The sequence below is a fragment of the Garra rufa genome, chromosome 23 (assembly GCF_049309525.1).
Source record: "Garra rufa chromosome 23, GarRuf1.0, whole genome shotgun sequence".
Classification (NCBI taxonomy): Eukaryota; Metazoa; Chordata; class Actinopteri; order Cypriniformes; family Cyprinidae; genus Garra; species Garra rufa.
Genome location: NC_133383.1, coordinates 40,959,830 through 41,031,918, shown reverse-complemented (window position 1 = coordinate 41,031,918; position 72,089 = coordinate 40,959,830). Strand labels below are relative to the sequence as shown.

The 72,089-nt window shown below is 41.3% G+C and overlaps 2 pseudogenes; one reads left to right on the top strand and one right to left on the bottom strand.

Moving 5' to 3' along the window:
* LOC141299049 (uncharacterized) overlaps window positions 1–1,647 on the top strand; it is a 2,118-nt pseudogene extending 471 nt beyond the window's left edge.
* A 56,250-nt stretch (window positions 1,648–57,897) lies between these two features.
* LOC141299048 (uncharacterized) lies at window positions 57,898–58,703 on the bottom strand (annotated as a pseudogene).
* Between the last annotated feature and the right edge of the window lie 13,386 nt (window positions 58,704–72,089).

The window sequence follows — 72,089 nt, the reverse complement described above, 5'->3', positions numbered from 1 at the left end:
CCGGCCTTCCTCCTCGATCTCCCAGGCGGGAGATCGCTTCCCACGCCAGCGAAGAACCAGCCTCTGCCTGAATGTTTCTTGCTTGTCTGCAGAATTATTACATCACCCTGATTCACATTTTGCTGATTATGTCTTTTCAGGTCTCAAGCACAGCTTCCACCCCGGCATCCTAAGTCTCCCCTCCCAAAGCCTCGTCTGCCCAAATCTCAACTCCGCCCTCACCGAACCTGAAGTTGGCGACGACCTGATCAAAAAGGAAATCGAGTCCAGCTTCATGATCGGCCCCTTTCCCACCCCCCCCTTCCCCATTTTTCGAGTCAGCCCCATCGGCATTGCCACCAGGCAAAAACGCCTGATCATTGACCTGTCATCTCCCCATAATTCCCCATTCCCAAGCATTAACAGCCTCATCCCGCTCGAAGAGTTCTCTCTTCATTACCACGACGTCGACCAAGCCATCACGCTGATTAAAAAGGCTGGTCGCGGCGCTTGGCTGGCCAAAGTCGACATTACTTCCGCCTTCAAAGTAATGCCCATCCACCCCGATTTCTGGCACTTATTTGGCATCCGCTGGGAAAACAAATTCTATTTCGCCGTCCGCCTCACGTTCGGCTGCAGAAGCAGCCCCAAAATTTTCGACACTTTGTCGGAGGCAATTTGCTGGATCCTCTCCAATAACTACAACATTCCTTATCTGATCCACCTCCTAGATGATTTTTTAATCATCTCGCCTGCAGACTCTGCCCCAGCCGCCCACCTCCTGACAACCCAAAAGCTGTTTTCTGAGCTCGGGGTTCCTCTCGCTAAGGAAAAAACAGAGGGCCCCGCCACTTCTATCGAATTTTCGGGTATCAAATTAGATTCCCAAAAATCCCAGGCCTCCCTCCCTAAAGAAAAAAATTGACAGAACAATTCTGATAGCCTCCACCCTGATAACCAGCTCTAGCTGTTCAAAACGCGAGCTGTTATCTGTCCTAGGCCACCTAAATTTTGCCATGCGCATCATCCCCCAAGGCCGCCCCTTCATCTCTCATCTCCTCTCCCTCGCTTTCTCCGCCCACGCCCTCGAGGACCAGATTTCCTTAACTGACTCGTGTCGCAACGAGCTCAGTTTATGGATTTCCTTCCTCAAGCAATGGAACGGCCTATCCTTCTTTTACACCAACCTGATATCTTCCCCTATCGATATCCAATTGTACACAGACGCCGCCCCCTCCGTCGGTTTTGGAGGTTTTCTCCAAGGCCGATGGTTCGCCTCCACATGGCCCCCCCGAGCTGACCCATTTGCCCCAGCAGCTATCATCCTCTGCGCTTTTCGAGCTCTATCCGCTAGTGGTCGCTGCTTCCCTATGGGGGAAAGAGTGGTCCGCCACCAGCATTCTCGTTCACTGCGACAACGAAGCTACGGTGTACTGCACCAATAAGGGTCGTTCTCATTCCCCCACCCTCATGCCCCGGCTAAGACGCTTGATTTGGATTTCGGCTAGTGACCAATTCATTATAACTGCTAAACACATCCCCGGTTCCAAGAACCAAATCGCTGACTCTCTTTCTCGCTTTGCTTTCCAGAAATTCAGATCGCTGGCTCCAGAGGCGGACCCGCTCCCAACTCCAGTTCCTCCCTATTCAGAGCTGATATTCCCGTAAACCACCCCCTGAGACATGCTTCTCTCTGGTATCCCAGCCGATAACTTCAGTGCCCGCTCACGCTCGAGCGCCCCGCTTAATTTCCCTTGCCACTGCAATGCCCGCCCATGCTCGAGCGCCCCGTTTCCCCCTTTTAAGCACTGCAATGCTCGCCCTCGCTGCAAACCCCGCTTATTTTTCCCATGCCTCAGTAGTGCCCACTCACGCTCGAGCGCCCCGCTTATTTTCCCATGACCCAGCAATGCCCGCTCACACTCGAGCGCCTCGCCTATTCCTTTACGCACTGCAACCCCCGCACATTTTCCCACGCCTCAGCAATGCCCGATCAGGCTCGAGCACCCCGCCCATTCCTTTACGCACTGCAATGCCCGCTCTCGCTGCAACCCCCGCTTAATTTCCCAAGCTGCAACAATGCCCGCTCTTGCTAGAGCGTCCCGCTTATTACCCCACGCCGCAGCAGTGCCCGCCCACGCTCGAGCGCCCCGCTTATTTCCCTATGCACGCTCGAGCACCCCGCTTATTCCATCTAAGCACTGCAATGCCCGCTCTTGCTGCAGCCCCCGCTTAATTTCCCAAGCTACAACAATGCCCGCTCTTGCTAGAGCGTCCCGCTCATTTCTCCCACGCCACAGCAATGCCCGCTTACCCTCGAGCGCCCCGCTTATTTTCCCACGCCACAGCAATGCCCACTCATGCTCGAGTGCCCCGCCTATTCCCTTACGCTCATCAACGCCCGCTCCCACCGCAGCCCCCGCTCAATTTTTCCATGCCGCCGCTTGCCTGCTTATGCTCGAGCGCCCCACTTACGCTGCAACCCCTGCTTATTTTCCCACGCCACAGCAACGCCCACTCACGCTCGAGCGCCCCGCTTATTTCCCCATGCCCGCTCACGCTCGAGCTCCTCGCTTATTTCCTTTACGCACAGCCATGCCTGCTCTTGCTGCAGTCCCCGCTCATTTTCCCACATTGCAGCAATGCCCGCTCACGCTCGAGCGCCCCGCTTATTTCCCCATGCCCGCTCACGCTCGAGCTCCCCGCTTATTTACGCACAGCTATGCCCGCTCCCGCTGCAGTCCCCGCCCATTTTTTCCACACTGCAGCAATGCCCGCTCACGCTCGAGCGCCCCGCTTATTTTCCCACGCCCGCTCACGCTCGAGCTCCCCGCTTATTCCTCTACGCACCGCCATGCCTGCTCTTGCTGCAGTCCCCGCTCATTTTCCCACACTGCAGCAATGCCCGCTCACGCTCGAGCGCCCCGCTATTTCCCTACGCCCGCTTACGCTCGAGCTCCCCGCTTACTCCTTTTACGCACCGCTATGCCTGCTCTCGCTGCAGTCCCCTTTCATTTTCCCACACTGCAGCAATGCCCGCTCACGCTCGAGCGCCCCGCTTATTTCCCCATGCCCGCTCACGCTCGAGCTCCCCGCTTATTTACGCACAGCTATGCCTGCTCTTGCTGCAGTCCCCGCCCTTTTTTCCACACTGCAGCAATGCCCGCTTACGCTCGAGCTCCCCGCTTACTCCTTTTACGCACCGCTATGCCTGCTCTTGCTGCAGTCCCCTTTCATTTTCCCACACTGCAGCAATGCCCGCTCAAGCTCGAGCGCCCCGCTATTCCCCCATGCCCGCTTACGCTCGAGCTCCCCGCTTACTCCTTTTACGCAACGCTATGCCTGCTCTTGCTGCAGTCCCCGTTCATTTTCCCACACTGCAGCAATGCCCGCTCACGCTCGAGCGCCCCGCTTATTTCCCCATGCCCGCTTACGCTCGAGCTCCCCGCTTACTCCTTTTACGCACCGCTATGCCTGCTCTTGCTGCAGTCCCCACTCATTTTCCCACACTGCAGCAATGCCCGCTCACGCTCGAGCGCCCCGCTATTCCCCCATGCCCGCTTACGCTCAAGCTCCCCGCTTACTCCTTTTACGCAACGCTATGCCTGCTCTTGCTGCAGTCCCCGTTCATTTTCCCACACTGCAGCAATGCCCGCTCACGCTCGAGCGCCCCGATTATTTCCCCATGCCCGCTCACGCTCGAGCTCCCCGCTTACTCCTTTTACGCACCGCTATGCCTGCTCTTGCTGCAGTCCCCGCTCATATTTTCCACACTGCAGCAATGCCCGCTCACGCTCGAGCGCCCCGCTTATTTTCCCATGCCCGCTCACGCTCGAGCTCCCCGCTTATTCCTTTACGCACCGCTATGCCTGCTCTTGCTGCAGTCCCCACTCATTTTCCCACACTGCAGCAATGCCCGCTCACGCTCGAGCGCCCCGCTATTCCCCCATGCCCGCTTACGCTCAAGCTCCCCGCTTACTCCTTTTACGCAACGCTATGCCTGCTCTTGCTGCAGTCCCCGTTCATTTTCCCACACTGCAGCAATGCCCGCTCACGCTCGAGCGCCCCGCTTATTTCCCCATGCCCGCTTACGCTCGAGCTCCCCGCTTACTCCTTTTACGCACCACTATGCCTGCTCTTGCTGCAGTCCCCGTTCATTTTCCCATACTGCAGCAATGCCCGCTCACGCTCGAGCGCCCCGCTTATTTCCCCATGCCCGCTTACGCTCGAGCTCCCCGCTTACTCCTTTTACGCAACGCTATGCCTGCTCTTGCTGCAGTCCCCGTTCATTTTCCCACACTGCAGCAATGCCCGCTCACGCTCGAGCGCCCCGCTTATTTCCCCATGCCCGCTTACGCTCGAGCTCCCCGCTTACTCCTTTTACGCACCACTATGCCTGCTCTTGCTGCAGTCCCCGTTCATTTTCCCTCACTGCAGCAATGCCCGCTCACGCTCGAGCACCCCGCTTATTCCCCATGCCACAGCAATGCTCGCTCACGCTCGAGCTCCCCGCTTATTTACGCACAGCTATGCCTGCTCTTGCTGCAGTCCCCGCCCATTTTTTCCACACTGCAGCAATGCCCGCTCACGCTCGAGCGCCCCGCTTATTTTCCCACGCCCGCTCACGCTCGAGCTCCCCGCTTATTCCTTTACGCACCGCCATGCCTGCTCTTGCTGCAGTCCCCGCTCATTTTTTCACACTGCAGCAATGCCCGCTCACGCTCGAGCGCCCCGCTTATTTTCCCATGCCCGCTCACGCTCGAGCTCCCCGCTTATTCCTTTTACGCACCGCTATGCCTGCTCTTGCTGCAGTCCCCGTTCATTTTCCCTCACTGCAGCAATGCCCGCTCACGCTCGAGCGCCCCGCTTATTTCCCCATGCCCGCTTACGCTCGAGCTCCCCGCTTACTCCTTTTACGCACCGCTATGCCTGCTCTTGCTGCAGTCCCCACTCATATTTTCCACACTGCAGCAATGCCCGCTCACGCTCGAGCGCCCCGCTTATTTTCCCATGCCCGCTCACGCTCGAGCTCCCCGCTTATTCCTTTTACGCACCGCTATGCCTGCTCTTGCTGCAGTCCCCGTTCATTTTCCCTCACTGCAGCAATGCCCGCTCACGCTCGAGCGCCCCGCTTATTTCCCCATGCCCGCTTACGCTCGAGCTCCCCGCTTACTCCTTTTACGCACCGCAATGCCTGCTCTTGCTGCAGTCCCCGCTCATATTTTCCACACTGCAGCAATGCCCGCTCACGCTCGAGCGCCCCGCTTATTCCCCATGCCACAGCAATGCTCGCTCACGCTCGAGCGCCCCGCTTACCCCTTTACGCAGCAATGCCCGCTCTGACTAGAGCGCCCCGCTTATCTTCCCACGCAGCAGCAATGCCCGCTCAATCTCCTCTAACCCAGCAAAACCCACCCATCCCAGAGCACCTAGCATTTTTCTCCTACGCCGCAGCAGTACCTACCCCCAAGAGAACGCCATTCTTCATTTTCTCTGAATGCCATCCCACTTAAGGTTTTCTCTGCTTCCTTCCCTTGCAGGGCCCGCAGCAGCTCCTCCCGCGCTTCCCAGCCGCTAATCGTCCAGCATCCCTCCAGCGCAAGTTAAGCCTTTTTTGGGGGCCACCTGGCTGCTGTCCTGCAGTTATCTTGCATTTTTGGGGAGCGCTATTGGGTTCGGGCCAAAGGCCGAGCTCGGACCCCTCTCCCTGGGCAGGGGGAGTGCCCCGGACTCGGGAATGACTACCGAGCTCGGAGCCCTCTCCCGGACAGCATGCCAAACACGCTTAACTTTACGCTGTTTATTATATGCAAAAGCGAACTAGTGAAGTGATGTTTCATTAACAAATTTCAGGAGGAGCTCGCGCAGATAATTAACACGGCCAATTCATCATCAGCAATCACTACCTAACCAGCCACTCTCCCTATCCAATTACTACAGTTCCTTTAAATAACCAAGCAGTCCTACCTTCAGCTATCTCTGATTCCAGCATCCCTCCCACCCCCCCTTTTTCTTTTTCTCCTGCAGAAAAGGGGGGAGCGCTATTGGGTTCGGGCCAAAGGCCGAGCTCGGACCCCTCTCCCTGGGCAGGGGGAGTGCCCCGGACTCGGGAATGACTACCGAGCTCGGAGCCCTCTCCCGGACAGCATGCCAAACACGCTTAACTTTACGCTGTTTATTATATGCAAAAGCGAACTAGTGAATGGTTCTACGATGTACTTAGCCTTATGATGCGTTTTGGAAAACGCAGCCCAGTCTGTTAGCTTTTTTAATACTTTAACTCTTAATACTTTAGGTTTAATTAATTACTCACCTTCTTTCATTTTGCGGAACACAATTTAGGATATTTTGGATGAAATCCGAGAGGTCCCCGACTCCCATAGACAGCAAGGTTCCTACCACGTTTAAGGCCCAAGATGATTGACAAAGTAGCCCGCGTTTAGTGGTTCAACTGTAATTTTACGAAGCTACGAGGATACTTTTTTTTGCGCAAAGAAAACAAAAACTACTTAAAAACAAAAACTACTTAATTTCACATTTATGTCTCTACTTGTGGATGCACGTTTACGAGAATACCCTGACGCTGATTTATAGATTTCAATAGCTTTTATACAACGTGCATCTTCTCCGCACGTAAACAAGGCATGGCGCATAACGCCGGGTCAGCGCCGGCGCCGCCTCACGCGTGCATCGGGGTACTCGCCACCAATGACGCAGTAAAGATGAAAATGCGGAATAAAGTCATTCTTTTTGTTTTCTTCACACAAAAAAGTATTCTCGTAGCTTCGTAAAATTACAGTTGAACCCCTGATGTCACACAGACTACTTTGTCGATCTACTTTTCTGGGCCTTGAACGCGGTAGTATCCTTGCGAAGTCTTACGTGTTTGTAACAACATGAGGGTGAATGATTAATGATTGAATTAAAGTTTTTGGGTGAAATAACCCTTTAAAGCAGGGGTAGGGAACGTTGATCCTGGAGAGCCAGTGTCCCTGCAGAGTTTAGCACCAACCTGTAACCTAAAGATCTTGATTAGCTTGTTCATGTGTGTTTGATTAGGGTTGGAGCTAAACTCTGCAGGGACAGTTGCTCTCCAGGATCAACGTTCCCCAACTCTGGTGTTCATACATGTATATGTGGTGGAAAGGTATAAAATGATCAGACTTAGTAATTGTGCAGTGCAAAAAAGTATTTAAAATTTGAACCAAGAATTAAACAAAATATCTACAGTCATGCATAAAGTGTTGCTTACAAGAACAAATCCGAAACATTACTTTAATTAATATTAATTAATTTGTTTAGTGAATTTGTTCAAGTTATTAAGATTAAATTACAGAAAAGGAACAAAAATTAGAAAACAGTAAAAAATAAATGAATGAACAACAAGAACAAGTAACTAACTAACTCAGTGTCCTTTTTTCAAAGTGTAATTGACTTTATTAAATTCAGTGCATCGAGGGATTCCATTCATGGTCCAGGGATTCAGTTTCTCCATCTAAAGATGCCACACTTTCTTCTGGCTCCGGGGGGTGCTACACCCAGAAGTGGATCCAGCAATTCCCCACTCTGACCTGGATCCAAGGATGCCCCTCCTTGAACTGGATCAGGTGATTCCCCATCCTGTTCTGGATCTAGGGATGCTTGATCCTGTGCTTCCTCATTGGTAGGTGAACTCAGGCATTTTATGCTTAGGACATGCTTTTGAACATGCCGTACTCTCAGTTGCAATGGTAGTTGCTTCACTAAATCAATTGGGTTGCCTGCATAGAAGTGGGATGGCACAACATAATCATCCAACCTACTGTCACGTAGTATAAGGGTGTCGTTTTTTTGGGACACCCCAATTATTTCCAGGTTTTGGTCCAGTATCTGCTGGTCAATAATCTGAAAATAAATAAAAAAACAATTCACATATAGGGTAAATGTTAGTGTTATGGTTAGATTGGTAACTATGTAGTCTTAGGCCTCTTGTATTTTTTACCAGCTATCTAATTTAAAGTCAATTATTATTTCTAACTTTTGCTGTAGTGTGTCAGTAGGAAATGTCAGTTTACATTTCTAAATCTGTCTGGCTTTTGTCAGACAAAAATCTCGCTGGATTATTACAATTGATAGCAAAATGAATGTTTGGAAATGTAAAGTGATATTTCTCACTGCCACACTACAGAGGTTGTTCTCAATTCTTGTTCTGGGGTACCCCTGCTCTGTACATTTTACATGTCTTCCTTATTTAACACTCCTGATTGAGATCATCAGCCCATTAGTTCAGTTTATTAATCTCTAATTAATTAATATCTAATTAATCCAAACTGAAGATCTTCAATCTGGTACAGATATGCATATAAACAGAGTAGAATGATCATATATGCAAACGTAAAAGAAAACCAAACTGGACACAAGATCAGCTGTTACTTCTTGTACGCTACCCAATGTGTTAATGAAAGCAAGGATATAATGAAAAGTTGGTATAACCACCAAAACTAAAAAAGATGCATGGAAAAAACTTGTGCAACGTATTTCTAAAGTTTTTACATTCTGAGGCAGAATCCTGGTGTTCTGACACCATTTATGATTTTAATAATCCAACCAATTCCCCAGGACTAGAATTGAGAACCACTGCACTACAGCAAAATATAGAAATTACTGACTTAAAACCATTTTTAGCTGGTGAAAATACTAGTGGCCTAAAGCTTTTGCATAGTACTGTGTATGTATATTTCAGGGGTGCCCAAACTTGGTCTTGGAGGGCCAGTGTCCTGCCAGTTTAGCTTAGTGGTTTTGGGGACCCACTGCTTGGCACATTTTGCATGTCTCCATTATCAGAAACATCCATTTCAGGTCTTGCAGTCTCCCCTAACGAGCTGATGATCTGAACCAGGAGTGTTAAATAAGGGAGACATACAAAATGTGCAGATCAGTGGGTCCCCAGGACCACGATTGCAAACCATATTCAATTATGCTTTTAAAGTCACTCACTTTTTCTATCTGCTCCTGGAGACTCAGGTAGCTCCTGTTTGTGAAGATGTCCTCTTCTTCACCAGTCTTGTGTGGGGAAGGTGGATAGAGGGCCTCTTTCACTGCTCTTCTGGCCTCCTCAGAAATGGGCAGTGGAGCTGTTCTGAATTTAATCGTTGCTTGATTGACGAACAAGCATGGCCGCCCATATTTGTGCGAGAGGGTGAAGTTTTTTACCATGTAAGACTGCCTCTCTTCAAATTCAGGGTCGCTACCTTTTCTTATGGAAAGGTATACTGTCTCCCCATCAGTAAGCGCACATGAAGTGTTGACATTATATGTTCCTGCAAATATTTTATTCCGGTGAATTACAAATGTCAAAGCCTTTTGGTTCTTGCAGGTTGCAACACACCTGACTCGAAGTGGTGCTGGACGACTGTATGGGGTTGCCATCCTAAGAATGAGGGGGAAAAAAAAGAAAAAGAAGCTATAGTTTTTATATATACAGTACAGACCAAAATTTGGATACACCTTCTCATTCAAAGAGTTTTCTTTATTTTCATGACTATGAAAATTGTAGATTCACACTGAAGGCATCAAAACTATGAATTAACACATGTGGAATTATATACAGTTCATAACAAAAAAGTGTGAAACAACTGAAAATATGTCCTATTCTAGGTTCTTCAAAGTAGCCACCTTTCACTTTGATTACTGCTTTGCACACTCTTGGCATTCTCTTGATGAGCTTCAAGAGGTAGTCTCATACATAAAAAGTATTATTCAATGTTTTTTACCTAATGGTAATAATAATTCGCATTGGGAGATCGACACTTTTTGACTGGCTTCTATCAGCAGCTCTCTTAAGACATTTTGAAACCTTGGAGCTTCCTTTCTGTTGTGGAGACTTTATTTCTGTCCCCCTGCAAGAACATATTTTGTCAGTATGTGTTTACCTTACAAGATCAAAAAGCATTTTCACATTTTTTCAGCCATTTAGGTTCAATAAATGAGCCTACTTCCAATAACCCACAGACAAACTGTCAGCAAAAAAAGCCAAAAGTTTCATAAACAGGAGTTCAATCTCTAGAGTTAGCATACCTCATCTGTCAGATTCTATGACCATATTATGGTGATCTGGGGTTGTGGTGAATCCTTGAATATTGTTGTCAAGGGTACAACAAAGTGTTAATCTTGCCCTGCCAAGGTTTAATAGCAAGAATCTACTTAATTTCATAAACGCGTGTAGTTTCTCATTATTTTGAAATAATCATCACGTGCTCCGCGACGCAGAAGCGGTATTCGATTCGTGAACCAAATGATTATTTTCAATCGAGCTGTTAAATCGGTTCATTAATCACAACTGAAAGATTCGTTCGTACGTTCGTTCGTTCATGTTGATGATTCAATGACTCACTGAATATGATTCAAATGATGCGGTTTGAACGAATCACCGCGAACGGAAGACGCTGGCAGCGGGATCGCGCGCGACAGACGGCATGTAAGTTATTAAAAACAGAATTTTTAAATACTGTTAATGAAGTCAGGACTGTTAGGTGTTTGTGAGATAAATATTTAAGCCCACTGCATGGACTGCTTCAATGTGGATATGTTAATGCACATGCATCTTCATACAAAACTAGAATGATTGCGTTGATGTTTGCTATTGTCAGTATGCATTTACACGTTCTTTTTTGTTCTTATTTTATATATTTAATATATTTTATTATTTGCACTCATTTTGTTTTCACACTAGCCCATGGTTTCACAGACCAACACTTATGGACAGATGTATTTGTTCGTCGGCCCTGGGACGCTCAAGTTTAAAACTGTGCCCAAGGACCTCAGTGAAGAGGTGAAGGAGGCCTAACTATTCAGCTACAGTTCTGCACAGTTCAAAAGTGAGGCAGTTTTATTCCTTTATATATATATAGTTGTCAACCATCTTAATATTGTAAATATACAGTCTGAACATTAACAATGCAGTTACCTACAAACAGGGTAAAAAAAATAACTACTACTATAATAGTAATAACTGAACTGCTACTATAATTATACTATATACTATAGTTCTATTGATGTGTATGAATGTCATTCAGGTATTCTTCTATTTGAAATGTTAATCACTACCACTCACTTAAATTTTCCTTTTCCAGATGCGTGGGGTGAGGATGACCCGATCTCACGTTCCCATGCTGGACCTTCACCTGGTGTGTGGGCAAAAGGGGTTTGACGTTTGACTGTGGAGGGATGTGGTGCTAATAACCCTATATGTTGGAGACGAGGTGCTCATCACTCACCTTCGCCCTGCATCCTCAAAGATGGCCAGGGAAAATTTCACTCCTCCACACACACCACTGTGAAGGTACATAATGCACAAATACACCTGCCATAAAACAATGCACAACAAATACATCTGCCACATCAACAGCACAGCTTTTCTGAATATATGCAATATACTATAAACTATAATCTGACATTCCAATCTTTGTAATACTGCAGGACAATAAACATGAATGTAATACAAAATTTAAAAAAGCACATTTATGCAATGTTTACACTAGTGCAGTTTTTTTTTTAATGCATAACTTTTTATACACCTTTTGTTTATATTACTCCAACATTTTCAACCCTCAAAAACTGAGAATTTTTAAAATACTGCAGACCCTGCTTTAGATAGAAAACTCCATGGTTGCGTTTCAGTGTAAATGGACCAAATATGAGGTTTCTGAAAACGATGGCTGCCCAAATTCACTCTGCATATTCATGACAACCTTGTAAACAATAACATGCCCACTTGTTTCATCTCATTTCAGAGGTTCTTTTAAGAAAAGTAACTGTTCAATTGCAAAGTATAAAAAAATAAATTTACGCCCCATGGAAAAAGTCAATTTCATTATGGTCCTTTCACTTAAATATGACATCCTTGAGAATGTATGCAGCCTGAATGGTAATGGGACATGCATTTTCAGTTGCGTAGTGTAGACAAAGATTTGTTCCTGAAATTCAGAGAAAACGCCAATGTAGAAGCAGATCATTTTGATAAGAAAAAAAAATGCACTAGTATAAACATTGTAAGAAGTAATAGGGATTAATTACATAATAATTTATAATTTAGCTCAAAGGGAATCGAATATGATTCAATAGGGAATTTGAACAGAATCGCTGTTTTACGGCTGTTCCAGAGTCGACCCGCGATTCTTTCACAAGCCGTTTAACAGGAACTCTGCAATGGATATGACTATCCAGAATATAGTGAAAACACTATATATTAGCACAGTAGCAAAATCAGCAGTTTAAGGCAATAACTTGTAAGCACAAAACACAAGATATTTATATTTTCTAATAAAAATATGATTTTATTGGATAAACCTAACACATACAAACTAATCTAACACATAAACACACGCATTCACACAGGTTGCAGAAAGAGAAAGTGAGGGAAGAATGAGTTTAAAGGAATGAAAATATGAAGTCCCAAGTTAGCAATATGTGTAATTGCTTAGACCTGAACAACCATCAATCACTTAATTAACCCTCGTATTGAGTCTCTCAAAGAGGTTATTAAACTTTATCAAATGCACCAGTTCAGTTAGAACCTGGAAGTTGTACTTGCGTCAGCCTTTTCTGTGAAGAGGGAATTCCTTTGGTTGCGTTGCTTCAGAAAGGGTTTTCCCGAGGTTGCTGATTGGTTGGTGGTCGGTCAATGTGATGTCTTCTTGGGCGTTGGCTGGATATGAGAGTTGTGCGTGCGGTGTTAAAGTTCAGGTCAACGAAGACGTTTAGGTCGGTCGCGGCTTGCACAAACTTAACTAGACACGAAACTCTCAACGGAAAGAAAAAAAAGAATTAAGGTAATAGACAGAAGTGATGATCTCCTCATGTTTCCTTTAGATGAGGAGGCTGGCATGCAGGCCAGGCGGCGTCGAGACGCGGCAGAGGGTTGAAAAAAGTAAGAAAAGTTGCAAGAGAGCGATTTGAGGAGGGTACTGAGTTTTAAACTCAGCTTTTGGACACATCCCACATGGTGTCTTGACCAATTAACATTGTCCTAACTTCAGGGGACTGTCGGTTGCTCCTCCCAACCATAAATCACAATGTCATGTGATCAGTCCCTTGGGTCCCAACTTTCCCGCTCTTTGGCAAAGTTAAATTTGGACATGATTTCGGTAACAAGACTAAAAAAACATTTTACAAAGAACTGAAGTATAGAAACATTTCAAGAATCTCATTTCAAGACCGTGCATATCAAACACCAATATAAACCATTAAACTATTCAATAGTTATCAAAAGGGACAAACACAATGAGTGATTAAAACATAATAGACAAACGTGTGGGTTACATATATGAATAGGAAATTATGCATAGAAATGATGAGTTGCTCATGAGTTCTTTTATCATAATTTTGGGTGCATATATATATATATATATCAAGAGGCAGTTTTCTGGGCCGTATTGGGAATGTGAGGGTCTGTTCTCTAAGCAGGAAGGTCGAAAGGTTAGGGAAGGAATCTCAGTGTGTGGATAGGGGGAACAAACCAAGCACAGTCTCTACTAGTGATTTTCCTCATGTGACGTTCATGATGTGCATTTCTTTGACAATTCATCTTGGTTATTTGCCCCAAAGTTGACAATCTCCCTTTTTTTGCGATTATAAACCAATGTCCTCTTGTCTTAATGTTGCACGTTCCTGGTTTTAAGCTTCTGGTTACTTGGTTGCTTCAAACTAGTTGGCTGGCGCCAGGCTATCAAACGTCAGATTTATGACGGGGCCTCTTGTGGAATTTACGTCTGTAGAAGTGTTCTAACTTCTAATCGACTCTCTTAAATTGTCTGATTCGCGCTGAAATCCTACAACATGGTGTTATACAAAAAGAAATATCCTAACAGTGTAGCGTTCCAGTACTGATATACTGATGCTGCATCCCAATTCCCATTCTATCCATTCACTTGAACACTCCAACACTGAATGTGAAGGATTTAACTGTGACAACATGATTGACTGAGCAGATCAAACATTAACCCCCTGGGGTCCAAACACGCGTATACGCGTTTTGTGGCAGTTTCCCAAAAGGAACTTCAATTACTCGGTCATTTCTGATTGTACAGATAAAAGCAGTACATCAATCGAATCTGTAAAGGGTCTACTTTTATTTGTATATACTCACAAAACCAAAAAAATATTGTGATTTTACAAAATAAAGAAAACAAAAAGGGTGTGCTGTCTGCCGCGTTGATCTCCGTGATCTTCATTCAGAAACGCGTCATTAAAATAGACTATAACTCAGCCAATACACAACACAGAGACATGAGCAATATGTCTAGAGAAAGCTTGATATCTATACTTTCAAATAAAGTAATGTTTATTGAAATCAAATATTCTGTGATAAAGTAATCCGTATGAAACCAACACGATGTCCAGTCTCTCTTGTCTGCTTCATTAGTTTTAATTAGATCACGCCCAGGAGCAATTCCAGTCTTTCATATTCAAATCGTCCACGTGAGGGCGCCGCGCCAAAAGTAGACGCCCACATCACGGTAAACAAAGGAGAAAGCAGTTTCTTTTCTTTCAAGTTAGTCCTTTCTGGAAGAAGATGGGCTGTCAGGAATAAAACTTACTTCAGAAGATGAACATTATATGAGACACAACGTGAACCAGCAGATGAGATATTTACACAAGTAAGTTTTTTTCTTTTATATTTGTAAGTTGTTACTGTCACAGAATGTGCACACATTTTACCAGTTAAGACTTTTTGCCAACTGTATTTCCTGACTACAGCAAGTGAAACATTATAAAGTATGTTTCATTTCACTGCATCTAAATGTCTCATGATGACAGGATGTTTCAACTTTGGTCGAAAAACGCGCTGGCGCATTTGAGGCACGCTTTTGTAATAACGCCGAAAAGAATGTAAAATTCTCCGTCAGTTTTGATCGTACAAATACAACCAATACATCATTCGAAACTGTAGAGGGTATATTTTTATTTGTATACACTGTGCTTTTATGAAAATAAGAAAACAGTCAGGGCACGCGCTCTGCCTTCACTGTCTGTTATATCTTTACACAGACACATAAATGAAACTAACGTGCATGAAACCTAAATCTAAGTGATTACGTGCCTCACAGACATAATGCATTTACTTGTAGAAAGCTTGAAATGTTTACTTTTACATAAACCAATTCAAATAAAAAACTACTATTCTCTTTTTAAGTAATCTGTATGAAAGGTAGAAGATGTATGGTTTCTCCTGTATCACTTCATTACAAACCTTACACCTGTATTTATCTCACACTGTTTTATTTGCACCTAACTGTTATACGCCTATGCTATACACTACCAGTCAAAGGTACTTTTTTAAAGAAAAATAATTATCTAATTTTGTGAAATAGGTTTACTATGTAAAAAAAACTGCTCACTTAAAAAAAAAAAAAAAACTTTTAATAATAAAAAGTTTGGCTGGTAGTGTATGTGTTTTCTCCATGTTAGCTCTGTCTTTGTCAGATCATTGTGTTGCTCACATCTACTTGTTTTCTTTGCAGTTTCTGCTGTTCCCCGTTTTCCTGTGTTCAAGTTTCCTGCAAGTGATTTGGATATTGCACCCTCGACATCTTGACTTCTGTGTTTATTACTTTTGTTCCTAATAAAAAGTTTAACTGCACTCACAAGTGAAAGACAAGTTATTTTGTGTGATAGTTAAATATATTCAAAATACGCTTCAAACTAAATATATATGTATTTTGTCCTTTCATTTTTCCTTTATTCTTTCTGTTGTTTCCTCTCAGTCAACATCCGACTGAATGGCTCATTATGCGGCTCATTATGCAGGTCTTTGTCTTCTCAGGTGTAAATCACAGCATTATTCATGATCATTCACGCCTTCTCGCATACAGCCACTCTAAACAAAAAGTGTCTTCAAAAATTTAAATCTATATACTGTTTTGTGAAAACAAGTGAACTAGATGATTTTCACATCATTTGGTAGAAAAAAACCAAGCCTACCACATCCAATTCTCGAAAGTCCCGAGAATAAATATTCTGTATGTGTTAGATGACCTTATTTCAGTGACTTCAAAAATTTAGTTTTTCAAAATGCACGCATAAACATTGTTTTCTCAAAAACTTAAAAGTGTACATTCATGTTGCTTACATATTTTTGTAGTCCAATTTGTGCTAAATACAATGTATTTAGATTTAGGATATTAATATGTTTTTAACATACTGAAAAAAGCACAAATGTCAAGGCATGTCAAAACTTCTTCAGGGCCCCAAAACACCCCCGGGCCCCAGAGGGTTAACCGTGTGCATGAGACACATTTGCAGAGCGGTTCACTCGAGCGGAAATTATGAAAAGTAGCATGTCCCAAAACCTTGCCTATTCTTCTGCTATACACTGTAAAGCATGTTTACTAAATGAGTATATACTTTTACGGCATAGTATAAGCAGGAGAATTGGGATGCAGCATGACACTTCACACTTCCAATACTAATTTATTTGCTTTTTTTGTAAAACCTGCAGATGCCTGAGGGTCAGGTCCAGGAAACAGAGGCAGAAGTCATCGGTGTCTCTGAGGTCAATGACACGTGCCACTTCCTGAACAGCGACTCGGTGGTATATGTTCTTCCCCAGTACTTTTACTCTGGTTCTGTGGATGACCTGATATCCAGGCTCCCCATGAGGCTCAGCCTGAAACACATAAACCGCCGTGTGTTACAAGTTCAGAGTAAAATGTAAGCAGTTGACAAGTTCTTCTTCACTTTTTAATATTTGATGTTTTCTTTACTTAAAGTGTTCCATTTCTTTGTTCTTGTTTGGATTGTATATAGTTTTTTTAAACAATGGTAACTGTTTTTCAATTACAATAAAAATATAATTCTGTGTTTCACAGTAGTTACCTTCTTTGCCATTCATCTCTCATCCATCCTCATTGAACATCCATATCTTCAGTTGTGTCACTTTGAATATTAACTAATGCCTTATGGGTTTGGAAAGACATAGCGGGAAAGTAAGTTGTGACAATTTTCATTTTGCCTATGTTGTAGAGTGCCCCAAACTGTGCATTTTGTTTCTTTTTGACCCATGAAACATGCCAAATCTGATAGGTGTCAAAACCCGGATAGCTAATTCACTATTGGTTTCTTTGAGATTTTCCCATGTATACCTGCAATGTTTTTTTTGTTTGTTTGTTTTATTTATTTATATTGAGGTTTTTTATATTAATGCACCACTCTAGTGCCTAACAAGCAGAAGAGTAACATTGTTGTCACGGGAGAGTAAGGGAGGTCTGGGTCCAAATGCAGGGGAAGGATCTTTAATGAACAAAACACAAATAAACATAAACCAAATCAAAACCAAAAGGCCAACACGGCACAATCTAACATAAACTCAAACACAAAATAAACAGAACAGGGAACACAGTCTAAGGTCAGGATCTCAGGAACACAGAGCAGACAGACAGTGACAAGAAACAAACCACACAGAAGACAATGCAGCCAGAAGGAGTAGTGGGAAATGAGAGTTCTTATAGACAAGATAATTGTGAGCAGGAGTGAGTGTAATCAGTGCTAATGACAAGACATGAGTGTACAATTAGGGGAAGTGCAATGGAGGGAAGGGAAAACAGCGACCTCAGGTGGCTGAGGGAAGCCCCACAGCCCCGATCATGACAATTGTTTTACATTCTCCTGATAGCGAAGTACAGATTATGACAGAGATTCAGCAACGCTGCCAGATTTTCATCTTGGATCTGAGGTGGCAACACGGATAAAGAAAAAAGAAAAAGAAGTTTAAATTCTCCATTTATACAACTGTGAAGATACACAAATAGGGGTAGGTGGGCAATATAGCAAACATATGGCAATTATGAATCATGAATCAATCATCATTCCTTGTCATGTTGGTTTTACTTTTTTGCAAGTTGTAGGAGCAAACTAATTTCCCTATTTTAAAAACAAAGCCTTACAAGGTAACACATTTTAAAAATCTGTTTAGCAGTAGCAGTCAAGAAACTGAATGAATATAAAAATAAAACAATATATAAACTTCACTGTATAAATTGTACATCGGTTCTTATTAAAGCAACTATATTGATGTTCTTTAGTTAAGAGCAGTGATAATTGTTTTCTTGTGTTTATTTAATATTGAAGAAAAGCGGCAGCATATTTGTAGAAGTATGCTTTCCCTTTAAGAACTGCCATTTAATATACAGGCATGCATCCTCACACTTGAAAGTCTGCTTTTGTATCCCCTCCATCAAAGAACCTCCCAAGAACAGGGACATTGAGGTTGAGTCTGCAGTACTTGATGTCTGTCTGTATTAAACAAGATACAATTAAATGTACATATACATACTATTGTGTTTAATAGAGTGAGAGTGTGTGTGTGTGTAAAGAAAGCTTTAAATAATTTCTTAACGAAATAAAACAAATCGAAAACAAAAAAAAACTGTTTCATAAAGATTTTTCGTAAAGATGCATTTCACACATAAGGTTCATCCAAAGAGGAGATTGCGAGTCAGGATACACATTTGTCATATGTAAATTTGTTTTTGCAGATGTCCATATGAGAAACAATTACTGTCCGAATAGGGCTTAAGATTAATAAATGTGCTTTTTTGGCTGGCTGTTTATAACATACAGAATTTATTTTCATAATGCACTCACCTGATCTTGAATTAAACACATTATTAGTCAAACTTACGTATGATGACGTTGATGAGGAGCTGCTGAAATTTACGTTTTGCCTTTCTCCCTTTGTAACTATAGTATCCCCATAGGGAATTATCTCCAATTTTTTTCAGCATCCTCCTAATTCCATCTCCCAAGCTGCCTCCACTCTGAAGACACAAATCAGCTTCTCTAACGTGACAGTGTTTACATGTCATCTGGATGATGTTCTCAGCTGTCAACAAGTTGGCAAGATTTTGTGGCCTTGCCTGTTGCCAACATTGTTGAGCCTCTTTTTGTCTTTGACACCAACTGGACAGTGTTGTCTTTTGAGCAAAATCATCCCCATCAATGCACTCTGAATACCACAGAATGTCCTCAAGCCTTTTCATATTAAAATCTTCAAATAGAGAAAGAAAAACTAAAATAAGACAAAAAAACAAAACAAAAATAATATATATATATATATACACAACCATAACAGTGATACAACATTGTATTTAACCTGGTGGACCTTTCGTGTTGTTATCTGGCTCAGTTGTCTCAGTGTTTCCATCTGCCAGAATGTGAGAGTTGGTATGAAGTGCTAAGTTGATATCAACTCGGACACAGGAAGGGGTGGCTTATCTTTTCCTTTTCCAGGGAGAACGAGGGCATAATAAAGGATTCTTTTGTTTTGGTTGGGGATATGTGACATGACACTGCCTGCACATTGAGATGCAATGTGACTTGGGATGAGTTTTTCCAAATGTGCTGCCAGAATTTGTAGACCACAATGTGTGTACAAGTGGACATCAAATGGGTAAGTGTTGAATATAGCCTGCATGTGGCTTTTCTGAATTTAAATTCTTCATCCTTGTTGGTCACATCACCTAATCACACAACATGGATATTAATATGCTTCTGGAATGGTTTGGGCTTTGTGCAAATTGTAAATGTGTATTTTTCTGAGCAGTCATTGAAGGTACATACAGCAAGTGCCCTGAAATAAGGTGCCTTTTGTTTAAGACTTTTCCTACGTTTCACAAGCTGATACTTGAATGAAAGCACACAGCAAATGCTTTATAAAAGATATCAGTCCAGGGCTTTTGTAACTGAGTTGAGCCAGCACGTGGCTTTATTTTTTTCCAGGTTCTTACTTTTATTGTCACAAAAAATTTCTTTGGACCAGGTCTTGTTTTCCACCAGTTTCCAGTGGCCATCTCATCATCATTCACATATTCATCTGCATGGTTACTGTTTCTGTCACAAGAATAATCCTCATCCCTCCTCTCATCTGTACCATTCTGCTCATTGTGTTCTGAACTTGCATCATCATCATCCTCATCTTAATCATTATCCCTGCCTTGGTCTCAAACTACAGACACAAACCAATTCAGAAACATATGTAATACATACATACTGATCATACCAGCACCCAAAAGACAACAAAGGCTGGTCCACCAGAACACCTGCTTACTGGTCCCAGCATGCAAAACATAAAAAATATGTATGTGTATATATATCAGTGGTGGGCATAGATTATTTTTTTTAATCTAGATTAATCTAGAATAAATCTTGGAATTAATCTAGATTAAAATGGCTAATTTGAATTCTGCTGAAGGCATTCAGAATATGTGTGCTACCCTAATAATGACTAAAAGTAAGTCTTCGAGAACGGGCCAGGTGGCGCATTAGACCAGGCGCTCATCTCCTGTTTCCAAAATGCATCACAAACTGCTTGACAATTGCATTTACAACATAATTACCTATACAAACTTGTGTAACCAAGTACTTCTGCGCAAAAGGCTGCACGACGTGCGCATTGCCGTTAAATACACAGACGCGCACGGGCATGGATATCTGCGTGCATAGTCTTCCATTAAACTGCGTTGCTTTCAGAAACGTCAATTCAGTTGTTGCATATAGTTTAATGTCTTTATTTCGGGATTATCAAAGTAAATTATAACTCAAACTTGGGTCTAGCAATGCACCTGCCCTGAAGCATAGCTGCATCCATGTTTGCACGTCTCGTTTGATGTGGTAATTTCACAGAAGTTGAAGACTTGTCTCGCCTCCTACAGTGCAATTCGACTAGGTATACGTCATCCGCGCTCAAATATCAAAGTGAAAGTCATCATAGCTTGCGTAGTTTAGACCCAGCTCCCAACCCAACTTTGAGAATAGATTATCGGCGATATTTTTTTTATTTTTTAAGAGTCTCACGTTAACGCAGCACGCTAACGCCGATAACGGCCCACCACTAATATATATATATATATATATATATATATATATATACTTATATATGATCCCCTGCTGATTTTGTACATTTTCCCACTGACAAAGAATTGATCAGTTTATAATTTTAATGGTAGGTTTATATGAACAATGAGAAACAAAATAATAAAAATGCATTTAAAAAAAGTTATACATTAATTTGCATTTTAATGAGTGAAATTATTTGACCCCTTCACAAAACATGACTTAGTACTTGATAGCAAAATCCTTGCTGTCAATCACAGAGGTCAGACATTTCTTGTAGTTGGCCACCAAGTTTGCACACTTGTGCGGGAATGTGTGTAAATATCAGCACAACATACTCAACACTGAACATGCTTATACAGAGAATCTAGTGAGAGAATGGTGATACAACAAAAATAAAGTGTTTGTTTCCCGTGTCCTTTAATTGCAAATACCCAATAATTTCATATTTCAAGCTAGATATTTACACAATTAGTCTGAAAATCTATAAAAGACAGCTGGGAAGTCATTTGAAATGTAGCTAGAGTGTTATGGCTGATCTCGTTTTGCTGAAAGATTCACAAACAATGTCCTGCACAGAGAACAGATTTTCAAAGAGGGCAATGATCTGTTTAGTGTGAGCGCAGAATGGTTTCTCAGTCGGTACCACTTCCTTCATTATGATTTTGGTGAGGACGTATACATTCATGTGTTTTATAACGGAAGGTGTTGTCACCATGTATTGTTCATTGGAGAAATTTCTGAATGCAAATGACCTTGAACGTGAACGAGCATGATGCTTAAGAACATGTGGGATTTATCAACAATGATTACTTACTGGTTTGCATTAGAACCGCAACCACACATTTGATAAATACAGATTTTTCTGTACTTAAACACATTCTTAATTTCATTTGTTGGACAAAATATATTACATAATATGCATTTTCTACGTAATGTAAAAGGTCATCTTTGCAAAGAGGTTTCTTACCCTCTTGAGTTCCTCCAATATAACGGACGATTGGATAGAAACCAGCAAACTTTTGAAAGAGAGTTTTTTTCTGGAAGTGTTAAACAACCCATGCTCGAATCCTCTTTGAATGTAAGTTTATCATAATCATTCACATGCTTTACATTTTCAGTCATTCCTTCAATTTGTCTCATCTTTTCTTTTGGCAGCATGTTAAGCCTAGTTTTCAGTCAACAGACTCAGATGGCCAAGAGACACATTTTGTTCTAAAATAGAGTAAATATTCTCAACTCAAACTCAAAATCATTACAGAATCATTCATATGTATATTTGTATCAGTGAGGCATAAAAGTAAGGAAGATCAAATAAGATGAAAGTTGAAAAGTTGCATGAAAGTTTGTGAGAGACTGAAAAGTTGCAACTACACAGCCAACATCTTTGTGCTTTTGATACTCAAAAAGTTTTTTTGGTTGGTCAAAACAAAAGGTGCTACTGTGGACTAAATAAATAAATGTCATATTAAATAAATCTGGAAATAAATAAATGTCGACATGATGCATAAATAAATACGAAATAAGTAAATGTTGTCATAAATACATGAAGGAATAAATGAAAGATGGAAAAATGAAAAAATATAATAATACATAAGTAATTTAAATTATAAATATTACTATTTGTAAAATAATATTTTTCTCATTTCTTTATATACTTTAATGTTTTTCACTAAGAATAAAACTCTGAATACCATTGACATTTTGTTTTATTATTCACATGTGTTTCCCCGTAAATATCTATGCACTCTTTGGATTATAGACCCAGAAGCGCGTGAACAGGACTTTTATTTTTGATCTGGTGGTGTGACGTCATAAGGCTGCGGCGCGCTCCTGCATCAGTGTTTGCTTTCAGTTGAAGGAAGGTTTGTAGTCTTAATCATTTGAAGTGTTTAAATTCATACAACACGTTCAGTCTGTTTTATATGTTTTACAAGCGATTTAAACTGTATAATTAGTGCGTGTAAGATTTTATCTAATAATGACCGTTATTTTGTGTGAGTAAAGCGCATCCACACAGCGTCTGATTTCTCTCTCTGTAGTGATTCAGATCAGAAACACGAATTACAAACTCCGAATCAATTGAATCGGTTGCTTCACAAAATGATTCACTGTTTCGAATCGCCGCTCGCTGAGAGACCTGCTGCTAGGGTTACCACTTTTAATACAAAAAAATAAGCGACGCATACTGTTTGGAGGGGGGAGGGGGTTGGGGGCTCACATCCAGGCCATCCCAAAAACCAACAACAAATTCTGAAACTATGGACAATATATATATATATGAAGAGTTTGGTTGCAAAACGCGATAAACGCCATTTTTTGACATTTGGATTTTATTATTGGAAATCACTGTTCAGATGTACCTTAATCTATGTGTGAATTCCTGCCATTAATAAAATTTAAGAATGTACATTTTAGGCCTACTACACAATGTATTTTTTTTCACAAAACGCGATATCCGCCAGACCAGTTTCTTTACAAAGTGCGATATGACCGTGCGTGCGCGAGCTCAGCATCCCCTGGGAAGAAAGTCACCGCCGGTGAAGTGCTCCGAGTTTGCTTATAGATTTAAGGATAATATCAACACAAAAAAACATGTATTTTTAAAAAGAGGATTCAATAGGCTAACTAAAAAACGTTTACCATTTAATTGTTAATACTGTAGGCGAGCTGTCAGTCACGTAGGTTAAACAGCTGTCTGTCAGAGAATCAAAGCTTCAGAGTCAAGCTAATGTCATGGATTTCGATGACGGATTGGAGCCGGTCATTCCAGCTGCTGTTGGGAGAAAGAGGAAGGCATCTAAAGAAAATCATCAAAGGGAGAAGACCAAACGGGCAAGGCATTCAGGGGAGGGAAAACATCCGAAAATGTATTGTGGTCATCGCGCGAGTAATGCTGGTCTGTGTCATGCCGACAAACTGTCATATGAAGATGTAGCCTTCAACTTCACAAAAATATATAAAAACGCTACAAAAGTGGACCGGGATAAAATACTCCTCCGTCTCTCAACAATAAACAAATGCAGCAGGGAGTCCCCGCTGATTTCAAGAAGGCCAGGGAGGTCCTGCGCTCCTCCCCATCACATGATGTCTGCAAGGCTACATTTCTAAGTTTATTTTTTAAATAATTAATTTTAATTATTATTATTATTATTATTATTACAGTGAAATAATACATTAAATATGACGGGGCGAGGCGAGCTTGTGTCGCGGACTCGGTGCAACAGAGACAAGAACTGTGACACCGCGTCTCCGCCCGCTCTGATCATACAGGTTTGGTTTTCGAAAATACACACACAAACACACACACACACACACAAATGGTTCATTAGCTTTTCTTAATGGTATTACAGTAGTAGAATATAGCCTAAGGTGGATATATAGCGTTTTGCAAAAAAAAAAAAGTTATGTTGTGTATGTTCTGGCCAAAACTAACTCAGAATCTTATTATTATTTATCAATTTTTGTATATACTATTCCATATATTATATATTTATGATTTTTTTTTTTTTTTTTTTACCAATTTAAGATGTTTGACAATGATAAGATAAGTATGTTGCATTTTGGCATGGTTTTTGACTTATTTATGAACTATTTATCTACATACAATTAAATAAAAAATATCCTGGATTTGAAGAATATTGTGTCTCTGGCCTTCACTGAGCTCAAGTAATAGTTTTATGTACAAAAATTGTAAATTAACTTGACTGTTGATGTCTTAAATAATAATGTCAAATAACCAACATTTCTCAAAATGGATATATCTCGTTTTGCAACGAAACTCTTCATATATATATATATATAGCCATTATCATTATCACATAAAAAAGTTTAAATCCATTGGCTGGTGCCATGCAAAATAATTAAAGGTTTTTTAGGCCTATGGTAAAAGTATAGTAGTATGCGTGTTTTTTTTTGTTTGTTTTTTTTTGTTTTTTTTTTGGGCATTTTGATTACAATTTGTTTAATCAATATTTTACTACAAATACCATAAAACATGGTTAATTTTTGTAAGGGCCATATTGTTGCTAGCCATAGCTCCCTCTAAACTTGTTATAAAACAATGTGAATATTTGTCTGCTAAGTTCCAACTCTTTACAACAGTTATGTAATTTTGTTAATTTTGCAGCAAACTGACTGGTATTGATAATATTTGCAAGCAGTTTAATGCTTAACAAAGTAACCAAAGACAAAACTACAATAGTCTATTTATAAATGTATCTGACCTGTAAATGATGTCCTGAACAGGACAGTTTTGCCTCTCTGCTCCACCTGGGCGCTCTATTCTCGAGTCTTGCATTCGCGAGGCAAATTGCATTGTCAGTCAAGACGAACCGGATTACGATTTATTAAGAGTTTTATTATTGAATGGCGAATTTGGAAATAATCATTTTAGTACATTCGGCAGGCAACAGAAACAACAATATATATGAATATAAAATATAAAAAAAATGGCAGCGGGCCAAATTGGCAGCTAGGCCACCGGGAATTCTCCCGGTTCTCCAGATGGCCATTCCGCCCCTGAAAGGAACCTTTCTTGCGTTTAAGCTCTGAAACTTTAAGACGCGGGGGGTTACCTAGAGAAGCATCTTCTGCCATTTTTAGACTTGGCAGACTCTGCTTAAAAGACCCACCCTCCTCACTGGACAGTTAAAAAGACTAATCAAACTAACAACGACATCAAGTATTACCCAATCAAAAGTAGGAAAGGAGGCATCTTCATAAAATGCGTGTGGGATGATTTGCATTAGACGCTGCTTTAAAAAAATGATAAAAAAATACGGGACAAAACCCGTCCCGTATTGATTCAAAACGGGACGCGCAATTTCATTCTCAAATACGGGACGATTCCATATTTTAAGGGACGGGTGGCAACCCTACCTGCTGCTCAAAACAGTGAAAATACAATGAGAACAAACTCAAACATGAGAAATGACAACTTTTAGAAACAACTGCAAATGTGTTTGTTGTTGTTGACAATCTTAAAATCGAATAGCAATTTTTAAAGAGTGCAATGGATTAAATGTAATATACTAATCATTAAATGTTAATCAAAACTGAATAGTAAGTTCAAGTTTTGAGTGTTTGTCTTATCAGATCATTTCACCCTTACTAGTGCACTATTACTGAACTAGAGTAATTATTTTCATCTTAAACAGGGCAGTTTCCAAACAGAAAAAAAAAAAAAAAAAATCCTGGTGGAGCAACTAAGATCCACGCAATACACTAATATAAAGATGGCATTTATTAAAGAGGAGAGTGAAGACCTTTTGGTTGGTTTTCATTCTCAAAGCTTAACTATCCTATGAACTGTCCTGTACATTTTCTCAATTCATTTGTCTTTAACAGTTTCTCACAATATATACCCCTCACATTTCAGAAAACATTTTAGTGTATCTTCTCAAGGGACAGTACTATAAAAAATTAAACTTGGATATATTTTAGAGTAGTCAGTGTGCAGCTTGTATAGCAGTATAGATTTACTGTCCTCTGAAAATAACTCAACATACAGCCATTATTGTCAAAATGGAAAATTGTCAGCTGGAAATTGATAACAGCAGTATTTTGTTTAACCATGCAAAGCCACATGTCCTATTAATCATGCTTATGTTTTTATCTGATTGGCAGATCCATACAAACTTGTGTATCTTGTATCAGAGCAATTCAAATAGGTGCTTGGCAGAGATGCAGCTTCAGATGCAGTTTGGCATCATTCCAGCAAATTTGTTGATGTGTAGATGATAACAGTTTCAGATTTATTCAGATGAAAAGCAACAACTTAATGAAAGCTCAATAAAGGCAAAGAAATCAGGAGATCAATAGATACCTATTTATGATATTTTACATTTCGAGAAGAGTATACATAAGGATGTGACAATTACATTTTAAATAAAGTAAATAGCCAAATAGTCAGACAGCCCTAAATTGAAAAAGGAAAACTGTTGATAAGAATGCACCATTAGAAAAGATTAGACATAAAGTGTGTCCTTAGATATGCGTAGAGCCGTTCACAAGCTGCTTCTGATCAAAACACTCCAGTAAAGACAGAAAGTCCTTTGCCACTGTAGAGAATTTATTAGCCACATTTCCACTGTCAGGCAAAAATCAAGCATACTTGTGTGTGCAAGTGCCACACGGCAAAAAATGCTTTTCTTACTTCGATTTTTTTTGTCTTATTTCCAGCCAAAATATAAAAAAATTCAAGATTATTTTTTACCCCATGTTCAGATTATTTAGCTTGTTTCAAGCAAAAATGCACTTAATTTTGACTTCTTTTTTTTCCTGAAAACAAATTGTACTTGTCTAGAAAATCCTTCTTGATTTAAGATTTTTTTGGTTTAACCCATTGGCAGATCATTTTGCTTGTTCTAAGCAAAAATTCACTTAATTTTGTGCAAATTTGAATTGTTAATGGCACTACAGGGTTTGAGTTAGAGACTCCAAACTTGCTGTGGTTCATGTTGACATTGTCCTTTAGTTTCACGACTTTCATGTAAGCAGTTCTATGGGTTGCCATAGATTTGAGCGAAAGAAGAAGAACACTAGTGATTACAATAGGTGCCTGCCTTTGATGCTAGGCACCTAATTAATTAGATCATCTGGGTCAAACTGTTTTTATTATTATTTCTATTATTTTTTATAGAGGGTTTTAATGCCAGCTTGATGGTTTTTGAGACATCCTTCACTTACCTGAGGCAGACGGTCGCATTATCTGACATGATTGACGGAGTGACAGTTGAAAAAGAACGTCACTGCGCACGCTCGCCGTGCGTGCGGCCGTGCGCGCCGAAGCTCTCGCAGCACGTATTCCCGAAATGCAGTATTTTCACCCGCGCACCCAAATGCTTATTTTATATTGGCAACATGATAAACTACATAAATACAGTATATATCGCCTTTTGACTTTGAAGTGTGATTTTATTTTATTTTATTTTAATGTGTTATGAATTTTCCTTGTAAATATTTTAAAAATGAATGTATAGCCTAAAGTTAAATTTATAATCTCCGCTGTTGTTTTGAGTGCTGTAGACAATGGTGTGAAAAACAACTATAACGGATAAACATTTATTTGACTTGACTGAGGTGTTATTAGTCATGTGAACTTGTCTTTTCTTTCAGTTTAATGTAATTTTTATTGTTGAAAATGTTTAGCTATATTAGAATGATATAAATGGCATTAGGCCTATACGTCTATGGGAAATTGTATAAAAAACAGACAAAAAGAAGAGAGAAGTTTCTAAACTAACTCTGAGTGATGGATATCATAAAAACTAGTTATAACTTCTTCATATCTCTGTACCATCAATAACTTTACATTTTGACCTTCTAAAATAAATTGAAAGGATCATGCGTTGTCCTGTAGACACAATCCAATGCAAATAACAATTTTTTTTCTTTTTATTCCTTCTAAGCAGAGTTATTATGGAAGGTTTTATTGAATTTCACATTCAATTTTAAAATCAGCCAAAACTTAATGAAAGTGGGCTACCTAAACAAAACCTGCATGGGCCCAAAGGTACAAAAGCTGAATGGGCCCGAACGGGCTGGCCCACAATGGGTCATCATGGGCTTAATGTGGGCAGCCCGCTAGTGTGGGCTGCTCACAGATAGCCCGCGGTGAGCCCAAAGCTGTGGGCCTCGCCTGGGCAAGCCCGCACTGGGCCTGTTTAGGTTTGGTGTGGGCTGGCACTAGCCCACTGTGCCCACAAAAAGCCAGCATGGGCCCCGCAGGGGCATGTTTGCAGGGAAGATAACCTTAACTTCTACTTTGATCTGGCGCTATGAACTGAACGTTAAAGGGGGGCTGGGCGGGTCGACGAAGAATACAAAATATCGAACGTTTTATCGAACACATTTTTTATTGATATCGATCTCTTGTCTATCGCGATATATATCGTTATCGTTTTATCGCCCAGCCCTAATTTAGAGTTTGTAAAATACACACATATGTCTATGGAAGCAGCAAATAACAATCTATTCAAATATAATTTGCCGATGTGTTTTATTCATATTACATACACATAGTCTAAGTAACTAAAAAGTTCACTCTATTCCTCTTCTAGTTCACCAGCCACTTATCGCATGTATTTCGGGAGAAACGGATGAATGTACTTGCTGTAAATCTGGCTGACAGGACTCTCTGCACCGCAGCGCGAACAAACATGGCGGCGCCCATTTCACATTATTGATCACGATCCAGATCATTTATACAGGGTTTTAAACAACGAAACATACTAATTCATACATATTTGTGAATCAGAATATTAGATGATTAATTAGTCACAAAATATTCTCTCTTCTTCATGGAAGTCAAAAGCATAGGCAAATCACAATGTGCTTAAGCTACTGCCACAAAATAAATTATAATCTTTCATGTCTCGAAAAACAATTACATTGAATGTCCCATTAGACATTCTCAGAGCTGTGGCAAAACAATGTATAAGTGAAATTCCTCCTTTAGCAGCAATGATATAAATCAAATGTTGTAAATTTGCTGTGGATTAGATCTGCACAACATTCAAGGAGGACTTTGGACCACACATCTTTATAGAACTTCTCAGCTATACTTTAGAATATATGGTGTAAATAGCTCTCTAGAGGTCACTCCACAGCACATCTATTTGTTTAAAGTCTGTCCAAATCCAAATGTAATTAGCTTTTGCAGAAGTCATCAATCTGTTTTTTAAACTATGCTCTTAATATTTGAAAACTATCATAAACATGTAGAATAGTTCAGTAATTTAATCAATTTTATTTTTCGTGTTGGTGTGTAATTGTGATTTGAATAAAGATGAGATTACATTCTGTGAGAAATGCCTAAAAAAAAAAAACTAATTCAAACACTCTCCTGACACTTTTAGAGAGACTGATGCTTCCCATGTAACAAATAATACAGATGAATATAAATAAAGATTGCCTTTTGGTCTCTTGTGCAAAGTGTTTGGCACATATTTTGAACCTTCATTTTGTTCCACCCCATACACTGCAATGTAAGCAAATCAGTGCGTCCTGTCAATCAAAACAAACAAACTGAATACATACACTAAACAACAAAGTCTCACATTACTTTTGGGAAATGTTACTTGAGAATTTAAATATTTGACCAACATTAAATACACATACTAACCTGCTTTGGACATGAACTTAGTGCTGATACCAATCCTTGATAAAAAGCTATTCGCTTGTTCCACTTCTTCCCCCATGGTATATGCAGCACCCGTTTGAAAGCTTCCACTCCATTTGATCTATTGGAGTGAGAAAAAGTTTGATACATGCAGGTTTTATCGGAATATATAACAGACAATATGAACACATTGGTCTAAAATACCTCACATCTTATGCCATGTACAGTCGTGGCCAAAAGTTTTGAGAATTACATAAATATTTGAAATTGGAAAAGTTGCTGCTTAAGTTTTTATAATAGCAATTTGCATATACTCCAGAATGTTATTAAGAGTGATCAGATGAATTGCATAGTCCTTCTTTGCCATGAAAATTAACTTAATCCCGAAAAAAAAATTTCCACTGTATTGTTAAGAAGGCTTCAGGGCGTCCAAGAAAGTCCAGTAAGCGCCAGGATCGTCTCCTAAAGAGGATTCAGCTTCGGGATCGGAGTGCCACCAGTGCAGAGCTTGCTCAGGAATGGCAGCAGGCAGGTGTGAGCGCATCTGCACGCACAGAGAGGCCAAGACTTTTGGAAGATGGCCTGGTGTCAAGAAGGGCAGCAAAGAAGCCACTTCTCTCCAAAAAACCATCAGGGACAGATTGATCTTCTGCAAAAAGTATGGCGAATGGACTGCTGAGGACTGGGGCAAAGTCATATTCTCAGATGAAGCCTCTTTCCGATTGTTTGGGGCATCTGGAAAAAGGCTTGTCCGGAGAAGAAAAGGTGAGCGCTATCATCAGTCCTGTGTGTAGCGGCATATACCCAAATAACAATATTAAAGCCGCAGCAGGCTAAGACACGAGGAGATTATACTAAAGACGCGCACTCTGAAGCATTACATCTGATGTTATTTTTATTACTCCGTTTCACCAGCAGAAGAACAAACATGGATCACTTACTTTGGTAGATGCATTCAGTCAAGGGAAGATACATCAAACGTCGCATAGACACAGATAATGATGGTAGTAACGTCATTGACAGTAGTGACGGTCAAAAGAAAGTTTTTCCCCATGCTCACCCTGCAGCCATGCTCCAAACAACCCGCCATGTCCCACAGGTGAACACACACACTAATATAAACACCACACCCCCTCACGGTGCCATAGTTACAAATGACGTCACACCACATGTGCAAATACACAACAGTATAGAAGGAAAGAAGAAATATCACAAGAGACTAATAAACCGGATGTATGGCTCCTACATTCCGGCCCCAAATTATTTCATAGTAATAATTAACCACAACTATTACCTTGTGGGAGACAGACACCAATCAGAATGAACTATTAGTCCTTTAAAGTCCAATAATAACAAAGTTCATTCAAACTGTACAAGATCTTCACTGCCCTTCTGCTTCCTGCAGAAGGCAGACTTTGGTTATTGGTCTGTTCAAGTAACTTGTTTTGGTCTTAATCCGTACACTTCGTACCAGTCCATTTTTGTCTAGAACAGTATCCACAATTCTTCCTGTAATCCAAGTGTTTCGAGGTGCCATATCATCCACTAGCACCACCAGATCTCCTGAAACAAAGTTTCTTTTTACGGAATTCCACTTCTGGCGCTCCTGAAGTCCCGGAAGGTACTCCTTTACCCAGCGCTTCCAGAACAAGTCCGACATGTACTGAACCTGTCTCCAGCGACGACGAGAATAAACATCCTCCTCCTTGAACAATCCTGGGGGCAATAATGGCCGCGATTTAAGCAAAAGCAGATGATTAGGAGTCAATGCCTCCAAATCTTGAGGATCTGTAGATGCTTTCGTTATTGGACGACTATTAACAATCGCTTCAACCTCACAAAATACTGTTGCCAAGCTTTCTTCGTCAAGGATCTGAGTCTTACAAACAGAGTTCAGCACTCTACGAACTGATCGAATTAATCTTTCCCAAGAGCCTCCATGGTGTGATGCTGCTGGGGGATTGAAAACCCATTTAACACCCTTTTGCAACAGTACATCATTTATGAGGTTATGATTCAGATTCTCAGTAGCCTGCCTCAGTTCACGTTCAGCGCCCACAAAATTAGTACCGTTGTCCGAACGAATTTCCAGAACTTGACCACGTCTCGCTATAAATCTTCTGAAACCATTAATGAAGGAGTCCGTGTCTAAAGACGAAAGAACTTCAAGGTGTATGGCTCGTATTGCCAAGCATGTAAAAATAAGCCCATACCTCTTGATCACAGTTCTTCCACGTTTAACTTCAAATGGTCCAAAACAGTCCAAACCAACTCGACTGAAAGGAGGTTCATCAGGAGTAATTCTGTTGTGAGGAAGATCAGCCATTTTCTGCTGTCCAGATGAAGCAGACAGTTTACGACAGATAACACATTTGGTCAGAACCTTTCTGATGGCAACACAGGCACCAGGAATCCAGTACTTCTGACGTAAATGAGAAAGCATGTGGTTTCGTCCACCATGGCCTGTTTCTTGATGTACATCAGCAAGGATGAGATTAGAAATGTGTTGATCTTTAGCCAGTATAACTGGATGTTTCGCTTCAAGTGGCATTGCTGCTCTACTAAGCCGTCCTCCAACCCTAATGAGATCACCATCCAGGATCGGGTTGAGCTTATAGAGGTGACTTGTCCTTCTTACGCACTCTCCTTTCTTCAAACAGGACAGTTCCTCCGGAAACCTTATTTTTTGACAGAAACGAATAATGTTTGACTCTGCCGTGACCATATCCTCCAAGGATAAAACATCCTTTGGCACTTGGGCCTTAACACCTTCCATCTGAACCTGTAGCTTTTTCTCCAGCTGATCAGTACTTAGATCCAATTTAGAAAGGTTTTCTCTCAGCAGCTTTCGGATAGGATAGGAGCAAGGACTTAAACTTGAGAAGCCAACCAACTGCCCTCTTAAGATAGAACCAAGAGGAAAAGTAACCAATGAGCTTCTCCACCGGACTAACCTGCTCAACTTGAGCAGTGTTCACCACCACAGCCTTGACCTCTGGGTCTCCAAAGAGAGAGCTTTCCAAGGTCTCAGGATTATCAGGCCACCTGTACTCAGGCTCTTGAAGAAAGTCAGGACCACAGAGCCATACATCAGACTTTAAAAATGACTGAACTTTAACACCTCTGGAAGCTAGATCCGCAGGGTTGTGTGATGTATTCACGTACCTCCACTGCGATACGTTAGACGTTTTCAATATTTCAGACACTCTGTTTGCTATGAAGATCTTAAATCTAGATGTCTCATTTTTTATGTATTTCAAAACAGAAGTGCTGTCCGTCCAAAAGACCGACTCTTCAAGGTCCATTTGCAGCTCCTTTCTCCACAACTTATCCATCCTACTAGCCATCACCGCGGCAGTCAGCTCCATCCGAGGAATAGTGACAAGTTTAAGAGGAGCTACACGTGCTTTTCCCATTATAAATGCACTGTGAGTTCGTCCATTATTGTCATGGAGCAACAGGTAAGTCACAGTCCCGAACCCTTCCTCACTTGCATCTGCAAAGTGGTGTAGCTGAGCAAAGACAAGATGACCACAATCCACAGGTTTTAAGCACCTGTTGACCTCCCAATTTTCAAGGTTATGAAGGTCTTCCAGCCAAGCCATCCATTCTCCGACAACGGAAGAGGGCAAGGGATCATCCCATCCCAAACGTCTCCTGCAAAGGTCTTGGAGGATTTTCTTGGCAGACAAAACGACAGGTGCCAAGAAACCAAGAGGATCATAAATCGAACTAATCACGGACAAAATTCCTCAGAGCTTGAGGGACGTTAGTGCCGATCAGAAGGTCTACATCAGCATTGATCTCTGGCATTTTTATATCTTTCAGATGAGACCATCTTTGGAGGTCTTTCGAGCATGGAATATTACCTTTATGAACAGGCATACTCTTCTGAGTAAAAACCTCAGGCAGGCCACAAAAGTTGTCTGAATCTAATCCGGCTACTTCCAAGTCTGACAGCTTATAACTGTCCATCACTTTCTCTTGTCCCATAGTTCTAAGGAGAATTCCCAGTTTCTTTCCTGTAAGATTAAGCCGATTCGCTCTGTACAAAACGAAGAAGTACTCCCTGGATCCAAAAATGCATACGTGACAAAAGTCTCTTGCCCTCTCTTGGATCTCACCTGAACAGGTAAAATAGAAAGCGTACAGTCCTGTTTACCGGCCCCAGTCTGAACTGACACCACAGGACCTTCCTTGGTCATTTCCAAACCACCGATGGCCTGAGTCAAACTCTTTTGTTTAGCTTTGGAATGGATATGCAACAACGTAGGGTGTCTATAATTGCATATTCTACATATCAGTCGTTTTCTGCAATCCTTACTCATGTGCCCAACGCGCAGACATCCAAAGCACATACGATTTTCTTTCAAAAAAGACATTTTTTCATCTTGGGTCCTTTTATCCAAAAGAAGACAAACATCCAACGAATGTCCAGCTCCACAAAACAAACAAGCTTTCACTAGTGAATTCTTCTCCCTTTTATTCACAGACTCGATTTTCTTCTCAGCAGGTGCTACAGCAGTAGCAAAGCTACTGCCTCTAGCCTTTGAACCAATTTGAGACTTGACCATTTTTAATTCTTTTCTTCCTGTTGCAGGTATATCTTGGATATTTCCAAAGAGAGGATCACTTGCTATCTTGACCTGTCTCTCAACAAACTCCACTATATCCAAAAATGTAGCTCTACGATGAAACTTCTCCTGAATATCACTAGCCACACCTCTCCAATGATCCCGCAGCTTATAAGGCAGCTTTCTCACAATAGTTTGCATATTTGTAGGTACATTCAGGTCACTTACGGCGGTCCCCATAGAGTTGCAACATTCACGTAACATTAGACTGTAGGCCCGTAAAGCCTTGATATCTTCAGCTTTAACCAATGGCCATGAAAGCACCTTATTCATATACGCGGAGGCTACTTTAAATGGATCGCCAAAATGTTCCTGAAGTAATGACTTTGCCTTAATGTATCCATGAGACAGTGGCAGATGTTGACAGCTTCGAACCAAATCCCTGGGCTGTCCTCTTGTATACTGCTCAAGGAAATATAGACAGTCCTTTTGACTTTGTGTTCTTCCCTCTATGTTGTGTTCAAATCCTCTTATGAAGGTTTGATACTCCAATGGATCTCCATCGAAAACTTGTAAATCCTGCTTAGGTAATAGAAAAAGTGACTGTTGCCCAACCAATAAAGACGTAATTTGATTTTGCCTTTCCAAAACTGTGAGAAAACGCTGATCAGAGTTATTCACTGTTACAGGTGCAACTTCAGATTGAAGGCTAGTAACTGGTGGATGAAAAGCACCCCCTGACAGAGTGAGGAGACCATCATTATTCATGACAGCAGGCTGAAAAGATAAAGTGGATGGATCATCTCTGGTCACAACAGCAGGCAGCCCAATTTTGTTGTATGTCTTGGGCTTCACAACAGCATAACCTGAAGGCGCAGCTTCATCTTCAGCTTCTGCAGCTGATGGTTGAGTGTTGAACTCAGGGACAAATGTTGCAGCGTCATGGCTTAACTGTGGTTTCTTTCCTCTTTCCGAACAGGAATTCATCCCATCTAATCTCACAGATGCATGAGACGCGCAAGATATTTCTGAAGCCCTGAACACGCTTACTTTAGCCATAGACGCTGCCAGCTCCATGTCCAGATCGAGCTCCTCCTTCTTCCTCCTCAACAGTTCTTGCTGTTCCTCCAAGGCATGCTTCTGACTCAGCAGCCTTTGACGAGCCTTAAGAGCAGCTGTCTCAGCCTCAGCCCTCATTCTAGCTGATGATGCAGTAGACATAGATTTACTCAACACTGTACTACGTTTCTTTGACCTCACTGACACATTAGAAACGCTATCACTTGGCCTAATATCATCTTCTCCTGTATTTTCCATAATTCTAGATACATGGGCCTCATTAGCTTTGGAAACAGTAGATCGTAAACATGGGGCATCAACGCCCTCTATGGATATGTCTGGCGCATTCAACAGCCATTTATTTGTCTCTTCCACAAAAACGGTTTTATGTTTTTCAATGCTATCAAACCACACATTCTGTTTTTCTTGTTCTTCAGGTGGGATCATAGAAATCACGACACCATGAAGAGAACTTGCTTCATTAAACAGGCTTGATATATTTTCAAGATGTGACCGTATTTCTTCAGTACTATCAGCACTTTGCATTAGATCTTTAATCTCTCTAATTGCACTTTTAATCTTTCTTACTTTTGTTTGACGTTCTTCTTGAAGCTTTCCCAATTTATATTCGAAAGCCTTAGGTGTCAATGATATTTGCCTTTTCTCTTTCAACCTGGCATCACTCAACTCCATTTTATTTTGCAAAATAATCCAAAATAAATCACAAAAAATATCTGCTAATGACACTTAACACTGCATACCTTATTTAAACTTCCACTCAGAAACAAGATACGACGCATGGTCTTTGCTTCCCTCTAAATTATCCACAAAAGCTAAGCTAAACTCAACCCTAGTCTTCTGTGCATACTAGCGGTGGGTATTTATGTACCTCTATACCGATAGTCTTGAACCAGACTAACTGTCTTGGGACCAGAACTACGGCGGCACTCCCAAGCGCAATGCTTCACCCGCTTGACGCACGAACCAAAATACTACGAAGGGTAACAAAACAAACAAACAGTACGATCACCTTATGTGAAAGTACCGCTAAGCCTAGCAGGGAATACAATCCTTTTTTGACCAGCAACCCACATTGTTTACAGTGTACTTTTCAAATACAAACGGCTGTAGTAATCAAAAATAAGCGTCGATTGTAGCAGTAAATTTGTGAATGAAAATAAGTTTTACACAAGACAAATGCGCGTTCACGTCTATCGCTTAACAACATTGAACAATCAAACATCCAAAGTTAAACAACACTACGTTTGAATCTGCGCTTTGTAAAACTTTCTTTTGACATAATGTAGCGGCATATACTCAAATAACAATATTAAAGCCGCAGCAGGCTAAGACACGAGGAGATTATACTAAAGACGCGCACTCTGAAGCATTACATCTGATGTTATTTTTATTACTCCGTTTCACCAGCAGAAGAACAAACATGGATCACTTACTTTGGTAGATGCATTCAGTCAAGGGAAGATACATCAAACGTCGCATAGACACAGATAATGATGGTAGTAACGTCATTGACAGTAGTGACGGTCAAAAGAAAGTTTTTCCCCATGCTCACCCTGCAGCCATGCTCCAAACAACCCGCCATGTCCCACAGGTGAACACACACACTAATATAAACACCACACCCCCTCACGGTGCCATAGTTACAAATGACGTCACACCACATGTGCAAATACACAACAGTATAGAAGGAAAGAAGAAATATCACAAGAGACTAATAAACCGGATGTATGGCTCCTACACTGTGTCATGCCAACAGTAAAGCATCCTGAGACCATTCATGTGTGGGGTTGCTTCTCATCCAAGGGAGTGGGCTCACTCACAATTTTGCCAAAAAACACAGCCATGAATAAAGAATGGTACCAAAACACCCTCCAACAGCAACTTCTTCCAACAATCCAACAACAGTTTGGTGAAGAACAATGCATTTTCCAGCACGATGGAGCACCGTGCCATAAGGCAAAAGTAATAACTAAGTGGCTCGGGGACCAAAACGTTGACATTTTGGGTCCATGGCCTTGAAACTCCCCAGATCTTAAAACTTGTGGTCAATCCTCAAGAGGCGGGTGGACAAACAAAAACCCACTAATTATTTCAAGAAGTGATTATGAAAGAATGGGTTGCTATCAGTCAGGATTTGGCCCAGAAGTTGATTGAGAGCATGCCCAGTCGAATTGCAGAGGTCCTGAAAAAGAAGGGCCAACACTGCAAATACTGACTCTTTGCATAAATGTCATGTAATTGTAATTATATTTCAGTACATCACAGAAACAACTGAAACAAAGATCTAAAAGCAGTTGAGCAGCAAACTTTGTGAAAACTAATATTTGTGTCATTCTCAAAACTTTTGGCCACGACTGTACTTTCGCGTGCATAACCGAGAGGAATGGCTTCATGTTCAGCAAATGTCTCAGTTCTGCGCAGGCCTGGCAAACTTTCATCAAGTATGGCCAGTATTTGCACATGATGTCAGCACAAAAGAAAGTTGCATTTTTCTGTGCAGAGCTCTTTCTGCAAGTACAAAGGATATGCATAGATCTCTTCTCAGAACATATTGAGTGTCCTCAAAAGAACACCATGTCTACAGACAGCAACTTCGATTCCCTCCTCATCCAATTTACTGCTGGTCTTGCTGGAAAACTCTTTAGCACCTGCAAACTCCGCAGATCCGCAAACACCTTTGCCTCCAAACTACATGAAATACAACATAATATAAAAGTAGGAAAAATTCTGCTCCAAAATCTTTGTATTACTGACATAAAATTCAATCAATATCAACGACAACAATTAAACACCTACTTCCCAGCCTTTTTGAAACGGTGAAGTTTTCTGTTGCCATCTACAGCAATTGCGAGCATTAGAGGGGTATAAGCTGGGCACATGAAATGTTGTTCACCACAGATCTTGTCAACCTCATAACGGCAGATGGACCACCCGAAAAAGCTCTTCAAAAATGCATCACCACATAAAGTGCCATTCTAGTTAAAGACAAAGAAATATTATTGAATTCTAGGCTTGTTCATTGTAAGATCTTTCAATATCTACCATCCACTATAAGTTAAATATGCTATTCACCAATGCATTAAAACAGTCAGAATAATATTATCATGGACCTCCATGTTCAACCAAAACAGTGCAAAGCCTTTCAACAATGCTATTCTGTTCACCAACTCATACGGAAATGTAATATATGACATATATGTCCCTATATCAGAAGTGCTACTCTCATATATGTTAAATATAGGGCAATATATTATTATCACATATATCCATCTCTTGAATATATGTAGATATATGTTTATAACATATATGAATTTCCCATAGTACAATTTGTATACAGTATAAACATACATTGAAAGTATATATATGGTTAACTTTTATATGGTATTGCATGTTTTGACCATATATGTTTACAATATATATTAAAATGGTATATTGTATTATATGATATGACCATATATGTTAACAATATATATCAAAATGATATATGGTACTCTGTTTTGACCATTCAATGTATATATTGAATTTATGCAAGTTTATTAACCAAATATGCCTAAAAGATTCTGCTTATTGTAAATCATATAACAAAATTATTTTTGCTTAACTTTATTAATTGTTTAAATTCAGTTTTCTGGGGGGAAAAATAGAGATGAATACATAACCTGTTCAAAAAATGGCAATGTACTAGTTACTTGTAGTAAAAGGAATGTATTATAGAGTTATTGGGGGGGGGACACTTCATGTAGCTGTTTGTCCATATGTGCTCTCATCATCAATGAACTAAAACCTTTTTACAGTCTATGACTAAAACGCATTTCATACATGAGCGACTGAGTGCGAACGTCACAATACCGCTTTTGCGCATGCTCCAAAATTCAAACACATCCGCGCTAACGGCAGAGCCTGAGCAATGGCTGGGGCTAAAAACTATTAATTGATTATTCTACAATTAATTGTACTATAAATTATACTACAATTGGACAACACTGTAAATTGATAAACTGTTTGGCGTGATGACGTTTAAAGCCTCCGACAGGGCCTGTAGTCCCATTTAGCAGCATGTTAGAAACCATCTTTTTTAAGAAACATAAGAGTTTAAAAAATAAAATCAAAATTAAAAGTGGGGTTTAACTGGTGTGTTTTATGTCATAGAATAAAATGTGAAAGGATTATGAGTTTGTGTGAACAAACTGTGGTCTTTTCTCCAGGCCACAACGATGCACATATTAGGTATTATGAATGTCAACACTTTATTTAATTTATGCTAAATAGCAAATTAAATTGTAACCTTAGCTGTGAACTCTGTCATTGAGCATTTGGGCTACTATATTTTAGTTCTTCATGTATATAGAGACATATTATTTGAATGGGCATGCAGGCTGTGCTCTGTTGTTCTGCCATGTCCTTGTGGTATCTGGGAAATATTTTACAACTACAACTTACAAACATATATACATAATTGTCAGTATTTTGTCCTGTCCTGTTCTGTTCTGTTTTCCCAATGTTTTTCCCCTTCTGTTTCTAGTCCATATGGTTTAGTCCTTGTCTCCCCCTTTTGGTTTGTTCTTAGTTGGTTCAGTCTATGCCCATATTTGTATTTCCCCCTCGTTATCCTGTTATCTTGTTTGTGACCACGCCCCCGTTTCAGTATATTTAAGAGTCTGTGTTTGCACTCCCCGTTTGTCGGTCAATGTTGATGTTACTTCTGTTTGTTTTGTTTCATGTGCTCATTTCCTGCTCCCGGGTTTTGTTTATTTGTTCATTTTGCAGTTTTTATTTTAATAAACTTCATTCATTCATTTACTCTGGTTCTCCTCCTCCATCTCCACTCCTCAAACCAGCCTGACCGTGACAATAATTAGTATTCTGCAGTTTTAAAAGAATCTTTAACTTTACCAAGTGTTTAATATTCAGTATATTTGTCATCTTATAGTAGTTTATCACTTTGGTACAATGTTGGATTGCAAGTCTTAAGTATATGGTTCAGAAAATGTATTGTAATTATCTTATCAAAATCTAACTTTTATCTTTTTTTTTTTATACAGATGCTGGAATCGAGAAATTTCTTCACCCGGGGCCTTCTGGGGATGGCAATAAACCAAAAACTAACCAAGCTGTGGGAATACAAACCTGTAGACCTTTAGCTGAACCACTACAATTGATGTTTTGTTTCTTATGCCTGTTCAGTGTTTTGATCAGTTATATATGTAATTGTTTCTTTTTTTTCTGTTTGATTGTGCAGGTCAGTAACATTTTTTTTTCCTATTTAAATAAATTCTGTTTAAATAAAGATGTTTCTTTGTGTAGCTTACTGTACCATTTAACATTTAAGGCTTAAGGTGTGAAATGTGCAATGCACTGCAACTTTGTAGAGTGTAGTGTCTACAACCTGTATTTAAAGATCAAAGATCACATATTAAATATATGAAACCATATATTTCATGCATATGTCTAATTTGTATATAACGTAATAAGAAAATGCATATATCTCACATATATTAATAATTATATACATTCCATATATGGCAATACATGAATTATACATACATAAACATATAAGTTTACCCCATACAAAAATATATGTCAATATATGAAATTGTTCCATTTTCTAATAGGAATCATATATGGATATGGCAAATATAAGACATGTATTTAATATATGGGTATTTCATATGAGCACATATATTACATTTCGGTATGGGTAGCACAATACTTGCACACTTAACACTGCCCCCCACCCTGCCCACATTATTTTAACTCCACCCCTTATTGTTCACTGCTACTTTAAAGGCCAGCCTTACAAAAATTTCTCTAAAAGCCTACCTTTCTCACTGTTCATGCTTCAGCTGCTAATCCTAAAGGCAACTATGGAACAACAAGGTGACTTAACATTAATAATACCACATTTCATACAGCTTCTGTGACTTTATACATACTATTCATCTCAAATTCACTTACCTTCTCTGCCTCTCTACAGAAAAAACATCAATAACTACTACAATCAGCAAAAGAACTTTCCATGTACCACAAGGTAAGCAATACATACTTAGACTAGTAAGACTATACAATACAATCTTGCTTCATTATATATTTAACTATCCTATTCACAATACAATTAACACATTTTCCCTTCACTCCCACAGGACTACAAGCCTGCTTGCTCACAGACTCCATGTGTCGAGGTATTGAGGATTACCTACCAGCTGCAAAATGTTGGGTCCACCCAGGCGCTACTCTTGAGAGGTCTTCTAAACAACACGTATACCACTTTGACACAATACACAACAATGCAGTGGTACTACTCCACATCAGAACAAGTGACATTGCAAGTGGATCATCTCCATCACTGATCCTTCAACGAATGAAAGCACTTATAACTTCAATCTCTCAAGCAACTCCCCACATTCTGTATTTTGCAATTAGTGCTGTCTTGCCACAACTTACAGATGACTCAACAAAAACAACAACAGTGAAACAATACACCGCCATGCTACACCGCTGGACAATGCAAACAGACAACATCATCTTTCTAAACACAACAAAACCATTCCTCAAACATCGAAAAATAATCCACCAGCTCTACAAACATGATGGACTTCACCTTAATCAGCAAGGAAAACACAAAATTTTTACGTACTTTCAGCAGTTCCTCTGGCATTTTTGCCGCTTTACAACCAAAACTAAACATGTTTAAAAATCCCATGAAACTTTTTTTTGACACACTTGTTCCCAATAATGTCCATTACATTTTGTCTCTTTCTGAAACAATAAATTGTCTTACACTTTATTTGAAACCCTGTGACTCATTCTTGCATTTCACTTTTCTATTTAATACACAAATAAAACTAACACATAAACTGTAAACTCATTTCCACTAATCGCTTAATTTCTCTGTCATTTCCTTGTGTAAACACCACATATACATTACATGTTAAAACATACTTGTACGGGGGGATGCAAGATGGCGCCTTAGAGTAAGCACGCGTTTTTACGAGCTGCGCAGTAGTCTCGGTTATTCATACCAATTTCTATTTCATTTAAACAGGAGTAACACAATTAAAAGCTCTATATATAGACAGAATGAGTTTAAATAACTATTTTAACATATTATCCGGCGTTGCACTGAGGAGTGCGAAAAAACGGCTTCGAGAAACACACCTAGCCCGACAGCCGTGGCCGTGGATAGCATACCAGCTACAGCCTCGCTAACTCATGAGGGAGAGGCCGAAAAGGTGAGCACTGACGTGCCTCCTGATCCTGACCCCAACCTTATACAAGCTATGAAGAGCATGACGGACAATATAGTTGCAGTGATTGATGCTAAGATCTCTACGGTTCTTCAACCAGTCGTCTAAAATTCAAAGTATTGTTCAGCGGGTCCAAGAAGCAGAGAATAGAAAGCGATGTGACTGAAACTACATGCACGGCCAATGAAACCAAGATTCAACATTTGGAAAAACGAGTACGAGATCTGACCGAGCAGGTGGACGACTTGGAAAATCGCGGAAGGAGATATAATGTGCGCATTTTCGGTTTACCGGAGGATACAGAAGGATCAAACCCTGTCAGGTTCTTTGAGAAATGGATACCGGATTACCTTCAGGTGGACACGAAGGCGGGTAAATTGAAGCTGGAAAGAGCCCACCGCTCCCTCGCTCCAAAGCCGGCTCAGGGCGGCTGCCCTCGTCCTGTCATCATTCGATTTCATAACTTCCAGGACAAACAAAGAGTGATGACAGCCGCCACAAAGCTCTTCACGGTCAACAGTAAGCAAACATCGTCATCGCGGGATGCAGATGCCCCGAAAATCTCTTTTTTTAATGATTATTCTGCGGCGGTGGTGCAAAAGAGAAGATCGTTCAATGAGGTCAAAACTCGTCTTCGAGAGCTGCAGATGGAATATGCGTTGCTCTACCCGGCCACACTAAGTGCACTTCGTGCGCGCAAGAAGTTTGTTTCTCCGGAGGAGGTGATTTCTTTCCTTGATTCCCGACAAGTGCCGGAGTAAATTGTGGTGTTATTTCCTCAGTGGATACAACTTTTGAATTTTATTTTTTCACGTCTTATTTTACATCAAGAAGAGACTGGCTGCGCAGTTCTGCAGATGACAGATTTGGGTACGCTGACTTCTGGTGAAAACGAAGATGGTGGTTTGAGGAGTTTGTATTTCTCTTCACAATAAGGTCTGTGTGGAAGCCCTTGGGAGATGGATGTAAGGGTGGTTTCCCCTGTTCTTTTGTCATTATATATGGGACTTTATATGGCAAGTCTATTACCTTGTTTAATGTATATTATCCTCCAAGGCACCCCTTTAATTTCCTTATTAAGGCTTTTGCTGACTTTTTTGATTTGAGATCGGATTATATGATTGCTGCTGGTGACTTTAACTGTATGTTAAATCCTCTTATTGATCGATTTCCCCATAAAATAATGGCGCCATATAACATAGCTAAACAAATTAATGGCATTTGTGAAGACTTAGAATTTATAGATGTTTGGAGAGCGCTTCACCCATCTGGTAAAGAATACAGTTTTTTCTCCCAACCACATCAGTGTTATACGAGAATTGATTATTTTTTCATTCCCAAGAGTTTAATGCATTTAGCTTTATCACGTTGTATTAACAATATTGTCATTTCAGATCATGCAATGGTTGTTCTCGATGTAAAGGTATCAAACAGAGATAACTTCCGGCAATGGAGATTAAATGCTAATATACTCAAAGATCAGACATTTTATCCCTTTTTCTTTAGGAAATTCACATCTTTCTATGCTATTAATGCTAAATCCACGCAAGACCCTTCTCTCTTATGGGAGACTAGCAAAGCTTACATAAGAGGGTTAATTTTGTCCTTTTCTGTTTCTAAGAAACGTAAAAAAAAAACAAGACCCAAAGATAATTAGAGGAGGACTTGAAGAGTATAGAGAAAAAATATATTAAGACTGCAGATAAGGCGTTACTCAAAGAAATATCAACTTACCCAAGATGCAGAATACAAACTGAGGTTTGTGAAACAGAAATTTTATGAGCATGGAGATAAGCTGGGTAAATTTCTGGCTTACCTCACTAAGAAGCAAAGTGATTCACACTCAATTATATCAATACTAGACACAAATGACAAACTACATTATGATAGCAAATCCATTAACAACACATTTCGAGATTACTGCAGAGACAATCTTTAAGAAACAATCAGCTTTTCAACAGTATCATATGTTTTCATGTTTTCTTTTATATGCTTGATGTGTTTTATGTGATCGTTGGAAGTTTAATCTATGCATTATAGGCCTTTAGGAAAGGAAGTTGTCAAATGTATTAGCATGCAAGCAATATACCACTGTTTGATATGGAATGAATTATCTTGATGACTGCAGTTTGTCTGAATGAACGAGAAAATTATATTGTGTATACTTTATGCATTGAAATAGTTTATTGAAGTTAATAACAAAAATTGCAGAGAAATCCATATCCTAATAAGTCACGTACCAGAAGGAATTACAGGACAGAAAGGGGGTGGCGTGACCCGCCCCTTTAGCCATGCCATTGGATCCCAGCATCGTGGGACGTGCCCTAGCGGCCCGTTTAAAAACTTCATGTTCCTAACAGAACTCAGCAAACTCAGAGCTCTCAGCTCTCGCCTCACGTCTCTTGTGGTTTGAGTGCTTTTCCATCTGCGCTCGACCACTCGATCAAGCACGCGACGGTGCCATCAAAACTCTACAGAACTGAAGCTTCGTGACTGCCGAACTTTTCCAAGTCTCGCAACGCCGACTCAAAAGAACTTCCAGCGCATCAACCTGCGCAACCGAAGCTCCTCCCGGCAAACAGTCCACTCCTCACGAATGTGTCTCCCAGAGGACGTCATCAAGGAGCAGCCTATCAGCAAAGCCGGGGTTCCCTTCTGCTAAAGACAAGCCCGTGGAACTCTGCTTGAACCGAACGCAAGTAACAAGATCTCTCTTTACTTAGCTGAAACTGGTGCAAAATATTCCTTAAGTAGTTAAAAGCTAAGTCTGCTTTTGTGATTTTCTAAGGTTGCGATCTAAGAACTAGTAGTAAGAAATACTAGAACTCTGGGATGCTATTCAAAACTCTGTAACTTTTACTCCCTGAATTGTGCGTGTGAATGTGTGTGTGTGTGTGTGTGTGTGTGTGTGTGTGTGTGTGTGTGTGTGTGTGTGTGTGTGTGTGTGTGTTTGTGTTTTAGTAGATTAGTTTTGTGTCTTAGAGTAGTCAATAAATCATTGTTTCATTAAAAGAAGTGTCTTGAATTTTGAATCAGTGTTTAGATCAAGCTACCTCAGCTTTAAAATTTCCTAACGTAATATTTTGGTTTATTTGTGATCTTGGCCAGGAGCATAATATAAACCTTTCTGAGTTGATACAGTATACTGAATTGACCACTTCGCCGGACGAATGGTCAAGAAGTGTAATCTATTAATTCTGAATCAATTTAATCAAGTTCCGAATCTTTCGATTCGATTCATTATTTGAATCATTATAAATTTGAGTTGAATTAATAATCCTTACATCTAATCCTGGCTTACTCTAAGCCCTGTCTGGCAAACCGGGCCAATATGTTTAATCATTCATATAGAAGTGGGCAGCTCCCTGAATCTCTAAGAGAAGCTAATATTTCCCTTATACTAAAAAAAGGTAAACCTCCCAAAGCCTGCTCCTCATATAGACCTACAGGTCCATCTCAAAAAATTAGCATATTGTGATAAAGTTCATTATTTTCTGTAATGTACTGATAAACATTAGACTTTCATATATTTTAGATTCACTGCACACAACTGAAGTAGTTCAAGCCTTTTATTGTTTTAATATTGATGATTTTGGCATACAGCTCATGAAAACCCAAAATTCCTATCTCAAAAAATTAGCATATTTCATCCGACCAATAAAAGAAAAGTGTTTTTAATACAAAAAAAGTCAACCTTCAAATAATTATGTTCAGTTATGCACTCAATACTTGGTCGGGAATCCTTTTGCAGAAATGACTGCTTCAATGCGGCGTGGCATGGAGGCAATCAGCCTGTGGCACTGCTGAGGTGTTATGGAGGCCCAGGATGCTTCGATAGCGGCCTTAAGCTCATCCAGAGTGTTGGGTCTTGCATCTCTCAACTTTCTCTTCACAATATCCCACAGATTCTCTATGGGGTTCAGGTCAGGAGAGTTGGCAGGCCAGTTGAGCACAGTAATACCATGGTCAGTACCAGTGGTTTTGGCACTGTGAGCAGGTGCCAGGTCGTGCTGAAAAATGAAATCTTCATCTCCATAAAGCTTTTCAGCAGATGGAAGCATGAAGTGCTCCAAAATCTCCTGATAGCTAGCTGCATTGACCCTGCCCTTGATAAAACACAGTGGACCAACACCAGCAGCTGACATGGCACCCCAGACCATCACTGACTGTGGGTACTGGACACTGGACTTCAGGCATTTTGGCATTTCCCTCTCCCCAGTCTTCCTCCAGACTCTGGCACCTTGATTTCCGAATGACATGCAAAATTTGCTTTCATCCGAAAAAAGTACTTTGGACCACTGAGCAACAGTCCAGTGCTGCTTCTCTGTAGCCCAGGTCAGGCGCTTCTGCCGCTGTTTCTGGTTCAAAAGTGGCTTGATCTGGGGATGTTTCTACTCCAGACTCAGTCCACTGCTTCCGCAGGTCCCCAAAGGTCTGGAATCGGTCATTCTCTACAATCTTCCTCAGGGTCCGGTCACCTCTTCTCGTTGTGCAGCGTTTTCTGCTACACTTTTTCCTTCCCACAGACTTCCCACTGAGGTGCCTTGATACAGCACTCTGGGAACAGCCTATTCATTCAGAAATTTCTTTCTGTGTCTTACCCTCTTGCTTGAGGGTGTCAATGATGGCCTTCTGGACAGCAGTCAGGTCAGTCTTACCCATGATTGCGGTTTTGAGTAATGAACCAGGCTGGGAGTTTTTAAAAGCCTCAGGAATCTTTTGCAGGTGTTTAGAGTTAATTAGTTGATTCAGATGATTAGGTTAATAGCTCGTTTAGAGAACCTTTTCATGATATGCTAATTTTTTGAGATAGGAATTTGGGGTTTTCATGAGCTGTATGCCAAAATCATCAATATTAAAACAATAAAAGGCTTGAACTACTTCAGTTGTGTGTAATGAATCTAAAATATATGAAAGTCTAATGTTTATCAGTACATTACAGAAAATAATGAACTTTATCACAATATGCTAAATTTTTGAGAAGGACCTGTATATTATGTATGTAGACTAATACATCATTATAACAAGTTGTTCTAGATAGCGTTGATGCACATTTTTTTTTACCTTAGGTTGCAAGCAGAATGAACCAGATTCCAGTCTGTTGTGTTCAATTACAAAGCCTGTTGGTTAAGAAGTACCCCTAGGGCAGTGGTTCCCAAACTGGGGGGCGCGGAGTTATGATAAGGGGGGCGCGGCAAGGCAGGTGTACAGTCAGCCGATTTTTATAGAGATTCGAAAGAGATAAACGGCCGAAACTATCTGCCGCGTCGCTCGGCAGTATTCAGCGCGCACTGCTCAATGAGTGACGCTCTGATCAGTATTCCACTCTATGAATGTGCGTTCCGTTCCATTCGTGTACCACTTATGCTCAACGGAAAAGCAAAGTCCGCTCAAATAACGCGAAGACAAAAAATGTCTATGTATACTTGTTCCTGTTTGCAATAGCGCCACATACTGTGCTGTAACCATAGGCGGATTAACAATATGGGCAATTGGGCAAGTGCCCAGGGGCTCCACGTCCAGGGGGGGCACCACGCAAATAAATTTTCTCCCGTAAGACGTCTGTTTAGCCATGGCCTATATATACCCTTTCATCAGAACGTACTAAGCCAGTGGATGCGCGATCTATCGCCAGATTCACACAAACTGCTATAGGATATTATATAATATATGCAAAACCATTTATTACTCAACCAGATTCTAGGAGCATGCTGTGCGGTGCGTCGTGCAAATCCCGTCTCTTCAACTTAAATTAAAATGCCTCACTTATGTGTGAATTCGCTACAGAGCGTCAGCCTTGCGCTTTCACGTTGTACTTTGCAGGCTGCAGCCATTGGCAATCAAAAAAGGGGCAGAGTGTAAACAAGTGAGTTTGTACGTTTTATTTTCTGTTTAAATCCTTATAAAACTATGTAGCTATATACAGTGCTTAACAAACTTAATAGACCACCCATCAAAAACTTTTTTAGAACTAAAAATTGTAGTCATTTTATTAGGCAAATAACAAACGCCTAAATTGTCTTTATTCACACATAATTACCAAAAACTAATAAAACAAACAAATATATTAATTTTTATTTATTTTTTTATTTTTTTTGTATGCCTGCTTTGGCCTTGGTAAGAGCTTACATTCTTGCTGACATTCCCAAAAATAATTATGTCTTAGCATTAGAAGATCTTACACATACTGGTGGATTAACATTAAAAATTATTTTGGTAATCACTTAGTTTGGGGCAGCTGTTATACAAACCTTACACTGGGTGCTGGTCCAATAAATTTGTTAACCACAGTCAGGCATGGGCAGTATTTCAAAAACATAAATACTATTTTGTATTTAAATACATTTAATCTTTAGTATTTTTTTATTTTCAAAATACATAAATTACTTTTTGCCAATCAACCTCTTTACTAGACTGCTGATTTTCTGTATCAACAAGTATACAAAATACTAAATACAAAAATACTTTTGATGAATGTTTGTTGTGCTGTGCTTCAGTAAACAGATGAACATATTAAGATACCTGTGCTCTTTTTCTGATTTATGCTGGTGACACAGCACAGTCCCACCAACATGTATGGTACACCTACCAGGCTTTGAACCTGTCTAAAATCATATACACTGGTATAGTCTGATAAACAAGTGTAAACAGGGCTTTTCTTAAGCACCCTGGCGTCATGCACCGACCCAGGACACCCAACTTCCTTGTGGTCAGTGATGGCCTGCAGCTGAACAGAGTGGAACAGCTTCCTGTTAAAATAGCATGGGGCGTCACTTGCTGGTGCTTTGATCCGGATGTGGCAGCCGTCTATTGCACCAGCTACCGCGCAGAAAGCTGGAGACCCAGCCAGCTGGGCAAAACCTGCCCCCACTTCCTCCAGATCATCCGGGGTCGGGAAAGCGATCACCCTCTTCAAAATACAGATGACTGCCCTGCTGATTCTGTGCACAATGTCATGCACCGTGAACTTTGGGATGTCAAAGGCCATTGACACCACCCTATATGATGCTGCGTGGGCCAGCCAGTACAGAAACACCAGCACCTCAATATCTGTTTCCCAGCCATGGTCAAAATCTGACCTCAAAGCAGCGATGAGGAACGTGATGGACTGTCGTGAAAGCCGCAGGCTGGGATGAAGGTCAGATCCATCTTTGAAATACAGCTGAAGAATTGGCACAGCAGCATTCAGGCGGCAATAGGTTGTAGGGCTCACCATCTGTAAATGTGTATATAGTTTTTTTTTAGAATATGCATATTATTTATTTGTGTATGCGTAATATATTAATTTTATCTATGTATATATTGTATTTATCCATTTATTTATATATACACACACAGCTCACCATCTTCAGATGTTTTTTTTTAGAATATGTATATTATTTATTTATTTATGTGTATCCATGTATAATATATTCATTTTAACCATGTATATATTGTATTTATCCATTTATATAAACGCACGCACACACGCACGCACGCACGCACACACGCACACACACACACACACACACACACACACACACATGTTGGGTTTACATGTTTTATGGGGACATTCCATAGGCGTAATGGTTTTTATACTGTACAAACTGTATTTTCTATCACCCTACACCTACCCTACACCTAAACCTAGCCCTCACAGGAGATTGTGCATACTTTTACTTCCTCAAAAAAACTCATTGTGCATGATTTCTAAGCCTGTTTCCTCATGGGGACCTGAGAAATGTCCCCACAAGGTCAAAATCTACTGGTATTCCTATTCTTGTGGGGACATTTGGTCCCCACAACGTGATGAATACCAGGTACACACACACACACACACACACACACTACAATCGTTAAGTATTAAAATAAAATCTGAATTGTCTGCAAAATTTTGTTGGTTTAATTAAGTCCCTATAGCCCCTGATACGTATCTCAACATAGCCACACACACAGTTACATATTGCCTAAACTTTATTGAAAACACATACACATAAGGACCCACTGTGACGCGGGTGTCACAAACAATTGTGATAATCTGGAAAGGTCTTTTTAAAGCATTATCCCTCATTTTCAACTCGGGAAGTCCCAAAGTGACATATAAGTAACATCCAGGTTCAGTCACGTGAGAATGTGTGCATTTTTTTGTTGTCATAGCAACATTTCCAAAATGGTGGACTGTCTGGTGAGCATGTTGCAGTGTCAGCAATTTTTAAAAATGCTGTTTTTTGTTACAAAAGGTGTGTTTCAACCCATTCAACTAGGGTCATTACATTACTTTTATTCAGATAGGGTGAATAAAAGTAATTTTCAATTAATTAAAAGCATTCAATTAATTAAAAGTGACTGTGAAGACATTTATAATGTTACAAAATATTTCCATTTCAAACAAATGCTGTTATTTTGAACTCTATATATTTATCAAAGAATCCTGGATGAAAATGTATCATGGTTTTCACAAAAATATGAAGCAGCTCAACTGTTTTTATTATTGAAAATAATAATAAATGTTTCTTAAGTAGAAAATCAGGATATGGGCAAAATAAGGCGATTGACAGAGGGACTCTCACTGCTTCCGAAGGGAGCTGCGGCTCTGCTGCACCGGAAGGGAGAGTCCCCCTTGCGAGGCGAGATGCGATGTGTCGGATGAAGGCTCCCGCTGCTTCCGAAGGGAGTCATGACTCAGCTGCACCGGGAGGGAGAGCCCGTTCGTCACTGAGCACGCAGCGCAACTCAAATGACGGACGGAGGGCTCACACTGTGACCGAAGGGAGCCATGACTCTGCTGCACCGGAAGGAGGAGCCTAGTCCGACACTGAAGTGGGCAAAACAAGGCGATTGACAGAGGGACTCTCACTGCTTCGGAAGGGAGCTGCGGCTCTGCTGCACCGGAAGGGAGAGTCCCCCTTGCGAGGCGAGATGCGATGTGTCGGATGAAGGCTCCCGCTGCTTCCGAAGGGATCCATTACTCTGCTGCACCGGGAGGGAGAGCCCGCAGCGCAACTCAAATGATGGACGGAGGGCTCACACTGTGACCGAAGGGAGCCGCGGCTCTGCTGCACCGAAAGGGGGTGCCCCGTCCGATGCTAAATAAGAAATTGAATTTGACGGCTGGTAGGTTCTTTGTGCCAATATGATATTTTTTTTTTTTTTTTTTTTTTCACGGGTATGCCTGATTGAGCGAGGACTTGGTTTTAAGTGTTTTGGAACTAAAAGACATGAAACGGGGTGGTTAAAGTCGACAACGAATTGAGGGTACAGTGCAAATTTTGCTTTATCATGCCCAAATTGAAAGTAAGAAAAAGGGGTGTGATAAGGTTAAATTAGAGAAAAGGAGGTTAAATGTCAATGTAGTTGCCTTTTTTTCTTCTTGGTCTGTCTTTGTTTAATCAAATAAGCAATAGTTTCATTATCCAGAATGGGTAAATCTGATGGCGTTGAATTTAGAGGTTATTGCAATTTCTGAAAATCTCCAAAAACCAAAGAAACTGCTTGGAGGATAAAAATCGAGTGACGCGTCGAGAAGCGGTTTTAAGGGATGAGTTATGGGAATATGAGTTGCGAATAGTGAGGTACTGGGGTTGGCGATTGGCCCGCCTCCGGAGCCAGTGCTCTGAATTTTTGCAAGAACCTGGAACTTGATGATATTAGGCCCAGGGGGTGGTTCCAGAGTGATAGCATTCAGTGGAGTAAGTAGTGGGACTGCTGTGAATAAAGTTGTTAGGTTTAGATTGAAAAGAAGGATGAGAATGAAGATAGGGCGGTGCCATAACAGTTTGCGGAGGCAGCCTCACTTATGGATTAGCCCCTGGTTACTGATAGGGAAAAGGAGTAGCAGGAGGGTAAGAGTAAGAGGTCTTGAGCGGCCAGCGGAGGCAGCTTTGAGCTAGCGTCTGCTGCTGGAGATAGAAGGAAAGGCATGGGAAAGATAGGAGGAAAGCCATGATAGCGTGCAGTGTGAGGAGTGGCCGAGTCTGGGGCACTGCCTAGGCTTGCTGATGGCCTGCTGCATCTTGATGCTTAAGAGCCAGAACGTGACCTGGAGAAAGACAACATTATTTTGAATGAAGTAGAAAGCTGTGAAGGAGAGGAGCATGGGCCGCAATTGTCAGCGGAGGTAGCCTCATACTTAAATAGGGCTAGTGTCTGCTATGGGAGCTGGATGCCACTGAAAAGAAAGAGGTTATTAGTAACAGGAGGAGAAGCCTGAGATGTGTGGGCCTAAGTTGCAAACAGAGACAGCCTCATGCCTCCTTCCGCTGCTGTAAATAACGGGAACCGAGTAGGGTTTGTGACATCTTGAAGACCCCGTGTAGCCTGCACAGCCAGTGAAGGCGGCCTCGCACTAGCGTCTGCTATGGGAGCTGTAGGCCACTGAAAAAGAAAAGGATTAGAAGAAACAAGAGAAAAAGATTGAGATGTTAAGGCTTGTTGCAAGCGGAAGCAACTTCGCTTTTGTTTCGGCTGCAGTAGCTGTAGGTCACTAAAGCTTGGGATATATGGAAGAAAATGCTGTAGAGCCTGTGCAGCCAGCACAGCTGGCGGAGGCAGCCTCATACTTGTTTTCGCTGTTTTAGCTTTGGGTCACGGGAAAGGGGAGTGGTTTGTGGTGGTCTGATACATACCGATGTTTTACTTCTACAAAGAGCAAACATTTCTTCTAAAACTTTGTCCGCTTTAGGTCATCATAGATACTATGTTTATTAATTCTGAACATGGGTGCTTATGATCAAGTACATTATTTATTTGCCGTTATGTCCATTGTGCTGGCTGTGCATTATGACTCATCACATAATTTTATTTATATATTTTTTTTAATTTAAAAACCCATCTACAATGCTACTGAAAAATAATACACAGAAAAGTTTAGTAATTTTGTTTGTGACATGAACATCAATTATGCATCGCATCGTTTAACGTTTTTTTTAGCAATAACTGACCTGCCTTTAGCGACTTACCCAGTGGTGTAGTAATGCCTGCGGAAGTGGCCATACGCTTCATTTATGAATTTAGTTTTGAACTTTCTATTTGAATGCATAACTGGATCCTTGTACTGTTTACAGGGGTTCGCTAGTTTAGGAAATTTCTGATCGTAAAAATCTGATTAGTTTTCTTTGTAAGGTGCTGTTTTCGTAGTGATTCAAATGACTAGGGAGCGGGTGCATTAGGCGCAATCATCATATACATTTCAAAGCAAGCCGGCGCCACGGTCCTGACTGCATCATCACGGTCTTTTTTTCTTTTTTGAGGTGTTTTTAGCGAATATTTACATTTATTCACATATGACTGGATGTGGTAGACTGTCATGATTTTGGCTAAATAATGCGGGACACTAACGTGAATAATGCGCATCAGAAGGGATTTTAAATAGTGGGTATACGCAAAGCGCCTGATAAAGTGTGTATACGCCGTAAACCTGCGTATATCATCCACTAAACCACTGGACTTACCTAAAAGTAATTAACAACATGGCCCGTCTCGCGCTAGCGACTGCTACGAGAGCTGGTGGTCTGACTACATGTGGCGTTGCGGCCGGAAAATGCAGCTGTGAATAGTTGAGCCAAAGCGGGAAGCCAGTTGGGTTTGCTGCGGTGAGAAGTTGGGCGCGGCCCAGTCGCGTTTGAGGCTTGTCCCAGTACAGGTTTCGTCGTTGTGACTGTGATATATTGGCCAACGCCAAACCGAATGCCAAGAAACTATCACAGGACGGAGGTAAGAAGGCGGTCTGTTTATATGCGTGTCGTGCTGGTTAGGATGATTGGGTAAACGAATTACACCATTGCCGAATTTGTTGATTATCTGATCTTGCTCCTCCCGAACCTTGTTAATAAATCATCATTAAATAGCATAAATGGTGATGTTTCTCTCTCTCTTCCTCTTCCTGCAGAAAAGCCGACTCACCCTTTTGCTCCAGGTCAACAGGTGCTGATAAAGTGTCTGAAACCTCCAAAGCTGGGAGAGCCAAAGTACCTAGGACCATGCCTAGGTTCATGCCAGTAGAGTGAAGGCTGCTCCAGCCACAGGAGGGGATCAACCTGTCGTTTCTTCATCTGCCTGAGTTCGGGGAGCTGAGGGGGAATCAATAGGCGAAGGACGAGGAAGAAGAACCAAGAATTCACAATCACCATCGCTGAAAGTTTCTGGCCATGTCTTCAAAACCAGTCATATATCTGGCCACATTAATAAATCTGTTTGCCTATGCTCATACTTTTGTTGGTACGGGAAATAAAACCTGGCTTGGAGAAGATGAGACGCCACATGCATACGCCACGAATATGTGGTGACGATTTGCTAATTATACAGCCAGAGCTGATGGTAAGAAAGGGCCTTGTTACGTATGCACTAAAATGACACATAGTGCTACTGGACCACGTGTGATTGTTGATGCTCTGCCAGCAGAAGAATGGGAATGCATTGCATTCATCAGTATTGCTGGACTGATTCCGGCTTTAAAGACTTCTGGACAATGGATGTGTAGACCAAATGCAACAGTGTGGTTTATGTCTCAAGTGTTTGCTAAACTAACAATAGTGAGTTCTATTCCTGATTCGTTGTTTTGTGTAGAAAGACAAGAAGGAAATTACAAGTTAGGTGAAATTCCAGAGAAAAAATGTGCTCGAATTTATCAGTATTGCCAAATGAAAAGTATTACATGTTGTCATTACTGTCTTTCGAAAGGTGGAGTTTGTGTTATTGTAGGAACAACATGTTGTACATATATCCAAGAGAATGATAAAGATGGTCATTTGATTTATGAAGGTTTGAAGAATATGACTAGAATTGCTAATGAGCTACAAGCAAGGGAAATTGGGGATAATCGGGATGGCTTCTTGGCCTGGCTTACAGGTCGGCAAAGAATGTTTGTAAATGCCTTAATCCCTATAGTGGTTATGCTTTTAATACTTGCATTTATTATATGTTGTATTATTCCATTTATTCGAGTTTTGATTAATCGTGCTATGAATAATCTTGTATCTTCTCAATATGCTTTGATGAGTAGACCTGTCAATATACAGACAGAATGAAGAATTTTTATCTGACTTTTCTATGCATTTTTAGTTAAGTACTGGGAAATAGGTAATTGTGCAGAGAGCTTGATAATGTTTATTTTATAAACAAAGCAGGCAACTGTTAGAATTTGTCCAGCTCTCTGCAGCTTTGCGTGAGTTCTCTTCCCCCTCCCTATTTCCTCTCTCTCTGCTGTTTAATATATCTTATGCTGCGTTCACACCGCCCCAAATGTCATGCGTCAGTTGCGGCAAGATTACATGTAAAGTCAATGGTTGAGTCTGTCAGAGGTCCGTCAGAGGCTCTGCGTTGCGTTGTGTGCGTTGGATCCGTCAACTTCTCAAGCGTTACCTGCGTTTCAAGCGTCAACGCAGCAAACGCAAGCAACGCAGAAGTTCAGCAAGCTGAACTTTTGACGGACTTGACGCACTTGACGCAGTGCGTCAACCAATCAGAGCGTCTCACTGTAGTGACGTCACCACACGTATTTTGATTGAAGCGGGAGCAGAAAAAACAACAACATATACAATTATCTATTATGTATGATCCGTCCTCGTTGTTGTATGTAAAGGAACTTGCTTGGATGAAGATCGCTGAAGAGATCGGGATGTCAAATCTTTTCTCAACGTAATTATTTCCCATTTCGTTAGCTAGCGAAACATGGTCATGAGAGGATTCCAAAATGTCCAGTACCAATAGTTTGCCATGGTTTATTCAGGGGAAGTGTGCAAAAAACTAGATGCATTGGGAGCGTTGCCTGACGTGTGCGGTGTGAACGCACCAAAAAGCAAGCGTTGCCAGCTTCAACGTATATGCGTCAAACTAGATGCGTTAGGTGCGTTGCCTGACGCAGACAGTGTGCGGTGTGAACGCACCATTACACTTGTTTCTGTCTGAATAATGTATGCTTGGTTGGAATAACAGGAAGAGCTCATTGTATACCCAGATCTATTTCTGATATTTTATTGTACACCCAATAATGTTTTTGTTCCATATGACGCACATAGATATTTTAGTTAGATGCATAACATCCGTTAATATTCATATATATATATATATATATATATATATATATATATATATATATACTCTTGTATTGAGCCAATAAAGTTGAAGTATGAAATACAGAACTTGTGTCTGTGTCTCTGCTTCCCGGCCGTATCAGTTGACTGGGAGATTGAGAATATTTCGAGGGCAGCGAGAAGCATAACGGGAAATATTTATTAACAGTGTGGTAAAGCAAAAAGCAAAAACTGTACCCGATCTAACGTGCTGTAGCTGCTCACGTCACAATCTTACTGGTTTAAATCTGCTTAATCTTGGTGATGTCAGTGTCCTTAAACGATGTTATAATGAACTAATAATAATAATAATAATTACTGTAATAATATATAACAAATAATCACTCCTGACTTGGCAAACAACTTTTGTTTGGCTTCAATTACATTTCCTCCAACATTTCCAATGTTTACACTAAATGGGACCCCAGTTATTACTCCACACCTCCATATTTTATTACTTATTTGACTGCAACTTAGAATCATTGCTTACATACCATTTCTATCACTATTCCTCTGCTCTTTACTATTACATATTACCATCAATGCTCAATCTTAAATTTTTTTTACACTTGATATCATCTGCTTGTTTCAACTAATTTGTTAATGCATTTATACTTTTACTCCATAACCCCTCTTTAAATCACACTAAAAAATTGTATTCATCCCCTTCTCAATTTATTGATTCCTTTTTGCTCTGCTTACTAAGTTTTCTTCATTATATTTTTTCTCCTTCTTGGTAAATGTCCCTAGACCTACTCATGAGAAAACATATTTTATTCATTTGATCATAAGATCTGAAAGATCCAATGCATTTACCCTCCCCTTGACAAAATGGGGAGAGAAGAGGTCGAAAGTGGACAAAAAAAAAAGACATTTTAAACCCAGATGTAAACCAAGCCCAAATTTACTACTCAAATATTTTGAATTATATCAGAGGTGCTTCTGTGAACCTCAAGATTGTCCTTTTTCTGCAAGTCTTTTCACAGTGATGGCACAGCAAAGGCTTCTCTCTGGTGTTATCAATTCTCTCATGTGTGAAACCTCATGTTGCTTTATTTCTGAAACTCTTTCCACAGTGACCACATATAAATGACTTCTCTCAAGAGTGAACTCTCATGTGCCTGTCAAGGTTTCCTTTTTGGTTGAAACTTCTTCCACATTGCTGGCAGGTGAAAGGCTTCTCTCCAGTGTGTATTCTCATGTGGACTTCAAAGTGCCGTTTTTGACGAAAACACTTTCCACACTCAGAGCATGTGTGGCAATTCTCTTTATGAGCTGCCCTATGGACTTCAAGGTTTTCATGTTGATCAAAACTCTTTCCAGACTGATCACACGTGTAAGGCTGCAATCCATTGTGAATTTTCATGTGTCTGGTAAGGCTTCCTTTTTGAGTGAAACTCTTTCCACACTGTTGACAGGTATAAGGCTTCTCTCCATTGTGAGATGAAACATGTCTTTTAAGAGTTAGTCTATGATTGAAACTCTTTCCACACTGGTGGCAGGTATAAAGCTTCTCTCTTGTGTGAACTCTCATATGGATTTCAAGGTGTCCATGTTGAGTGAAACCCTTTCCACACTGTTGACAGGTATAAGGCTTCTCTCCAGTGTGAATTCTCATGTGGACTCTAAGGTGTCCATGTTGAGTGAAACTCTTTCCACACTGTTGGCAAGTGTAAGGCTTCTCTCCAGTGTGAATTCTAACATGTGTTTTAAGACTTTTTCTAAGACTGAAATGATTTCCACAATGTGGGCAGACATAAGGTTTCTCTCCTGTGTGAACTCTCATGTGTCTTGTAATACTTTCTGTTTGATTGAAACACTTTCCACTCTGTTGGTAAGTGAAATAACTTCTTTCTGTTTTTCGAGTGATTTTTCTTGAGGAAGTCGTTTCAGTCTGTGAACAACTAAAAGATTTTTCTCCATCTATGAAATCATAATCTTTCTCTTCCATTTCATTCAGTACATCACCCTCCTCTTTCAGTGCCATCATTTCTAAGGTGAAAAAACACAAGTAAAAAAAAGCTCAGTTTAGTGGCACAAAATAGCAGACATCAAAACATTCAAACATGTTAATGTTCAAAACTAACATATAATTACATCCTATATGCTCTAAGCCAGCAGTTCTTGTTTCCAGTCCTCGCTATCTACCTGCTCTGCATATTTTGCATGTCTCTCTTAAGCCCCGGTCAGATTACACCATTTTAGCCCGATTTTGCCACGATTTTATTTTCGTAGGGTGTTGTGGAGAATCGTATACGACAATGGGCGTCGGAACACAAGATTCGAACGTTTCATATCGTGTAGTGTGACATAGTCCAGTACATGTCTGCGATGCTCCACGACGTCTACACAGAAAGACTAGCATGTTTAATATTTTTCCGGCCCTCCACGACGAGTTCGGTCACATGGGTGACGTTGACCAATAGGAGCACATAACCTCTACCGTAAACAGCTTTTAAACATGAATAAACGAAAGAGAGATGACTTTGCTACTAGGTGGACCTATGAATTGGAAGAAAGCTTTGTGGAGCTATGGCAACAGTATGCTTGCCTTTTTTTATTTGTTTAACGGTCGTTTTTTGTCTGGCTAAACAACGATATTTTACCTCAAGTTCTCTTTGCAGGATTGACAGCCCATATTGTCCTCTTCGAGCAAGCCTGGAACGTGCCCACTGTCGAGTTTTCTTTTTTCTTTTTTTTTGCGCTTTTCAGAGATCAACACAGCCAGTACAAAAAACGCCGCTTCTGGATCCATTGCTGCTGTTGTTTACGGAAGTAGGGTGCGACTTGTCGTAGACGTCACGTAATGATTGGTCGCAAAGCGACGTGTAGTGTGACATGTTTGGTACCCACGACACAACAAGATTTTAACCTGTCAAAATCGCATAGTCTGACACAGTGACTGTCGGAACCGACAAAAAAATCGTGTAGTCTGACCGGGGCTTTAGTTAATGCACCTGATTCTGAAAATCTGTTTGTTAAGCCCCGTTCACACTAAACGCGACTTCTGTCACTGCATGTCGCCAGAGTCTGGCGATGAGGTCGCTACTGGGCGTTCTCATCACTGGTTGCTTAGTAACGTCATTTAACAGACGTTTTTATCCAAGGCAACTTAAGAAGCAATGACTAGCAGGTTACAATTAATTTTAATGCATTTACTGTTATTTTTAATTTGGTACGTGTATTTCCTATCTAATAATTTATGATTTTGTCTGTTGTCATACATTTAACACATTTTGGTTTTGATTTTTTAAGAGGTAATATCTAATTTTAAATCCTATTAGCTCATTAAAAACTTACTTGGAATCCCCACGATATCGGCCACCCCTTTCCATGCCTCATTTTTTAAATTTATGTCTCTGTATGTGGGCAGGGACATGTCATATAAAACAGGACAATTGCTAACGGCAAGAATTCATTTCTCCTCCATCACTGCTGGAGCTGAAAGGAGAATGATCACATGATCACTGTCGTCTTCTTTCCTAATGGCGGTCGCTCCCGAAAGTCGCTCTTCATTTGCATAAATTTGAGAGATTCTGAACTTTGTCGTGTTGCTGGACACGCCCACATCCGGTCGCTGATGGCCCCTGTCGCTCTCAGCACTGGAAATCGCCAGCTCTCCATTGAAATATATGGGATCTCATCACTTTGTCGCTGCATGTCGCGTGTAGTGTGCATGAACTGTGTTCCAATTGACATGTTCCCTACACAGTATTCATTGTTTCCTACTCCCTGAGCACTGGAAATCCGTTCAAATTTACTTCACTTTGTGAAGTATTCATTCACACATTTGCGTTACGTTACCGCCTGCTGCGTCTTCACACAAAAGATGAATCTTAACAGAGGAGTGTGAATATGACATCTATAAATAAATACAATTTAAATTCACTCGTATAACACAATGGATATTATCCACAATTAATCTTTCATAAATATCTACACTTTGTGTGTTGCAATTCGTAAGCATGCAATATTTAGCACTGTGCAAAACTTTTGAGCAGTGAGTGGATTTGAACTTAAACACCACTGATTCCCGCGGGATTGCAGGTCTCTAAGTCCACTTTGCAGGGCATTTATGTTCAAATGGAACAAACGTTATATATGATAAGAGATACACACAAAATATGCAGAGCCTTGGGGCACGAGGACTGCTGTATTAAAGGGGTCCTATTATGCTCCTTTATAAAGTCTTTAATTTGTTTTTGAGGTGTACTTGAACATGCTGACATGCTTAGTTGTTCGAAAAACGCATTATTTTTCACATAATTTAGATTATTACAATAGCTTTCTCCCCAGGCTGGCACAAACTGCTCGATTAGTTCCGGGTCCCACCTTCCGAAAAGTCAAAAGTATAGTGATTGGTCAGAAGTCCCACTGCGTTGCGATTGGCAAACAGCGTGGACCGCGTTCCGCCCTGCTGCGCCCCTTTCCAAAGCAGCAAACTAGATTAAAGTGATTCTTACGTTTTTTTTTTGTTTTTTGTTTTTACACAAACACATCTGATCGCTAAAGGAGTCTTTTACCGACCGCCCCGGAGCCATGTGAGGCATTTTTTTATTATGGATCCGATTATAACTCCGATTGCATTCGTCTGAAAGAAGAAAGTCATATACACCTAGGATGCATAAAGGGTGAGTAAATAGTACGCTATTGTTGGTCCTATCGTCAGCATACGAGATTGTGGATATGTGACAACATTATTGTGCTAATGTATTTAATTATTTGCATGCCTGAAACCTTAAAGGTTGTATCAGCGATTTCTAGCCTAAAACATTAAAAGTGTAAATTTCAGCTGACCTTTCTTCACGATCCGCTCGCTGCCTGCCCCATAAATTGTCTGTGAAAAAAAACGCGTCTCTCTGGTCAGCCTAGGGTCCGAGATATCCCAAAAAAACAATCGGCGCTATCAACTATTTTCACAGACAATTTATGGGGCAGGCAGCGAGCGGATCGTGAAGAAAGTTGAACTTGACACTTTATGTTTCAGGCTAGAAATCGCTGATACAACCTTTAAGGCTAGTGAAGCTATCTACACTGTATGATAAATAAATCTCTTACCACATACTGCACATATCTACGGCGCGGCGTAGACATGTGCTAGTTCGTGTTTACATGAGCCGCGGATCTGCGTGTGTTTGGACCCTCTGTTCAACACACATGAATGGCGCTGCTTCAGCACGGTTACCGGAGCAGTTCGCGAACCTTTAGCTAAAGCTGCGTTTAAACGAGCCGACCTACGGCTCGCTGTAGCATCCCAAAAGCGGCTGTCCATACATGGGTAAAGTTAGGCGAATCCCCTACCCGCCAACGAATTGAATTTCAGTAGGCGGGATACCGCGTTGTGACATCATTGCATCCGGAAAACAAACGCTGTAGTCCAAACGAGTCGTTCACTGTAGTTCTTGAAAAGTGATTTTTTTAAAAACGAAAGTGGACTTTGAGATTTGTAACTTTGTAGATGTTTTTTATGCCCAAATATACACACCACAGACTGGCTAAAGTTCAAAAAGTGAAAAAGCATAATAGCGCCCCTTTAAGCAACTGTAAGAGGTGATGCATTTAATTTGAGAAACCCTTTACTTGTTTAGGATGTCTCAAAAACTATCAAGCTGGCATTGAAACTAGGGGTGGATATTAGGATCGGATATCTTCCCCCGATATTAAAAAAAATTGCTTAAGTTTTTTTTTTCTTCCTCCATTTCTACTACTACATTTTATTTATTTCAATTTATTTTAAGTAGGGCTGGACCAGATTATTCGAATATTCGTTCGGTGGGTTGGCATTCGATTTAAAATTTTGAGATTACTAAAGTACAGTTGGGCCCACTTGAATGGTGGAAGCAGAAATAGGGCTGTGCTGTCGCAATGACAACCGCGCCTCTGAGTTCAAATGGAAGAAGTTTTGTTTTCGATTTGAATTATTTAAATTATTTCTTTACAGTTCCGGATGATATTTTAGTTTTACCTTAATGAGTAAAAATTAAGTTCCACATCGCACCAGCGCTTTCATGTCCTGCAAAGCATGCTTCAGCTTTACTCTCCGCTCAAACGATTGAATATGCGCCTATTACACATTTATCTAGGTTATACAATTAAACTAATATTGTGAAATGCTTTAAGTTTTTTATATCTATGAATTTTAATTTAAATCGTGATGACTTGAGAAGCCTAAATTGGCCTGCCGCTGGTTGCTTAGTCGTTACTTGAACTTGAATTTAACAAATAAAAAGTGTCACAAATATATTTCTAAATTTACTTTATAACCTAAATAAACATTGCTATTAAAAACAGCAGCTGTGTAATAGGCAAGAGAAAGAGAAACAAGACCTGTTTCAGTCGGACTCGGGGTGGGCCAGTAATTCGAGCAGTCGAGGTTGTTAGGAATTTTTGCAATGAATGTTTGTTTAATAGCCTATTTAACACTCTTTTTTAGGCTAGTTTCATATTTAAATGTATTATTTCTTGGATTTATTTTAGCATTTTGTAGGCTGCTTGTTCACTGACGGAAGTGCTAAAATAAACACCCACGTTTGTTAATAATGTTTGAGCCTAATTTATTTTTGGTTTCAAAATAATATACATATGTATTTTATATATAGGCCTATGTACACAAACGTTATATATAATGTATATTTATTTATAAATAGGCCTAATTTAGATATAAATTTATTTTTATATATAAACACCGCACCATTTTTTTTGTTCCGATGATACCACAAAAAATCTAGCATCGGAATCGGCGAGTACTTGAACCCACGTACCAATCCGATACCATTTTCTTAAGATATAAGTTATTCCCGCTAGCAAATCAGAAGCCAGTTCTTCTTCGCGGCTCAGAATGCAAACACAAGGAAATAGCGCTGTGTTGCCACAAGCAACCACTGTTTAGAGCAGCGAAGAAGAAATACAAAAGTGCTAGCAGTTTGTCCGCTGTTTGGCAGTATCTCAGACTGGACCAACCAGCCAGTAAAACGGCGGCATGTCTCATATGTAGGGCTTTATGATTTCCGCGATGCGGAAAACACGGACGGAATTGCGGAATCCAGTCAAAATTGAATTTACAGTTTAACGCGGAACGTCACGGAATTTGTTGAAGTTTAATCGAATGCATTAATCAAAGGTAGTTCATTACACTTAAATCAAATCGTGATATGGACTAATATTAATCCGAAAACCGACTGTTTAAATATGAATTATGCGTGGCTGTGTTAATGAATGGAACAGCCGCATGGGTTTGTTTTAGGGGTGGGCGATATGACCTAAAATTAATATCAAGGTATTTTTTTATCTTTTGAACGGTGACGGTATGATATCACAATATTATGTTCCTGGTCTTGATCAGAAGATCACAAATATTGTCTCTGTTCTAGGGTGATACTCTCAGAGCCCTTTCTGTTTGAGAGTGCCATCTTTCAACTACCTTCTGGCCATTGAAACTGTCCAACTCAGGCCCTTCAATGCTGACGAATAAGAGTTGGTGGAGTGAATCCACTGAGATGTGGCTTCTCCAGTCAAGTCAATTTGCTTAATTGAACTGAAACCCCTATGAGGTAGTGCTAGTAATAGTTCAGCAAGTAATAAATAGAGTATTTTAGTAGTATGCTAAATATACTCTAACACTGTAGTTTGATGGTTCCCCAAAAGACAAACTGATATGTAACTTTGCAAGTATGTGAATCTTCTACCTAGCCAAACTTAACCTAAATGTACTAATACTAGACTAATAATACTACTAATATAGGACTGTTAATTGACATGTAGTTGCAAAGTTGCTTCTAGTCAATAGACTAGTGGGACCATCAAAATAAAAAGTAATATAATGTTAAAAATAAATGTAATATGATATTGCCTATTATAAATTGCATATATTTAATATGCTGCTCATTATGCCTTATGTATAATCATAATTTTAAAAGTTAGAACCTCAAATACTCAAGTACTATAGTATATTGTAATTGTTATGATTATTCATGTGATTATACAACATATACATTCTTTTTTTAAATAATGCATTCATTACAATGCCTTAAAAATACCATTATAATGTATAATAAATAGGGGCTTCATAGAAAATGTTACCAAGACTTCTGTGCAAAATTTAAATGGTTCTTACTAGATCTGGAAGTGTTTTTGGTGCCCCATCTATACTTTCATCAGACTGTTCTGCTTTAAAGATTGTTTCTATTACAATTAACTAAATCTAAAGCAGCTTGAAACTCAGTATTAATAAAACTTTGAAATAATGTACCACAAACAGTCATTAAAGATAAATGAAGATTAAACACCAACCTTCTTGTTCCTCATGTTTTATTCTCAAAGGTTCTGGATCCTCATGTTTTATTCTCAAAGGTTCTGGTTCCTCATGTTTTATTCTCAAAGGTTCTGGATCCTCATGTTTTATTCTCAAAGGTTCTGGATCCTCATGTTTTATTCTCAAAGGTTCTGGATCCTCATGTTTTATTCTCAAAGGTTCTGGATCCTCATGTTTTATTCTCAAAGGTTCTGGATCCTCATGTTTTATTCTCAAAGGTTCTGGATCCTCATGTTTTATTCTCAAAGGTTCTGGATCCTCATGTTTTATTCTCAAAGGTTCTGGATCCTCATGTTTTATTCTCAAAGGTTCTGGATCCTCTTGTTTTATTCCCAAAGGTTCTGGTTCCTCTTGTTTTATTCTCAAAGGTTCTGGTTCCTCTTGTTTTATTCTCAAAGGTTCTGGATCCTCTTGTTTTATTCCCAAAGGTTCTGGTTCCTGTTTCATTCTCCAGGTTTCTTGTTCACTCGTGTTCTCCTCACTCTTCACTTTAATAAACATCTTCACAGCAGCAGATCTCAGTTCAGCTGATACTTCTCCAGATATTCCTGATTGCTTCCAAACCTAGTCCCAGCTGTGAGGATGAGGATATTACAGGTATTTACTGACTGGATTCAAAAACTGTATTTTTTTTGTTTACAGAAACTACATTTCTCACAGGCTGAATTAAAACAGAATCACAACAAAACAACAGAGAGCAGTGAAACTAATTCTTCTTCTTCTTAGGTTTAATGGTGTTTGGCAAACAGAGGTTTGTGTGTTAGTGTCACCCGCTGGACTGGAGTGTGAAGCGCCGAAAGGAGGAAAAATAATGCGGGGAAATGACTGTGACTGAGCGCTATTTTAAAATGCTAAAAATACAATTTACAGTGCCTGCATTACTAGAAACTCAATCTCTAGAAGTGCATTCATTAAAAAGTATAATTAGTGTTATAATTTTAGTGAAATTACAATTTTGAAAACAAAATACCAGCAATATCCAGTTAGACCTGTAGTAAACTCAGAAGAGAAGATCAGGAGACTTTTGATTGAGATTATTGTGTGATGCTGCGGTCATCCAGACTGACTAAAACACTCAATCACTGGAGTTTAAGACAGATTTCAGGATCACCATTAGAAGATAAAATATGCAAAGGATGTAAGCAGTTACAGGAATTTGCCCAGATTTTCAGTCACTCTAATCCAATCAGCAGAACTATAGACTCATTATCACAGAGATCAGGGAAAGTCCCACCTTCAGCCTCTGCATTCATATTTAACTCAGATATTGATCAGAAACAAAGACACCAATTAAAGAAATGAGGCAGAAACATCAACAGCCAATAAAGACAAAAGGTGACACTTAGCATCATTTCACATTCATTTTCACACACTCCTAAAGCTAAATATATTCATTTAAAACGAACTGATCACATCCCTTGAATACTGTGTTTAAGCTTGTGATCTGAGAGCTTTGTCTTCATCTGAACGGCCTCCTGAAATCTGAATAAACTCCAGTGATTGAGTGTTTTAGTCAGTCTGGATGATCACAGCGACACACAGGACCAGCTCAAACAAGTCTCCTGATCTTCATTTTCCTGCAGGTGTATTAAAGGTATTTTGTTTTCAAAACATTTAACTTCACTAAAATCATTACAATAATACAACATGGCTTTTTTTCTGATAGATGTCATTCTAGTTAATGTTTCTAATAAACAGTTTATTGTGTCTTGTATTTATTACCCAAACGTTTCACTGTTAATAAAAGAAGATATGGAGTGAACTGAATATGTTGGCATATTTTTGCCAATTTATCGAAACTGAAAAGGTAATAATGATTTAACCATATTCCTTTACACTAAAAAAGTGTATTTAAAACCAAAAAAAAAAAAAAAAAACATTACCTCTGAAACAGAAAAGATCATATACAGACCATATTATAATCTCCATCCAATCCTTACAGAAGATTTGTTCATTTTCAGTGTGGATCTGTTATTAATGACTTTTGTTTGTAAATGCATTGCCAACAACTGAAATTTTAACATTTTACTTGTTTATATTATAATCATATTTTAGCACAGATTATATACAAATTTTAAAAAAGTAATAATACTCTGGGGAAATGTAAGTCATAATTCATTATAAATAAACTTATGTAGTGGTAAATAGAAACTGACACAAATATATTTCTGTGTCCTAATTTGCCCTAATAGCAAAATAAAACTAAAAACCCAGACAGTGTTTCAGTAACTTTCCAAAAGAATAAATAAATAAACAAACAAACAAAATAGCCAGAGATTGATTACAATAGTCAAAAGAGTGATCAATCAATTTGTCATCACACCCTCCTTGTAACAGTTACACAGCAGCATAAACTAGTTTAATGTGAATTTAGTGGCAATGTTTATCAATATAAAACAAAGTTTTATAAATGTACATAAAAAAAGAGAATAATATTAATATATTCACGATGTTAGTAACTTTAGAAAAACATCATCATGAGTACAAAATTCTATTCTATAATGAACATTTCATTGATATATTTGTGATTCTAGAGAGCAGTGCACCAATGGGACTTTTATTTTGCTCTGGTGATGTGACGTCATAGAGCTTCGCCGCGCTCCTCATCTGTTGTGATTCACATGAAGAAAGGTTTGTGCTTTTAAAGTTTTTAAACCAATGGACATTGTTGCATCAATAAAGCGTTACCCCTTCAGTCGAATCACTTCGACGTTACATTGGGATCTCACTTGAGAGACCGATCACCTCTGAGCCTTATTAAAAAGGCCAATTGAAAATTGGCGAGTGGACGTGCGCACCGGCCACGCCCCCGTACATACGGGTATATAAGATGGCTGCGCGCACCACTCAGTCAGACTTTTGCTTTCAGAGCCGATGTGTCGAGCCTCTAAACAGCCGAGAAGAGTTCTTCAGAGTTCATGCTCCCTCCTGCTGCTGCGCTGCCATAACTAAAAGAGTGTTTCACAGAAAGAGCATTGTTTGGCAGCCGTCAGCGCGGTCCCGCGGGCGGCCGTTTTCACGGCCATATAAAGCCTTTTTGCATTCCAGCGAGCAGCCCCGGCGAGTGCATTGCCCCGCGGCCCCTCCCTGGGCAAACCGGGATCACAAAAGAGCAATTTCTAGCGGCCGTTTTAGACGTCCTTTTCAGGATGTCTTTTCGGCCGTGCGTTTCTGGATGTGGTAGTTTCCTCTCCTCAGCGAACGGACATGAGCGCTGCCTCACGTGTTTAGGCTTTGAGCACGCTGGGGTGGTGCTCATGAATGGTTCATGTGGTGAAAGCATGACCATGACCACGCTGAAGTCCTGCCGCTCGTTCGCGAGCTGGCTCCCCCCGCCTCCCTCCCGTGGTCAGCCGTTGAGCCGCCTATGCTCTTCGGCCACCGCGGTGGGGCGCGGGGGGGGACATTCAATTTACGATAGACAGCGTTCCGCCGGCTCAAAAAGCCCTGCGGACCTCTCTATCTCAGCGCGGTCCCGTTGAGTTTCCGCAGCAGACGCTTCCCCGCCTGGCGGGCTGAGCGTCTCCTTCGGTGCTCCTGCAGAGGATGAGATGTCTGTCACAGCATCAGAGGGAGAGTCAGACGGTGACACATCTCTTCCCGCGGCGCGGCGCCCACCCGTGGTCGCTGCCCCCCCGGAGGTTGATGTCGAACTGTCGGCTATGCTTTTCCGGGCAGCCGGGGGGGATCGGTTTGAGGGTTCCTCAGGGGCCTCCGGCCGATCCTTCTAGGCTGGACGACTGGTTCCTGGGGGGGGCACCGGCGGCAGCGCCGCGCTCCCCCCCGGTCCCGTTCTGACCGGATGTGCATGAGGAGCTGACAAAATCTATGGCGCCCTATTAATTTGAAGCGCACTCCAGCTCCTCTCCCCTCGCCACTCTCCATGGCGGGGCAGCCAAGGGGTACGTGGCGGTCCCCCAGGTCGGGCGCGCCATCGCGGTGCACCTTTGCCCGCGGGCGCGGCCGCCTGGTGGGGCCCTCCGCGTCTCCCTTTTAGGGCATGTGAAATTTCTTCCGCCCTCATCGGCTGGGCCTTTTCTGCGCCCCCCGACACGCTGCCCCGCCCTGCAGGCCATTGCAACACTGCAAAAGTGCCAGGTGCAGGCACCTTAAGGCCTGCACGAGAGTGGTCCTGACCAGGGGGTACTTGAAGAACTCCGCGCCGCCACTGACTTCGCCCTTCGGGCCACTAGGTCGCGGCGTGTCCCCTTGGTCAGGTGATGTCCACCTGCGTGGTCCAGGAACGCCACCTATGGCTGACTCTGGCCCGGATGGCAGAGGCCGACAAAGTTCGCTTTCTCGACTCTCCCATTCCCCAGAGCGGCCTATTCGGCGACACCGTGAAGGGTTTTTGCTCAGCGGCGTCGAACGTATCGCCGGCCCCCAAAAGCCTGCGATCCTCCGCCCATCAGCATACCCCGTCGAGTTGCCAGAGCAGTACGCCTCCCCGTCGTTCGGGCTGGGCGTCTCCTCTGGCGCTCCAACGGTCCAGAGGCAGACGGAGGCCGTCCAACATATCCTGCCCCGCCGCGAAGTTACCATTCCGCCGCCTGGGCCCCCGCCTCCGCCTGCCCGTCGCCGAGGGCGTCCCCCCGCAGCTCCGTCCCCTGCTGAGCCACACGATCCAGGCTCGCAGCCGACGTCGAGCCGCCCGTGGGAGAGGGACGCCGCTCGCCTCTCAGGGTCCTGCGACGGAAGACCCTCGCAGGCGAGCTTCGAAGCGTCCCTGATGCGAGCACCCCCGGAGGTGGAGAGAGCTACTCTGTCGGCACTCCCGCTGGAAGCGGGACTTAGCCGGTCATTTGAAATCACAGAAAGACCCAGCTTTCTCACCTCTGGGGCCCCGGCCCCGAGTTTCCTTCCTGAGCAGCACTTCCACTCCTCGGAACCAGACTCGGGACCGGATGTCGCCAGCGCGGGAACCAGGGAAGTAGGTAAGCACTGCTTAGCGCAGTTAGACACTTCTCCAGGACGTTTATCCTTCTGGGTTTTGTCTCCTTCCCTGTCTTTCCCCAGGCTGCCCCACCACGGTCACGCCGGTCAACGTTCCCTTGATACCACTACACTGGTTGATACGGACGGTACGGCCCGGCTCCAGGCGTCCGCCCAGACTCACAGGTACCCCTTACATTCTTTATTCGGAAACAGGCGTGCCTCTGTTCTGCCTGCGGAGGTCGCGTTCCTACTGGCGAAGGACGCGATCCAGCCTATCTCTCCGGCCGGGACGAGGTCGGGGTTTGATAAGAGTCCTGACTTCACGTGTCCAGTTAGAGTGGTGGGTTAACATCCGCCCTGGATGGAGCTCTGTTCCGATCCCTTCTTAGGCTGTCGGCACACATGCTCACGACGACGCACATACAAGTATGTTTCCGTCTCCAGGGCTGGGTTGCAGCCATCTGCCTGAAGGGCACCCGCTGTCGCGTCTCGATCTTTCCCCGGTGCACACCCCTCCGGCGGTCTGCCCCGGGGGTCGAGCGCTCAGCGCGAGGTGCTTCCACTTGGCTAGTCCCTCTCCTTCCTGCCTTCTTTAGGCCATAGGAGCTCCCCTGTCCCCTCTTCGGCAGACAGGTACTCGCGTCTTCAACCGTCTCTTCGACTGGTGCTTACCAGCCCACTCGTGAGTTCCGTTGTGCGAATACAGGGACCTGGTGCCTCGGCACCCCCGCCATCTGGTCCTTCAGGCCAACCGAGGGAATCCCTTTCCTCGGTCGGGAGCCCGACTCGGTCCACAAGACGGCCCGCCTTGCTACCAAGAGCGCGCAGTTGGTGCTGTAGTCTCTGAGCTAATCAGGAACTATTCAGCGGTCCCCTTAAATCAGAGGCTCCTGGGGCACATGTCAGCTCTAGCCGCTTGCCGTTAAGCTGTTTCATGTGAGACCGCTGCAGCACGATCGAGTCCTATGATGGGCATGGCATCTCGGCTCTCTCCGGACTGGCGTTTTCCCGCAGTATTGCCGACAAGTCAGCCCGTGGCTTACCACGGGTTGGGTTGCCATGTACAACAGAGGCTTACAGCTCCTCCCATCTGCTCCCATGGAGTCCAACGTGGCAGATTTTGCTACTTGCCATTCATTTAAAGCAGGGAAACTCAACCGTGCAGCCCCCCGGTTCCCACGGCAGTCCACCCACCTGCAGAATGGCGACTCCACCCCGTGACGCAGCTAGTTGGAGTTATATCGGCAGGCCCAGCCACATCCGCTCGCCCTCCCGATTCCTCCCATTGCCAGAGTAACTCTGGCACATAGCTGACCTCCGGGGCCCAAGTACGCCCTTCCCCAGTGAGCCTCCTTGCGCAGACTCTGTGCGAGTCCAGGGAGGACGAGGAGTAAGTCTGGAGGTTGCGCTGCAAGGACGGCCCACCCGGACTTAGGTCTTAGTAACCTTCCCCTCGCGGCAGTCCCTCCCTGTAAGGGCACGGCTTGACACCTTAGATCTCTCCGGCCTTCCACAGGCCGTGATACAAACTATCACTCGGTACTGGGCTCCCTTGGCAAAGGCTGGCTCACGCACTGAGATGAGGTCTATCGCTGGCATTCCTCTCGCTGAGAGGCACAGAGATACACGATTGCAGTAGTGCTTCCTTTCCTGCAGGAGAGTTGGAGCGCAGGCTGTCCCCTCGACTCTCGGAATATATGCCGCCGCTTAGCCGCATATCACATGCAGTAGATGAAGCAAAATAGGTAAGCACCCACTGGTCGTGAGGTCCCTCAGAGGTGCCAGACCGCGCCTCATACCCTCTTGGGACCCCCCCGTCGCCCTTCGGGGCCGCGGGGCGCTTCATTTGAGCCCCTGGCCTCAGTCGAGCTAGAATTCCTGTCATTTAGACAGCGCTCCTGATTGCCCTGGCCTCCATCAAGAGGG